At 45.4% G+C, this 72,089-nt stretch overlaps 2 protein-coding genes and 1 pseudogene across 2 annotated transcripts; 2 read left to right on the forward strand and 1 right to left on the reverse strand.

The window, feature by feature from the left end:
* Positions 1-13,848: 13,848 nt before the first annotated feature.
* LOC123153930 (probable E3 ubiquitin-protein ligase ATL45) lies at positions 13,849-14,988 on the forward strand (annotated as a pseudogene).
* A 10,742-nt stretch (positions 14,989-25,730) lies between these two features.
* LOC123147241 (probable E3 ubiquitin-protein ligase ATL44) lies at positions 25,731-27,066 on the forward strand. Its single transcript, XM_044566489.1, has one exon. The coding sequence runs from the start codon at positions 25,855-25,857 to the stop codon at positions 26,488-26,490; it is 636 nt and encodes a 211-aa protein (XP_044422424.1). The 5' UTR covers positions 25,731-25,854; the 3' UTR covers positions 26,491-27,066.
* Positions 27,067-40,510: 13,444 nt separating this feature from the next.
* On the reverse strand, positions 40,511-43,416 carry LOC123149825 (monosaccharide-sensing protein 2). Its single transcript, XM_044569565.1, has 2 exons — positions 41,577-43,416; positions 40,511-41,484 (listed from the first exon to the last, which is right to left on the reverse strand). Exons 1-2 carry the CDS (start codon positions 43,215-43,217, stop codon positions 40,855-40,857), a joined length of 2,271 nt encoding a protein of 756 aa, XP_044425500.1. The 5' UTR covers positions 43,218-43,416; the 3' UTR covers positions 40,511-40,854.
* Between the last annotated feature and the right edge of the window lie 28,673 nt (positions 43,417-72,089).

Raw genomic sequence — 72,089 nt, forward strand, 5'->3', positions numbered from 1 at the left:
GTACGGCGCCCGCCGCCCTCTTTCGCCCTAGTACGCCGCCCGCCGGCCTCCCTCGCCCACCGCGCCGCCTCGCTGCGCCCTCAACGCCAGCGGCCGGCCTCGCCGCCCTCAACGCCGGCGTTGATCGAGAGAGAGAGAGAGAGAGCAGAGAGAGAGCAGAGAGCAGAGAGAAAGAGCGATGATCGAGAGAGAGAGAGAGCAGAGAGAGAGCAGAGAGCAGAGAGAGAGAGAGAGAGAGAGAGCAGAGAGAGAGAGAGAGAATTTTTTAACTAGTTAATTAACAAAAAAACAGTAAAATTTGATAATTAACAAAAACGGTAAATAACTTAGTTTAACAAAAACGGTAAATAACTTAAAACTTGATAATTAACAAAAAAACCCGTAAAATTTGATAATTAACAAAAAAACGTATATACGGAGAGGGGCGGCGAGGGGGGCGGCGATGCGCGCGGTGTTTTTTTAGGGATCGAGAGGGGACGGCGAGGGTTATAAATGTGTTGTCCTCGCCTCCCCTCTCCGTGACGCCGTCGTCTGCCGCCCCGTCTCGCGCTCTACCGCGACACCCTCTCCCACCCCTTCCTCGCCCCCTCCTTTTGCCACCGCCCTTTCGCCACCGCCACCGCCACCGCCCCCCTTCTTCACTTAATTAATTTGTTTTTACTACATGTTTTCAGGACTGACATAATGGCGGACGATAGAGCTGACCCGATTATGGACAACTATGATCCGGACGGTGAAGCACATATGTTCGGCATCATAAACGGCGATATTCTATATGTGCCGACCGGAGAAGAAGAAGATGATATCTCTTCTTATCTGAACCTTGACGGTGAAGATGAAGGGCGCCGTCAGCAAGATGATGCCGAACAAACGTCGATAAACGACGATCTTCAAATGGAAGTAGCAACCACCTCCGGCGCCGAGGTATATATATACATTGAGCCTCTGGTGATACAAACTAACTGATTTGAATAAATATGTGTGTACTAACGCGCGCGACTCTTTCTTATTTTAGCCCTCGGCCGGATCGTCGAAACAATCGAGTACGTCGTCAAAGCGTGGCGCAACCAAGACGATGAAACAAGGAGAAACATGCACCATCGAGGTTGTCGACAGTGCAACCGGCAGGCCGCTGGAGCCCCGCAAGAACGCCATCAAGTTTGTCAGCCAATGCGGAGCCATTGTTAGAGACAACGTCTCGATCACCGTCCAGGAGTGGAATGAGCCAAAGAAGGCACGAATTGATGGTTTCACTTTTGTCGATAAGAGAACAAAAAAAGATTGCTTCAAGAAGCTTATGGAACATTTCGTTCTACCTCCGGAATACAACAAATTCGATGAGGAGGGTAACAAGATTGAGGAAAACAAGGAGAGGAGGAGGCTAGTCAAACAGTTCGCTCTTCATAAGATGGCCGACGCATTCCGGAAATTCAAGCAAAATCTAGCCCATGACTTTGTCAAGCAGAACAAGACTCCGGATTTCAAAGGACAATATGAGAAACTGAAACATGATTGGCCATAATTTGTGAAGCAAAAGAAATCGGAGCAGTTCATTCAAATATCGAAAAAAAATAAGGAAAATGCGGCTAAGAAGGAGTACAATCATGTTATGGGGCCAGGAGGGTATCGCATTTGGGTGCCTAGGTTGGAGAAGATGGAGAACGAGCTGAGGGCGCGAGGAATCCGTCCAGGTACGGAGGGATGGGACCCAAGGGCCAAAAGCTGGTGGTACGGGCATGGGGGAACGCTGAACCCGGAGACAGGGGAGTGTGTTTACCGGGGCAAATTAATTAAACCCACCCAAGCCCTTATTAACGCAATGAGGGATGCTCAACAGGGGAAGATCAAGTTCAACAGAGAGAACGACGCGCTGACAAAAGCCCTCGGGAATCCTGAACACGGAGGACGTGTACGAGGCATGGGGCACATTCCGTGGAAAATAGGGTTCCCCCAGAACGATGACCCGTACGGTTACAGAAGCCGTAAGAGAAAGATGGATCGGGAAGCAGATGTTGTGGCGCGGTTGGCATCGGAAATGGATGTGATGAAGAAAACCATGAGTGTACTAGTAGCCGAAAGAGATGCAGCTCGGGTGCAGCATGAAGATCATCCAGCGGATCTCGGAAGCCAGCAGCGGAGAAGCAGCGTGGCTTCCACGGAGGCCCCACCGGCTGGTGCAGATGCACCGACGATCGAAATTACTGCACCGGAGCCTCTGGTGGTCGAAATTACTGCACCGGAGCCTCTGGTGGTCGAAATTACTTCACCGGAGCCTCCTCGCTACCCCGTGGACGATATAAAGGAGATGAAAGAATGTCATCTGTATTATCCTATCGGGAACATGTCCATGAAGGTAGCCATCGGCAGTGCTTTACCATGTTTACCTGGAGCACTCCACCACAACAACCCCATTCAAGATGGCTATGCTCGTGTCACGGTGGAGGACATAGTCCAAGGGTTTGAGGACCTGGAGATTGACATTGCTACACCTGAAGGGGAGAAAAGACTTGGAGATGTCAAGCGCCATTTCATTCTATGGCAAAAGAAGTTTATCAAGTTTCCAGGCGAGGCGCCAAGGACAACAAGTCCACCCCCCTACGGTGGTGGTGGTGGCGGTGGCGGTGGTGGTGGTGGTGGTGGTGGTGGCGGTTCACCTACACCTCCGTCACGTCAGCCGACGCCGCCCCCCAGTCCACAACGTCCGGCGGGTGATCAGCCGCCGCCCCCCAGTCCTCGTCCGGCGGGTGATCAGACGCCGCCCCCCAATCCACCTCCGGCAAAGAAGCAGAAGCAGTCCTGGATTATTAACCCGGACCCTTATGTACCTAAGACCACAAAGGTACCGGAGCCATCACTGAAGCCTCTCCCCACAAGGCCTTGGGAACGTAGTGCCGAGGAAGTCGACGCGGCCGCGGCTGCTGATTTGGAGAAATGGAAGGCGGACTGCAAGAAGAAAAGAGAGCCCGAGCCCAAGCCAGTATTTTCTGATGAGCAAAAGAAGTGGGCTAAGTCATTTTTGAGCACACCGTCCCAAGCCGCGAAGAATCTGCCTAACGACTATGCACGTGAACTTCGCAGGCAGGCACTCATGTTCAAGGAGAACAAAGAGCGGGAGAAGGCCGAAAGTAAAAAAAGCGGGAAACAAGTTGCCCAGCTCGGGGAACAAAGTAAACAATCGATTGCCCCGCTTATAGTGGAAGCCTTCTGTCCGGATGCCCCCGAGATCATACAAGCTGCGGCAGCACAGGGATTGACTGTAACGAGTGCCAGAGAACAAGCGGCCAACTTAGGTATTACTCTTCGTGAACTGTTAGGCCTTGATGAGGCGCCAGTGAAGGAGGTAGTAATTACATATGTCAAGAATGGGCCTCTCGTCGAGCCTGCGCAGGAAAAGGATCTACCTCCACAAATGAAAGGTCTGCTGAAATGGTACAAGGGTTACATAAAAAATAAAAACGCCAAAGAATATATTTATGCGGAAGTTAGACATGAGCATCACTTCAAACATTACTATGTACAAATTGAACTGAGTGAATTGTTCCAGCTTTTCAATCTGCGCGAGCTCGATAAATCTATCATCAGTTGCTACGTTCTGTAAGTGATTTATTAATTTCTACCCCATCTCGTTCATATTGCCTGCACTATATATATGTCCTAACTATATTGTTGTGTCCGCTATTATACATGCAGAATGAAGATTAAGGAATGCAGAGTAAGGAACATCCATGATGTTGGGTTCATTGACCCACACATCGTTAATGGACATGTGTTGGAGCGTCACCCCGCCGACGTGGAGACCTGTGGCACTTTCTTACAAAGCAGGAACTCAAAAGTGATATTCTATTTCCTTACCATTTTGAGTGAGTGTTTCTGTCTTGAGCACATTCTCTTTTGTTTACTCCATGCATGGTATGTGGCCGGCTAATCGATGAGTTATGCATGACGTACTGTGCATGTATCGTGTCCGCAGGTTCCACTGGATTCTGCTAGTAATTAAAGTTAACACCTCAGAATGTCTCGTCCACGACTCTGTGAATATGGATCCAAAGCTTTGGGGCGGCATGAGAAGAATGCTGCAGAAGTAATTATTTTCATTCATTTGCGCTCTATATCGATCGGCCTATTTCGTTCATTTCCTAATATCAAGTAACTAATTAATAACTCTCTTGTTCATTTAATTTTCTTTGCCTCGTAGGGTTTGGAGACGGTTCGTAGATACAAAGGTCGGTGAATTCAAAAAAGAGCTAGAATTCAAAATGTTAAAGGCTAAGAATGCTGGGGATATTCAGCCACCGGAGACCAATCTATGTGGATACTATGTCTGTGAGATGATCCGGAGATACACCTTTGAGCGGGTTCCGAGTGATACCAATGCTCAGAGGAATAACCTCCGGTGGATGCTTAGTCCAGAAGCTCGCTTCCGACCACTTCAAGAGGAACTAGCTGGATGGTTCAGCAGGGAAGTCCTCCATCCTAAAGGAGAACACTATTACGAGGACGTAGAACTTTATATGCATTAAATCATGTATGGAAACTTGTTCAAAATTGTATATGGTCATCCGATGATATTGAATATATATTGTATATTCCTCTTGAATTCTTTTTGGTTCTAATTTCAAATTTATTTGAAATTGTACATTCATATGCATGTATGTAGTACCGTAGAATATATGAAACTCCTTCAAAATTAAAATAAAGCACAAAAGAAATAAAACAATACAAATTAAACAGAAAACAGGTTTAGGGGGGGCTAAAACCCTAAACCTGTGGCGGCCTTTAGTCGCGGTTGGCCAGAAGAACCGCGACTAAAGGTCCTCCGCCCCGACGGCCGCCTGGCGCCCACGTGGACGGGCCGTTAGTCGCGGTTCTTAAGCAGCCGCGACTAAAGGTGGGGGGCTTTAGTCGCGCTTATTTGGTCGCGGTTGCGCAACCGCGACTAATGGCAGTTGCGAACCGCGACCAAAGGCCTTTTTTCCACCAGTGGGAGCGGTCGACGTGACCTTATGTCTGTTTTAAATAGTAGAGAGATTCCAACTCCTTTTCTACTATCCCTATGTATGACCTCTTTGATTCACATGATTTTCAAAGCATTTTCTTAGAGATTTTGGAGGAGGCTACCTTGGTCCCTGCTGGCATTAGCCACTGCAGGAAGGGTCATAAGCAGTACATTATGGACCATATGTAGGACCTGCAACATCATATGACAGAAAACCCCTGGGTCATCAATCCATTCAAGCGCCAACCAAGATTCTCTCCACTTGGACGCACCTAGTCCACTCGAACGCTTAGCAATGACTCGGACAAAGGAAGACGGGTGGCCAACGCGGACTCTGAAGCGTTAAGAGGCGCATATCTTCATGTGTTACTAGTATTCAATGCTATAGTTACCATGTGTAACGCTTGTAATGATCTCCTCAATCAAACCTCCTTGTAACGTAGCTAACCCAAGGGGCGGCACACTCTATATAAGCTGCCCCGTAGCACAGGAGCAGGGGTTCGCATCCATTGTAATCCTTGGATACCAGAGAAGAACATAGCATCCGGGCTTAAGACGTAGGGTTCTTACCTCCTCCGTGACGGGCCCGAACTCATAAAATCCGTGTGTCAAGCTTGCACCGTAGCTGAGCCTTTGTTCGTACCCCTAGTACTCACTGTCAGAGTAATACCCACGACAGTCCGCATGTCTGCCTCCACCTATGACCTTGCGGTCGAGGAAATCTAAAAAGACACGGGGACACACTAGTAGAAAAAGGGTCAAATGTTCACCCCTTTAGCCCCGGTTTGTATTTGAGTCGGCACTAATGTGACCATTAGTGCCGGTTCGAATGGCTATGCATTAGTGTCGGCTCGTAATGAACCTTTAGTACCGGTTCGTGCCACGAACCGGTACTAAAGGGGTGGTGGCACGCTGGCGTCAGGCCAGGGCCCCACGAGCCCCTTTAGTGACGGTTTGTGACACAAACCGGTACTAAAGGTCTAACCTATAGTACCGGTTTGTGTCACCAACCGGCACTAAAGAGTCTTAACCTATAGTCCCGGTTGAAGACACAAACCGGCACTATAAGGCAATTTTCAAACTCTACCACCCCACCCCACCCCCCACCCCCCCCCCGTATCGCCATTTCAGTTTTGAAAAAACCAAAAGAAAATGATAAAAACTTCAAAAAATAAAATCCTTCAAGAGGTTGTTATATTACTACATCTACTAGTTAGGATAATTTGAAAACTTAAATTTAGACATGTTTTGCAAAAAGTGTAGGGAAAATATAAAACGGCTATAACTTTTGCATACGATGTCGAAAAAAAACGTATAATATATCAAAAAATTCAGCACGAAAATCCGCATCCGATGGAGACTGCCTACGGCCTGTTTGCAATTTTTTAGAATCCTCAAATTCCAAAAGGAAAAAAAGATATGGTCAAATTTTAGTTTTTTTAAAAAAAAATTGGTTAAATCTGGTTAAACTACTTATTCAAGAAGTATTAATGTTACTACATAATTATTCAAGAATATTAATGTTACTAAATAATTATTTCAATTTTTTGAATTTGGGTCAAATCTGGTCAAACTGTGGTCAAACTATGGTCAAACTGTGGTCAAACTATGGTCAAACTTATTCAAGAAATATTAGTGTTACTAAATAATTACTGTTTTTTAGAATAATAGTTTCAAACTCAAACAGTGAAATGTGTGACTTCATGCTCAAGCTAAACTCCTGAGGGTTAATAGGATTGACATCTTACTATTGTCAGGAAAACAACAAGTGCAGACTTGGAAACGAAGGAGAATAGAACCCGAAAGTTAAACTTGCTCGGGTTGGAGTAGTGAGAGGGATGGGTGACCGGTCGGGAAGTTAGATGATTTGGAATGAGTGATCCACACTTGAGCAGTTAAGAGAGGTGATTAGAGACTAAATCATCAAATAATTCAGAAAAATCAAAAATCAAAAAAAATTACAAAATTTACAAAAAAAATCAAAAGAAAAAACCTTTAGTACCGGTTGGTAACACCAATCGGTACTAAAGGTCCCCCATACCAGGGCGCGAGCTCACGCCACGTGGTGGCACTTTAGCGCCGGTTCGTGCCGAACCGGTACTAAAGGGAAGGGGGCCTTTAGTGCCCACTCTTTAGTGCCGGTTATGGAACCGGCACTAAAGGCCCTTACGAACCGGTTTTAAATCTCCGTTTTCTACTAGTGACATCCAGGCTTAAACCATTAAAACCCAACTTGTGTGTGTGTTTTTAAGTGTCTTCCGCTCGCTTCAGTTTTTGTTGTCATTTTTTTTGCGGGTAGTGTTTGTAGTTGTTGCTAGGTGGTCTAGAGACAATGGTATAATTTATGTCACATTTGATGAATTGATGTTCTTTGTAATGCCAATGTTTTTCCTGCTAAAAATGACAATTTAATCAAGATATAATAGCAAAGCTCAAAAGTTTTTCTATGGGAGTATAGCAAATCTCATCTTAACTAGTTATGATTGGTCCATAGGTACACGTTTGTTACTGGTTCAGCCACTCACTAGCTACAGTGTCGCTGGATTCTGGTGCTGGCTTTCCACGTACACTATTGATCCAAAAGGCGCCAAACGAACTTACCACGCGTGCAGGAAGAGACATCAAAAAGGCTGAGGAATCGACTGTACCGGCGCCCGCCACTACCACGTGGCCCGGCATTACCTGTCTGCGGGCCCGTTGCTCCTTCCTTCCACTACCGTGACAACATCCTCTATCTATTCACAAGCGGCCCTGCAGTTTGGAGCAAAAATCTACGACGCCTGGAGCAAAAATCATCATCGCCGCCATGAATTATCACAGCTCCGCCGTGAATGGACGTAGCAAAATAATTCGTCGGACGTAGCAAAAATCTATGACGGTTGCAACAAAAAATTATCGCCGTTGTCGTTGGGTCGCAACTCAGCCATGGATGAATGTAGCAAAAAATCTAGCCGGTTGTAGCAAAATCCGATGACGGTGGCAGCAAAAGTCATCGTCTCCGTTTGATTCCAGCAAATATGTTTATCGGTTGTAGCTTCCCTCGTCACTGGATATAGCATCTCGCGCAGCGGTTGCAGCATTCATAAAAACGGTGAAGCTCTGTATCACTGTATGGACACATCCATAATGACTGTTGCATCGACGTCTCCAGTGCGTCGCGCACGGCCTCTTTGCAGATGTCCCCGCCGTCGTCTTCTCCACCCCCGCCGTGGCTCGCCCTATCAGCAAGGGCTCGTCATGCCTGCACGCTGCGTGTGGCGGCGGAGATGCATATAAGGAGCAGTTGCCCCGTGTTGTGGGGACGAAGAAGACGACGTGAAGAAAACGATTCGATTGAAGAGCGTTCCCACGGTGCACGATCGAGAGCGATGGTCCGGCCCAATCATGGGCCGGCACTCCGGCCACAAACGTTTACCCTAGCTATAAGAAGATGGCACGCGCTCGCACCGCATGCACGGCCACGGCCAGGTCCAGAGTCAAAGCAGAGCTGAACGCCTTGACAGAGAGAGCAGAGCGTCCACCGTAGCAGAGCAGCGGCGACGGTGCGACACCATGCGCGCTCCGGCGATCCTGCTGCACCGCAGCACGGCCGCCGCCGGCCCCAGCGAGCCTCAGTCGCTGCCTCTGCCTCGGCCCGAGCAGCAGACATCGCTGGTGGTGACGGTGCACTCGGACATAGTGGTGATCCTGGCGTCGCTGCTGTGCGTCCTCAGCTGCGGCTGTAAGATTGTTCGGGAAGCGTAGAACCCTTTGTCTCGGGCCGCATGTATATATTGAGGTAAAGCCTTGGTAAACAAGTTACAGAGAGAGAGATTACAGAGGGAGAGATCGAGAGAGGAGGAGGAGATCGACCGGAAGAGAGGTCGTTACAGGAGTCTCTCGGGATAATGAGAAGAAGAGATAGATACAAGTTTAAACACCTCCTATCCCTATACAATAATTCTAACACTCCCCCTCAATCTAAACCTCAAGCCTTGCCAAGGTTGAGATTGTACTTGAACTCATCCAATCTTCTCTCAGTCAATGGTTTAGTAAACCCATCTGCAAGTTGATCGCCTGTAGGAATGAATCGTATCTCAAGTAGCTTTCGAGCTACTCTCTCTCTGACAAAATGAAAGTCCACCCAATGTGTTTGGTTCGTGCATGGAATACAGGATTTGCTGAAAGGTAAGTTGCACCAATGTTATCACACCATAACCGTGCAGCCTTCGGAGCTTTAATACCAAGCTCATAAAGTAATGTTTGTATCCACATTACTTCAGCTGTGGCATTTGCTAATGACTTATATTCAGCCTCTATACTTGATCGTGAAACAGTAGCTTGCTTCCCATGATACAAGATTAGATCCCAGAAATACAGCAAAACCACCAGTAGATCTTCTGTCATCAGCACATCCTGCCCAGTCTGCATCAGAATATGCAGTAACAAGCAAGGAAGAGGACTTGACAATCTGAAGTCCAAGCCCTTGAGAATACTGAAGATATCTTAAGATCCTCTTAACTGCTGTCCAATGAGTAGTTCTAGGCGCATGCAAGTATTGACATACCTTATTCACCGAGTAAGAAATATCTGGTCGTGTAAGTGTTAGATATTGCAAAGCACCGACAACACTTCTATAATTTGTTGCATCTTCTGGACCAAGAATTTCTCCACTATCAATTGTAAGTTTTTCTGAGGTGGAAATTGGTGTGCTAACTGGCTTGCAATTCTCCAATCCCACTCTCTTAAGAACATCAGCTGTATATTTTTCCTGTGAGAGAAGTATGCCATCTCTGACTTGCTTCACTTCTATGCCAAGAAAATAGTGAAGGTCACCTAGATCCTTAAGAGCAAACTCAAGTTCCAAATCCTTGAGCAAACAGGTTGTGGCCGCTTGACTTGAGCTGGCAACAATTATATCGTCAACATAAACAAGCACAAACACAGTGATATTGCCTTTGCTATAAAAGAACAAAGATGTATCTGCTTTAGATGGTATGAACCCAAGATGTTGTAACTGCATGCTCAACCTAGAATACCATGCTCTTGGAGCCTGCTTCAATCCATATAATGCTTTATCCAACTTACATACATAATGTGGTGTGCTGTGATTTTCATAACCTGGTGGTTGCCGCATGAACACTTCTTCCTCAAGAACACCATGAAGAAACGCGTTCTGAACATCTAGCTGTCGTAAGCTCCAGCCTCTGGAAATAGCAATGGATAAAACAAGGCGAATGGTAGTTGCTTTAACCACAGGGCTAAAAGTGTCATCATAATCAATACCAAACCTTTGCTTAAAGCCTTTTGCAACCAACCTTGCCTTGTACCTGTCTATACTACCATCAGGTTTCCTTTTAATCTTGTATACCCACTTGCAATCAATTATGTTAGCACCCCGTTGCGGTGGTACTAGACGCCAAGTCTGATTTTTCATGAGTGCATTATACTCACTATCCATGGCTTCCTTCCAATCCTTACTAGCAAGTGCATCATGCAGGTTAACAGGTTCTCCAGTAGCAGCAAGGAAAGCACGCTTAGTAGGATTATACTTTATTGTACCATCACTGTATTTTTTTTCTTTAACAATACCTGACCTTGACCTGGTGTGTCGACGAGGAGGCGAAGGAGATCCAGCAGCCGTAATATCAGCCACAGAAGATCCAGGTTGATCCGGCACCAGATCCAAGGAAGATCCGTGCAGCTCCTCGGGTTCGCTCCCCCCCACGCCACGCTCGACAGCCGCGTCGGGGCGGTCAGAGCAGGTAGGCGAGGATTGGTGAGAGGCGCTGGAAGTCGCGTCAGGGCCCGCGCCTGCACCAGATGCGCCGGGACCCACCCTGTCGGCTTGGCATGACGCGCCCTGGTCCGCACCTGGACTCGTGCCTGGGTCCGCGTGGCCCACCTGACCGGATTGGCGGGATGCGCCCTGATCCGCGCCTGGACCCGCGTGACCCACCTGGTCGGTTTGGCGCGGCGCGCCCTGGCCCGCGTCTGGTCCCGCAGCGGGGCTGCTGTCGCTGTCGCCCGCCAGGAGAGAATCGGCACGGGATCGCGCGCTGGGCTGCGCTGCATGCTGGCGCAGATCAGTCTGGGATCGCGCGCTGTCAGCCGGATCTTCCTCAGATTCCGCGCCTGATTTGTCCTGTATACACATAAAATGACGAGCAGAATCTGTACAAGAGCCATTAGATATGCGGTGTTCGGCGGATTTTTGCACATGATCATTCTCAGTTAGTTCACCCCCGTGATGAGGATTAACAGAGTAATCTGGTAGGAGTGCAATTTCTGCACGAAGTAAAGCGCCAGCATTGGGATGAAGAAGGGAAAACGGGAATAAAGTTTCATCAAAGATTACATCACGGGAGATATATATACGTCCAGTAGACGGTTCAAGGCATTTATATCCTTTATGAAGGTTGCTGTACCCAATAAACACACATTGTGTGGAACGAAATTCTAGTTTATGACGATTGTATGGACGTAAGTTGGGGTAGCAAGCACAGCCAAAAATTTTTAGAGAGGTGTAGTCTGGCTTTTGATGATACAATCGTTCTAAAAGAGTTGAATTGCCAATGACCTTACTTGGAAGACGGTTAATAAGATATGTAGCCGTGATGAAAGCCTCATCCCAGTACTTGAGGGGCATAGATGCATGAGCTAGAAGGGATAGACCAACTTCAACGATATGACGGTGTTTGTGTTCAGCAGAACCGTTTTGCTGATGAGCATGAGGACAAGACACATAATGAGTAATCCCAATGCTTCGGAAAAAGGAGTTGAGTTTTTCATACTCCCCTCCCCAGTCACTTTGGACTGAAAGAATTTTTCGATCAAAGTGGCGCTCAACTAGCTTCTGAAACTCTTGGAAGATGGAAAAAACTTCAGATTTATACTTAAGCAAATAAATCCATGTAAACTTGCTGTAATCATCAATGAAGCTAACATAATATTTTTTTCGACCAAAAGAATCTCGAGCATGACCCCATACATCAATGAAGATCAATTGTAATGGAGCATGAGACACACTGGTAGACTTAGGATAAGGAAGCTGATGGCTCTTGGCACATTGACATGCTTCACAGACAGACGCATTATTTGAACTATGTGACAAAGGAAGTTTGTCTTTATTGACGACTTGCCTAACTATGATGGAGGAGGGATGTCCTAATCTTTGATGCCACCGCTCGAAAGAGGGCTTGATGACGGAGTAGACTCGACGATGCTTATTTGTAAAGGCTCTGGAGGAGATGGGGTAGAGGCCACCAACGCATCTACCGTGATAGAGAGCCGCCCTCGTTGCTCGGTCCTTAATGAAAAAATAGTGAGGGTGAGTTTCAAAGAAAACATCATTATCGGTGGCTAGACGAGACATAGAGGCAAGGTTTTTGTCTGCTTGAGGAACATGAAGAACATCCTTAAGAAGAAGATCACGTTGAAGAGTAGGGGAACTAAGTGAAGCTTGACCAATGTGACAAATATCCATACCTTTACCGCTGGCTGTGTGGATCTGATCGTTGCCGTGGTACGTCTCGCGAAGGGCAAGTTGCTCTAACTCATTGGTGACGTGATCAGTAGCTCCGGAATCAACGTACCAGACGCCATCCCCGCCTTGCTCGCGCATAGCAGCTGCAACCAGTTTGGGGTCAGGGACAAAGTTGTCATCGTACCTATGCCAGCAGTCGATGACCTCATGACCAGCCTTCTTGCATAGCTGGCACCGGGGTCGAGGACGAGGAGAAGAGGTGCGGCGGCCATTGTTGGAGTTGAAGCCACCACCCCTCTGGTTGTTGCCGTAGCCCCCGTCGTAGTTGTAGCCGCCACCAGAGCGTGCACTGTCGCCCGAGGGAGCGCCACGGCCGCGCCCTCCACCGCGGTGACCGCGGCCACGGCCGCGACCCCGTGAAGCAGAGTACGCAGAAGACTGCCGAAGGTCGCCGCCGTGAAGAAGTGTGAGGCGAGCGTCGAAGCTGAGAAGCTGGCTGTGTAGCTCCGGGACCGTGATCGGTTCCACACGTGCCGCCAAGGCAGAGACCACGGGATTATACTCCATGTCGAGGCCAGCCAAGATTTTGGAGACGATCTCCGGATCGGAGAGCGCCGAAGTAGTACAAGCAACCTCATCTGTGAGGGTTTTGATCTTGCCCAGGTACTCTGCCATGGACATATTACCTTTTTTAAGGTTGGTAAGTTCGATCCGGGTGTTGATCGCCTGCGCCTGACTCTGGGCAACGAACATGGTGTTGATGGCGCGCCACACCTCGGCCGGCGTCTGAAGCGTGGCCACTTGGGACAGAATCTCGCGGGAAAGAGAACCCATCAAGAAACCTTGAAGCTGTTGTTGCTGAGCATACCAGAGGGTGCAGGCGACGTTGACGACTTGCTCCTCTTTTCCCTCCTTGGTGATGGTGAGGGTGGGCGGCGGCGGCGGGCTGGTGGCGTCAAGGTGGTGCTCCATCTGGGCACCCCTGATCTGAGGAAGCACGATGGCTTTCCAGAGAAGGAAATTCCCTTTCGTTAGCTTCTCCTGTGGCGGCGATCCGAGGAAAGTGTTGGTGGTTGAGGATGAGGAGGCAAAGGTGGAGGTGGAGGAGGTGGTGGTGATCGCGCCCATGGTGCTGGGCGACATTGAGGCGGAGGTGGTGGACATGGCTCGGTCGCCGAAGGTAGCTAGATGCGATCTCTATGAGGAAGAGGCTCTGTTACCATGTAAGATTGTTTGGGAAGCGTAGAACCCTTTGTCTCGGGCCGCATGTATATATTGAGGCAAAGCCTTGGTAAACAAGTTACAGAGAGAGATTACAGAGGGAGAGATCGAGAGAGGAGGAGGAGATCGACCGGAAGAGAGGTCGTTACAGGAGTCTCTCGGGATAATGAGAAGAAGAGATAGATACAAGTTTAAACACCTTCTATCCCTATACAATAATTCTAACAGCGGCCTCGGCCTCGCCCTCCTGTCCCGGCGCGCGTGCCGCCCCCGACCCTCTGACCGCTACCCTCCTCCCCCACGGGCCTCAGGAAAAAGGCAATCGAGGCGCTCCCCGCCGTCTCCTTCGTGGCGGCCTCGTCGTCGTCGGAGTGTGCTATATGCCTGGCCGAATTTGCCGACGGGGAGGCTGTGCGCGTGCTCCCAGGATGCGGCCACGGCTTCCACATCGCCTGCGTCGACGCCTGGCTCCGGACGCGCGCCTCGTGCCCGTCCTGCCGGGCCTCTCCATCGATGATTGCCACGCCCATGCAGATGCAGGTACAGCCAGCTGCGGCGGCGCCCACCGTGGTAGTCGTCGTGGCCGGCAGTAGCATGTGCGGGAGATGTGGCGAGCTGACGGCGCCGGCCGGTGCACGCGCCGCCGACGGCGCGCTCTTGGCTTAGTCAGGTTCCTGTGCTCCATTTGACTCGGCCTCTGCTTCATTTTTTTCAGCTCCTCTGCAAAGCAAAACTTGTGGTGTTTAAGATTTCAGTACGGTAGAGCAATTCAGAACTGTGTATATAAAAATAAAAGATTAATTATAGAGCATCACGAGCGAGTGCGTGGACGGGGCGGCATACATTTTCGATCTCATGGTTCAAACGAAGCCCAAGTGAAGCCAATGAAGCTTTAATCAGTCTCCGTCAGCATCAGTTTGCCGTTCATTGCAAAACAAGATGATAGCAGCTTGACGGATGGAGATCCAGAGAAAAGTAAAAAGGACAAACTCATCATTGTCTTTCTTGTTGTTTTTCCTTCTTTGAAAGAATAGTTTTTGTTGGTTGTCGATTCAACCTTTGAACGTTGACGTGGATGCCATGTATAGCTGGCAGGATTCAGACGGTCGTGAAAGAGCGAGTCTGTCTCATGGTTCTTGTTGATTTTTTTCTCTACACTAAGTAGATTAGTAGATGTTTGCAATTAATTGCAAAATTTCTCACCGATCGCTATGTAGGCTTGCGGTAGTCAATGTAGATTCAAAGGCAAAATTTGTCCTCCACAATGCATGATTCAAGTGGTTCTTCGTCCGAATGAATTCTTCTCCTCGGTGCGGTCCTAGTGGCGCCACAGCTTGACCAAGAGGAGTTGTGGTGTATAAAGGATGTGCTTGCTATGTGGATGTCTACTCTTCCTTTGTCACGTCTTCATCTTATTAAGTGAACGAAGACCCACTCTTTGTCTATTACATGGACGAAGACCCAATTTCTGTTATTTAGTTACCAGTTTAACTCATAAAACTAAAGTATGATTGTTGCTGGAGATAATGTTGTTGCTAAGAATTCGAAGGTACTGCAATTCTCTCATTTTTGTCACCTGGCAAAATATTCTCCCATTAATAGACTTGTAATTCAGTTTCTGTTGTCACTAGATTTTTGTTGTTAAAATTGTAGTTTGCAAGGAAACTGTAATGTTTGATTTTTTTTAATTTGAGGTAAAGCTAATTGTGTCTTGCATACACTCAGGTTTTTATTTGGGTCTGGTTGAATAACTCATATCAGGCGGCATGGAGCTAATTTGACTCCTAAAGCCAGTAAGATGGTTCCTTGGATGGTCAATAAGGGGATGATGTCAATTAGTCTGGATTCTGGAACAATGCTAACATTCAAATCCTTGTACTTGTTGGTCCATCCGTGCTTTGAGAAAAAAACAGTTAGGTATGCTTCTCAGTTCTCACTACCTCCGCGTGAAAACCAAAATTACAAATCCTTATTTGTTATTTCCAACTATATTTTATGGCTGATTGGACAATATTTCCGTTGCTAACTTCCTTCCTTTGAATGACTTGCCAATGATCTTTCACAATTTTATAGCGTTTTACTTTATTTCTGTAACTGATATCCTTTATATTCAGTTTGTTTTAAAGGTTCACCATGTTTCTTTAACAAAATTTATCCAGTGAATTGGTATGTCTGCTCCACTGGGCAGCAGCTGCAACCTTTCAACTTTGGCTCTTGCACGATTGTTTCATATGTGTATGCTCTATTTTTCTGTCCAGTCATTTGGTCTTTATATTCAGCTTGTGTTTGTCAAGAGCTTATTCGGTCAAAGGTTATACGAGATATGACATTGCCGCTGTTGCGCTAAGGGATACGGGGTCATGAAAAATCAAGGTTTGTTCATGCTTCACACCAATTGTTTTGTAATACACTCTGTTCTTACTACTTGCATGTGACAGCCCGAGCAGCAGGCAAAATTCTATTTCTTCTTCTAGATTACTATACCATTGTGCAAGAATCGGAATACCAATGCAAATGTGCCTTTTCAGTCCATATTTAACAATGACAAAAAATTATTTTCCTTTTGTTTCTGTTTCACTTGTGTCTGCACCGGAGAATGTTCATCCTTGCCTTCCATCACCTGAGAATATTCATCATTACCTTCCATCACTTGCTTTACTGTAACAATACTAATTTCTCTGCCATCTAATTGCTCCATACACTTAGTTTGTTTATATCTAGAGTTCACATAGGGGTTAGTAATCAGATAGTCTTTTTTAATCAAACGGCCATGCAGGTTTGAGCAAGCTCAAAGTAGGCTGGGGGATGACCAATGATTATACTGATGCTGGTCAAAGCCATATTTTTTGTGCATGTCCTAGCAAGCTCATCGCCCACATAAAATATTCCTTGATGGTGGTCCATATTTTTCATGCATATTTAGCTCAGTATTCGGCCAAACACTTTAACTTGTACTCCCTCCGTTCCAAAATAGATGACCCAATTTTGTACTGAAGTTAGTATGAAGTTGGGTCATCTATTTTAGAACGGAGGGAGTATATGATAAGAAAGAAAATGTACACTTTTTACTCGAGAAGCAGTAAATCTCTTGATTACTAAAATTGTCAGACACCTTTATGGTTCAGAAGTATACTTGTCTACGATCACGGCTGCCCACGCATTCGAGCCACCAGGACCGTTAAGGAGACCTTGCAAGGCAATACTTGGGCGCTGGACTTGGGACCAGTCATTTTTTGCCATGCCTGCAACGGTTTTGGATGCTATGGCCACGGATTGCTGATGTTCAGCTCACGGGAGGAGCAGAGGACCCCATAAGATGGGCGTGGAAGAGTAGTGGCATGTTCTCCGTTCGCCCTGCATGTGCCTTAAAATTCGGAGGAAGCGATGTGGTACCGTACGCGGACGTCACATGGAACTCGAAGGCCGCCCTTCAATGCCGGTTCTTCACTTGGTTAGCCATATGAAACCATTGTTGGACGTCCGTTCGAATCACCAAGAGAGGCTTGCCCACCACGACACATGCCTCTTCTATGAAGCCGACGAGACCATTAACTAGGGATGAAAACGGACGGAACTGAGTGCTACTATATTTATTTTCATATTTTTTTGCAGAAGCGAAAACAAATACAGAAACCTTGGAAATGGATACGGAAACAAATACTACCGAAAACGGACATGGAGCGAATACAAAGCATATATGAAAACAGAAGTGGGCGTTGATTGGAACTTAAAAACCCCTTGAATCATAGAGAAATACACACAAAAACAAACAAATTTAATGAGTTATTAACATGGCTATAAAATAATATCATTAAGTTAGCAACTTAGCGTAGCATTGTAGTAGTACTAGACAATTGCGTATAGGGTCATGCTGAGTACATGTGTGATAGTAGAAGTTGGGCCTCACATACATTTTACTAATTGTGTCATTGTGTTCTCTTTGGTGGTTGGGGTACAAAGCAGGCATAGGTCTATAGTAAAAACATAAATTCCATATTCACGGAAACGGAAAGTTTCGTTTCCATGCATATTCCACCGGAAAACACCGTTCCGTTTTTGTTTCCGTTTTCGCATAAAAAATTTCATTTCCACTTTCATTTTGCAAATTTCCATTTTTGTTTTTATATTTCCTCTCTGTTTCCATTTTTCCTCCGGAAAAACGGAAAGTTTCCACTCCATTTTCATCCCTACCATTAACCATCTCCTCATCAAATGCACCTTCACACGATGATCCATCGGTGTGGCATATGGTGTGGTCGGCTATTGGGAATCCGGACCAAGCTCCCACTGTTGACGATAACTTGGGAAATGAAACGAGGGCCATTCTTTTCTTTTTTGCGAAATGAAACGAGGACCATTCTCTCACTCATCACTTGGAAACTTTGTAAACACTGCAATCCTATTGTCTTTGGCGGAGCAACACTTTTTGTGCTTACGATCATCAAGAAAATTGTGACTGAAGGGAGGACATGGCAACAAGCTGGGCTACTCAAGGGTAGGTGGGTTAGTAGAGAGTAGTCAATCATTGTGGCCGATAGATGGTGGGCTACCATGTACTCCCTCCGTTCCAAAATAGATGACCCAACTTTGTATTAACTTTATACTAAAGTTGAGTCATTTATTCTAGAACGGAGTGAGTAATATATGATAAGCACACTCTCCGTGAAAAAGATGTATATGTATAAACTTCTCTTTTTTCTATTTGTGATTTTCCGCACTAAATTTTTTGTGGACCTTGGATCGTGCCGAGTCAGCTAGAAATGCTATATCATCAGTACCTTAGCTATTATTTTCATTTATTACCAATACATTAAAGACCCAGTTGGTGATGCTATATGTCATTTCTGACCATATGAGCGAATGCACATGAGGTAAATTGCATGAGCGAGTAGTTCATATTTTTTTTACATAAAGTCGTAAATTTTTTTGGTTAGTATACAAGGGTAAATGCGTTGGTTGATTGTGTCAAGAGTTAATAACGAGCATGGTGGTGTATCAGTCACATGCCCAACAATGGATATGATATTTTTGTTTCCTGGTAATGCTCGACATTAAACTGTATGTTACAACATGACAATGGCTCATGAGACGTCGGATCTGCCTTCTTGGCTCGGGGGCGTCAGGGACAGTGCACACCTCATCGCCCTTAATGGCGGCGACGGATCGAAATGAATACGGGGGAGGGGATCAGTGCGGAGAGCAGGGTAGTTGGCGGGGGATTCCTCTTTAGCGATCCGTCAGGAAGTATGGTGTGAAGGAGAGGGGGCGCCATGGCAAATGTGAGGTCGGCGTCATCCGATTTTTAAGAAGTGGACTCCAGCGAGAAGTGTCTAGCTACGGTGGGAAACCTAGTGGGAAATGGAGGGTCTGGCAGGAAGAGAGAAGGGTGCATCGTTGGGAGGTTTTTTTTATGAAACCGTTTGTTGGAGATAACATGACGGATAGTTCGAACAATCACATTTCTCTCCCAAATATAGGCCGGCTTTCTAGGAGCCGGACTGTCCATATAGTTCCATTTTGTGGAGCCCGCTAGGCGTCATTTGATGTCTGAACTTGTTTGAATGTACGAGGGAGAAATGAGATTTGACCTTGAAGATGATCCTAATTATTTAGTTGATTCATTTATATGCATTATAGCCCGTAGCAACGCACGGACGTTTTACTAGTATTAATAGTGTTTTGCCCTGCATGACAAGAACTGTAACAAATGATTATACATATATGTGTTAATTAATTAATATGCGGGTGGGGCTTAAAAATGGTTATCATGGATTAGGAGCCTGGCAGTCCCCTTCCAACTAAAAACAATCCCAAGTGTGGTACACGTGCGGCATGCATGCATACGTGTCTAGCTATCACATGCAGCCGCACTAGCTAGTGAATTAAAGTTGATGCACGAGTGACACAATGATAGTGGCTGACGACTAAGTTGGTTGAGCGATTATTAGTCTGGTCGTAATGGGAGTATCATAACTACTATCATGCATGTCAACTAGACAATTTTGATGAGGTGTCATAGCATTAAATGAAGAAAGAGATGGTGGAGTATCATATTATGATACCGTATCATAATAAATGCTATGCTACTTTGTGTCATGCATGGCAATAAATATAGTACTACATGATACTAATATATGATACTTCCTCTGTTTTTATTTAGTTCGCATATTAGTTTTGGTCAAAGTCAAGCTTTACAAACTTTGACCAAGTTTATATACAAAAATATTAAGATATACAATAACAAATCAACAACATTAGATTTATTATTAAATATACTTTCACATCGTATAGATTTATTATGATAAATGTCTATATTATTTTCTATAAACTTGGTCAAACTTTACGAAGTTTGACTTTAGTCAACTCTAATATGCAGAGTAAATAAAACGGAGGGAGTACTATGCATTAGGGAGGTAGTATTATACACTAATATTATATGCATGATACTATTATATGATACTCTCTATTACAAGCGATTTTATGCATGTCAACTAGACTTTTTGGATGATGTGGCAAACAATTAAATGAGAAAAAAAAGAGTGTGGTATCATATCATGATACCGTATTATATTAAATGTTATACTACTTTGTATCATGCATGTCAATTAATAAGCCAACCTAGATACTAACTTATGAAACTATGCATTAAGGATGTAGTACATATACCAATATCATATGCATGATGCTAGTATATAATACTCCCCATTACAACTAGTCTTAAGCACGTGTTTATGAACACAGAATCTCACAAATAACCCGGGATTGATCATACGTATATTGTTCGATCGATCACTCACAATAGATACTTGCTACTTTCCATGAGATCATGTCTAGAACAAATGGAGTAGCGTTTTGCAGCACAGATTAAATTATAGAAGATGACCACTTGAGCTCAAATGTTCATATCTTGCCCCTCACGATCCTCTCAGCTCTTGTCGGCTTCTGCCGGAAATGGTGCCTATTTCATAGGAACTCGATGGTCCATTCAGATAGCATCACAAAGCGAAGGAAAATTTAAAGTGTGTTTTCCCTGTGGAGGAAATCAACTAATCGTGGGATAAGCCAAAGTGTTTTGATTCATTAAGGCACTATGTCGATATCTTTAAATAGGGAATAAGATAGGATAGAGATATTCCTAATGAGAAAAGATAGGATAGAGATGGTTAAATATGCATCCATACTTTTAAACACAATACAAACGCATATGCTTATACATACACCCATACACTCATTCTAACTAGAAGAACGCCCGTGCGTTGCAACGGGACCACATTAATTTTAAAAAATATTACATTTAATATTCTCATACATATTAAGTGACATTGATGACCTTTTTTACCATCAAATTCTCACACACACACCCTCTCCCTCCCTCTTCCTCACTCTCTCTCCCCCTCTCCCTCACTCGGCAGGTGGGACGAAAATAAACCCGGAACGGAGACTACCAACTGAGACATTAGAAGTAGAGATCATTTAGTTGATAAAAATAAATAGAAAACGGTGTTAAAAAGGAGAAACATATTAGAATACATTGAAAACCCAAAAGGACGATGTAAAAGGGGATTCGCCCTGCCCCCTGGGCCTTGCCACCGAACCGCTCAGCGGTCCAGTCCCCGCACGGTCGTCTTCTCCTGTTTCCTGAGCCGCGTCGCTACAGAGCCGGGCTCCCGCCTGACCACCTCACTGGCATCGAAGGGGAATGGATAAGGGTGACGCCCTTCCTTCCCAGCCCCCATGGCCTCACTCCTCCCAAATCCACTTCTCCTCCTCACTCACTCGATCCCGTCAATCTGGACGAAGTCAGACGCCACGGCCACCATGACCGACCCCGTCCACATGGCCACTGCCCTCCCTGCGGGCTAGGAGCTTGTCGAGGAGCTCCGAACGCCTTCGCTAGATTGTCTGCGCCAACGAGATCAAGTCCAGCACCCCCGCATCGACGTCGCTGCCGTCTTCCTCAACCTTGGGCCACCGCGACATTGCCGTTCGATCCGCGCTGCCCCGATCTCCCATGTCTTCCCCTAGGGCGCCATTGACACCGCCATGATCTCCTCTTGCCTTTCCCCTGTTTCCCCTCTCGTTTGCTCTCGTTAGGTATTTCGCCGTGGCCGAGAACCGCCGTCCGCCATGGCCATTGCAGGGCTAGCCACCGAGCTCCTCGGATTGACCCCGTGGCACATGCCCGCTCCTATGCACGCCCATGCCCGAGCCTGCCGCTCTTCTTCCGCGCCCGCGGGGCCACTCCCTCTTCATGCCCACGCCCGTGCTACACCGCGTCGGTCATGCCCGCCGCTGCCTTCGCGCTCGCCGCGGCCACCGCACCACTGTGTCCCGCGCGACACACACCCTGGCTGCGCGCCACACTCTCGCTGGCTGCGCTCGCCCCGTGAGCTGCCGCCTATCCCTTCGGTCGCCCCGCTGTCGCGCCCCTGCCTCGCGCCGCCTCCAGTCATTCCCATCTTCTGCCGGTCGCCCCCTCAGCCACGCCGACCGCATCTCTGCCCTCCACCGCCGGCCGCTCGCCTCGCCTGCTGCGTGTTGCTTCCTACTGCTATGCGCTGCTCTACCGCTGGTACGCTGTTGCGCCATGCCCTCGACACCGCCGTGGACAAATGTGGCGGAGGGATTGTTAATGGAGTACGAGAAGGAGGTGGCGGAGAAGGTGTGCAGAGGCAGGAGGTCTGGGGCGGTGTCACCTGGCTGTGGTGGAGGTGTTTATGCGAGAAGGAGCCGGAGTGGAAGGAGAGGTCACAATTGGAAAGAATCGCAAAAAAAATCATAACCCGGAGATCTCAGTTCAAAAAAATGCTAATATCGATGGAGGGGTGATTTCCTTCAATAGGTAGAAAACATAGGAAATATTGGTTGTTATCAAGGAAAGGTAAAAAATTAGGAAAGTTAGGATTTTTGAACTGATTTCTATGCAAATGGCGTTTTATTTTTTGGCAACGTGATATCAGCACCTGCCCGTTTGTGACGTGTGTGATTAGGAAGTTTGCAAATGTTAAGAAACTATTTATTGGGAGGAAAGTTGTGACGTGTCTGTTATTTGTTTCCTAAAAAGATTTTCACTAATAAGAGAAATCAATTGATTTAGATAAGTTAGGAAAGTTAGATTAAAATGTATTATTTGTTTTTTGAAAATCTGTTATTTCTTTCCTAAGACAAATTGAACTAATAAAAGGAATCGATTGATTTGCATAATTTAAGGAAGTTAGATTAAAATGTATTATTTGTTTTCTAAAAATTTGTTATTTATTTCCTAAGACAAATTGAACCAATAAAAGGAATCGATTGATTTGCATAATTTAAGGAAGTTAGATTAAAATGTATTATTTGTTTCCTAAAAATCTGTTATTTGTTTCCTAAGACAAATTGAACCAATAAAAGAAATCGATTGATTTGCATAATTTAAGGAAGTTAGATCCGTGATTTGTTATACGTTAGGAAAGTTCTGGTTGTAATAAAGACTGGAGAGAAAAATAAACCGATGAACCAGGGTAGGAGGGGGTGGTGGAAGGAGAGACAAAAAAAACCAGCGAAAATAAACTGCGGACCAGGGTGGAAAGGGGTGATGGGAGGAGAGACGAAAAAAACCAGCGAAAATAAACCACGAAGATGATTCACCAACTCGTCCATTAGGAGTAGAGATGAGCGCACACATGCACAACCTACCCCTATTAGCATCTCCGAGAGTCTGTTTCGACACGTCATCTTGAGATTAACAAAGTCGACATTGACGCCTTCGTAGTCGAAGGGAACATCTCCTATTGAACACACATCGCCGGAAGGCTTGGAATAGGGATGAAAATGGAGTGGAAAGTTTCCGCTTTCCGGAGGAAAAATGGAAACAGAGAGGAAATATGAAAACGGAAACGGAAATTTGCAAAACGAAAATGGAAATGGAATTATTTATGCTGAAATGGAAACAAAAACGGAATGGTGTTTTCCGGTGGAACACACGTGGAAATGGGACTTTCCATTTCCATCAATATGGAGTTTTCGTATTTACTATAGGCCCATGGCTGCTTTGTAGCCCAACTACCAAACAACACACAATAACACAATAAGTAAAATGAGCAGAATATATCATTTGAGTAAAACTGTTTACTATCACAAACATACTCAACTAGACCATATACGTAATTGTCATGTACTACTATGATACTATCCTATGTTACCAACACAACCATATTATTTTGTAGCCATGTTAACAATTTCATCAATTTGTTTTTTTGTTTGTACTTCTCTATGGTTCAAGGGGTCTTAAGTTACAATCAACACATAATTTTGTTTCTGTATCCGCTCTGTATTCACTCCGTGTTTGTTTTCGATAGTATTCGTTTCCGGGGTTTCTGTATTCATTTTCGTTTCTGCAAAAAAAAAGAAAACAAATATGGTAGCACCTAGTTCCGTCCGTTTCCGCGCTGTTTTCACCAGGAAAACGCGAGCACCAATGTAAGACGGGGATTTAATTTGATGTTCGATGGGCAGGGGATAGCACTGTCCTCCTAGCCATCCAACCACAGTTTGGTTCGCATTTGCATTCCATTAGACAATTGCTCATGCGTTACAACAAAGGTATAAATATTTAGTATGTCAGCACATTTACCTGCTGATATTAACATGATTGTCGAAAATAATATGACTTTATTTGTAAGTTCTTATTAGCTTACAATAACTGGTGAGACACTTGAGGCAGTTTTCAAGAAAACTCGTGAAAAAAGCAGGAGATGAAAAAAAATCCAAATAGGAGGAGGAAAGGAGGAACATACGTAAAATTGACGAATGAGGAGCGGTCAACATAACGTTATGTAAGTTTCAAATAGTAGAGAGATTCCAACTCCTTTTCTACTATCCCTATGTAGGACCTATTTGATTCAAATGATTTTGAAAGCATTTTCTTAGGGATTTTGGAGGAGGCTCGCCATGGGCCCTGTTAGGATTACCCACTACTGGAAGGGTCATAAGAGGTACATTCAGGACCATATGTAGGCCCCAAAACATCATACGACAAGACCCCTGGGTTATCAATCCACTCAAGCGCCAACCAAGCTTCTCTCCACTCAAACACACCTAGTCCACTCGAGCGCTTAGCAATGACTCGGAGAAAGGAAGATGGGCGGCCAACGCGGACTCTGAAGCGTCCAGAGGCGCATATCTTCATGTGTTACTAGTATTCAATGCTTTGGTTACCACGTGTAACGCCTGTAATGCTCTCAATCAATCAAACCCCCTTGTAACGTAGCTGACCCAAGGAGCGGCACAATTTATATAAGCTGCCCCGTAGCACAGGAGCAGGGGTTTGCGTCCATTGAAATCCCTTAGATACAAGAGAAGAACATAGCATCCGGGCTCGAGACGTAGAGTTATTACCTTCTTCGCGAAGGGTCTGAACTCGTAAAATCCGTGTGTCACGCTTGCGTCGTAGGTAGATCCACCCTTTGTTCGTACCCCTAGTGCTCATTGTCAGAGTAATTCCGACGACAATCCCCTGGTGTACCTCCACCTATGATCGTTCGGAGGAGGTAAACCATGCATCCAAACCCAACTTGTGTGTGCTTTTTAAGAGTGTCTTTCGCTCGCTTCGGTTTTGTTGTCATTTTATTTTTTTGCGGGTAGTGTTTGTAGTGGTTGCTTGGTGGTCTAAAGACAATTGCATAACTTTTGTCACATTTGATGAATTGATGTTCTTTGCAATGCCAAATCAAAAAAAAAAAACTGACAATTTAATCAAGATATAATAGCAAAGCTCACAAGTTTTTCTATTGGAGTATAGCAAAGCACAAGCTAAAAGAAGAAACTAACTTAAGCAAATCTCATCTTAACCAGTTATGGTTGGTCCCTAGTTACACGTTTGTTACTAGTTCAGCCACTCACTAGCTACAGTGTCGCTGGATTCTACTGTAGTGTTTGTTTTCCATGTATGTAGTACTACTAGTAAACTTACCACGCGTGCAGGAAGAAACATCCAAAAGTAGAATCGACCGTACCGGCGCCCGCCACTACCACTTGGGCCCGGCGTTACCTGTCAGCGGGCCCGTTGCTCCTTCCACTATCGTGACAACATCCTCTATCTATCCACAAGTGGCTAGCTATAAAATGGCACGCGCTCGCACCGCACGCACGGCCAGGTCCACAGTCAAAGCAGAGCTGAGCGCCTCGACAGAGAATGCAGAGCCACACCACACGCGCTCCGGCGAGCCTGCTGCACCGCAGCACGGCTGCCGCAGGCAGCTCTGGCAGGCCTTCTCCGTCGCCTTCGTGGCTGCCGCCGCCTCGGCCCGAGCAGCAGACGGCACTGGTGGTGACCGTGGACTCGGACATGGTGGTGATCCTGGCGTCGCTGCTGTGCGTCCTCCTCTGCGTCCTCGGCCTGGCCCTCCTCTCCCGGCGCGCTTGCCGCCGCCGACCCTCCGACCACTATCCTCCTCCCCCCAAGGGCCTCAAGAGGAAGGCCATCGACGCGCTCCCCACCGTCTCCTTCTTCGCCGCGGCCGCTTTGTCGTCGTCGCTGGAGTGCGCGATATGCCTGGCGGAGTTCGCCGACGGGGAGGCCGTGCGCGTGCTCCCGGGATGCGGCCACGGCTTCCACGCCGCCTGCGTCGACGCCTGGCTCCGGACACGCGCCACATGCCCATCCTGCCGGGCCGCCATCGTTGCCACACCCATGCAGATGCAGGTACAGCCAGCTGCGGCGGCGCCCACCGTGGTAGTCGTTGTGGCAGGGAGTAGCAGGTGCGGGAGATGTGGCGAGGTGACGGCGCCGGCCGGTGCACGCGCTACCGATGCCGCGTTCTTGGCTTAGTCAGGTTTGTAGGTACTGTTCTTGTGCTTCATTTTACCCCGACTCTGCTTTTTATGAGGTAGCTGTTGTTTGCAGCTCCTCTGTAAAGCAAAACTTGTGGTGTCTAAGATTTCAGTTTGACTCTAATGCTAGCTACCGTGGCATTTGCTCCTAATAAAATGACTAGTCCAAGTCTCCTTTGAATGATCGATCGATCACTTCACAAGTTTCGTATGCACCAATACGTAAAAAAAATGATTAATTATTGAGCATCACCATCGAGTGAGAGGGCAGGGCGGAATAGTCTATTGTCGATTTCAGTTCGTTTTTGGTGCTCTGTTCTCTGGCCAAATGGAGCCAATCAAGCTTTAATTAGTCTCCATCAGCATCGATTTGCCGTTCATTGCAAAACAGGATGATAGCTGCTTCACGGATGGAGATCCAAAGACAAAAGTAAAAGGACAAACTCATCATTGTCCTTGTGTTGTTTTTCCTTCTTCGAAAGGGTAGTTTTTGTTGCTTGTTGTTCAAGCTTTAAATGTTGACATGGGTGCCATGTATAGCTGGCAGGATTCAGACGATTGTGACGGAGCGAGTCAGCCTCATGGTTATTGAAAATTTTCTTACTGAGAGCTACATAGGCTTGCGCTAGTGGATGTAGATTGAAAGACGAAATTCGTCCTTCACAACACGATTCACACGTCGCCTCCGCTTGGGCGACTCGGGAGGCGACCCAGCCCTAGCCGTCGTCGAGGCCATCAACCTCTTCCTCCCCTCTCTCCATCGCCCCGGGGGTACGCCGCTGGGCTAAGCCCGGAGGGCAACGACGGTGGTGGGGCTATCCCTCCCTCTCGCGGCATGGGGTAGTGCAAGGCCCCTTGGCGTGGAGGAGCGGTCGGCTAGGTCATGGCAGCACGACGGACGGCAATGGTTGCAGTCGGCTTTGTGCGGCAGCATACTCTGCTCGGACGGCGGCCCTACGATCGACGGCGGCGGCTAGCCGGGTGACTTCATATGGGTGGCGTTGGCGTGGAGGCCTGGTGGTGGGGCCGGGTACATGCGGGGTATGGTCTTAGGTCAAATCTAATCTAGCCGGTGCGGCTTGCTCGCTGCACGGTGGTGGAGATTGATGGTTGCAATTGATGAGAGGTGTCAACTATTCTTGGTATGTATCATCCGAGCAAAAATTGACCATTGTTCGACAACAACAGTTTTGCACTATCTGTAATGAACTTTGCTAACACTTCCGAGTGAGCTATTTTTCTTTGGTAACCTGCAATCTCAGATGTTCTCAGTTTTTTGGCTTCATAAATCTAGCTTGAACTAAAAAATAAACTAGTTCTATTAATTTTCTTGCTAAAAATAAACTACTTTTATAGTAAAAAAAAGTAGTTTTATTAAATCAAATAGTTCAACTACTAATTAAGCACTTACTATAAAAAAAGTAGTACTTACTAAAAATAAACTACTTCTATATATAGTAAAATAAAGTAGTTTTATTAAATCAACTAGTTCAACTACTAAGCACTTACTATAAATAAAATAAAGTAGTACTTACTAAAAATAAACTACTTCTATATATAGTAAAATAAAGTAGTTTTATTAATTAATCAACTAGTTCAACTAAAAATAAACTAACCTTAAATGCACTAATAGTAGAATTAATAACCTAAAATGCACTAAATCAACTAACCTTAAATGTAACTTTTGCAACACAATTTTTTCCTCTCCTCTTTCTAACCATAAAATTTGAACAAAAATAAAACTATACAGCCTAAAAATGCTATGAACAAAAAAAACTATGAACACATATACATACATCCATCCATATACATGCATATCCATTCATCCATCCATACATACAAAAAACAGGGGCGGCGGCGGCAGCCGCGGCAGTGCACGGATCGGGATGGGAAGGGGCTCACTGGGGCTCGAGGCACATACTGAACAAAGACAACTAATAACTTGAACATCACATTATTTAGGACAATTCAACATTACTACTAGTTCGCAAACACAAATACCACACTAGTAATAGTTCACCAACATATAACATAACATCACAAGTTCATCAACCTAATGAAACGGCTACAAGAGCACTAACAAACACAAGCACTAATGCCTTCCGCGCGTGTTCCTGGTGCCACGCCTGCAGGCAATCTTCTTCTTCCTGGGTGGACGAGCCTCCTCTTCCTGCACTTCCTCCTCCGCCTCCGCCTCCGCCTCCGCCTCATGATCCAAGCTAGCCATCCGCGAGGTCCCTACGACCACCCGGCGTCTGGACTGCCTAGGCTTGAACACATATGGGGACCGAAGCTGAGCGTCCGCCAAAGTCATGTCATCATCAAGCTCATCGCCCTATCACACAATCAAACAATATGGTGAAGACCGGCGTCGTAATCAAGTGAGAATCACATCTAAAGGATTAGTCATACCTCTTGGGTGACCGCACCCTCATCATCCTGATAAGCATATGAGGAACTCACATCGTCCCTCTGATGGTGAGATGAGGGGTCTGATGGTGTACCAGTCGTAGAGGCAGATGGTTCATCAAATTCGGGATCGCGGCAACCGAGAAGATTCGATAACCGCCTTAACTTCTTGGCCTGACGCTGTAACATGAACAAGTGTATACGATATCAGACTCCACAACATAGACTGGCTCTCATAGTGAATGCGATATGTACCTTGAGAAATGCTCGTAGTGAACCATCATCATTGCCTTTTCCAACCGGTGTTTCCTCCAAAATAGACTGGCTCTCATCAGCTGCTTTTTTGATCTCGGTGCGCTGCGGGTGATCGGATTGTCTTGGGAGAAGGAATATCCTTCGTTGACCGTGAGACCTTGTGATGGGCTAAGTTGGGACACCCCTGCAGGGTTATGAACTTTTGAAAGTCGTGCCCGCGCATGGGCAGATGGGAATTTGCTAATGTTAGGTTGTAGAAAACCTGAAACTTGATGGAGTCCGGGAAGTGAACACGGTGTTGGAGTAATGCTTGACGTAGGTTGTTCTAGGATCACTTCTTGATCATAGTTTCTCGTACGTGCTTTGCCTTCTCTTCTCTCTCTCATTTGCATATGTTAGCCACCAAATATGCTAGTCGCTTGCTGCAGCTCCACCTCATACGTTTTACCCTACCTATAAGTTTAAATAGTCTTGATCGCGAGGGTGTGAGTTTGCTGAGTCCCCGTGACTCACAGATTCTTCAAAAACCATCTTGCAGGTGCCGTTGAACCGTGCAGGTGACGCAACCCAGCTCAAGGAGGAGCTCGATGAAGATCTCGTTCATTATGTTGTTCCGTTTCCAGTTGATCAGTAGTGGAGCCCAGTTGGGGTCGATCGGGGATCTGTGTAGCATTTGGGGTAGTCTTCTTTTATTTTGGTTCCGTAGTCGGACCCTGATTGTATCTAGATGATGTAATGCTTTATTCATGTATTGTGTGAAGTGGCGATTGTAAGCCAACTATGTATCTCTTTCCCTTATGTATTACATGGGTTGTGTGAAGATTACCTCATATTATTATCCAATGATGTGTTGCCATCCTATGATGTCTGGGTAGATTTTCGTTGTCCTATCAGTGGTTGATGAATTGCTATGATTGATTTAATTTGCTTGTGGTTATGTTGCTGTCCTTTGGTGCCCATCATATGATTGCGCGCGTGGATCACACCCTAGGGTTAGTTGTATGTTGATAGGACTATGTATTGGAGGGCAAGAGTGACAGAAGCTTCAACCTAGCACAGAAATTGATGCATACGGGATTGAAGGGGGACCAATTTATCTTAATGCTATGATTGGGTTTTACCTTAATGAACATTAGTAGTTGTGGATGCTTGCTAATAGTTCAATTCCATCCGCGATCAAGTCCAGGTGGGAGACATAGAGATATGCAACTAATATATCCATCTGTCATGTTTGAATAATAATTATCATGTTGTAAATATTTGTAGAAACTATGGACACCCCCCGAGACGAAGCACAAGAAGTGTTGTTGGGGGACATAATCGCACAAGGAAGTGATGTCGTCTGCTCGTTGTTTCTCAACGACACCGATGGTCTGGAAGGACAGGGTGAAGAAGCAACTGGCTATGATTATGATGGCTCCGGTGACCCAATGCTGGTGCAAGAAGGAGGCCGTGAGGACGGCTCCGGTGACCCAATGACGGTGCAAGAAGGAGACCGTGATGACGGCTCCAGTGACCGAACCGAGTCCGGCCAGGTATATATATTAGTTAAGCCTGTGCTGACTAGCTAATTGATGCATTCATTGTTTTGGTATGTACACATATTAATTAACTCTCGTCTTTCTTCTTTTTTCTAGCCCTCCGGGTCGAGCACAACTTCGGTAAAGAGACGAGGCCCGAAGAAAAAGTTGCGCTCGGATGAAAGGTTTGAGATCATAGCAATCGCGCGCGACGGCCAACCGATTGAACCCATCCGGACAAAGGACGCATTTGTTGCTCAGTGCGGGGTTCTGGTTAGGGACAAGATCCCGATCAGCATCTAGCAATGGTTAAAGCCGACTAAAGAACCCTAAGGTGTCTTACGTCAATGATATGCAGAAAAATGATCTATTTAGAGGGGGGAGCTACTGTGCTATTTGCTCAAACATACCTAGGTTGCTCACACGAAGATTTCCTAGTTCTCCTCGTCCCACGCTCCACCGCTGCCGCCGGGGGCGCCGGATGCGGCGCCGCCAGGCCTCTCAACGCTGAGCATGCTCCCGAGGTTGGGGAACAGTGTGCTCCCCCTCATGCTCCCGGCGCCGCCGTCTTCGGGGAGGCGCTCGTGCACACTCCCGAGGAGCGCCACCACGGGGTCCCTCATGGAGTCGAACATGCTCCCCTGCCTCCCCGTGCCACCGAGCCCCAGCGCGCTCCCCAGCATGCTGCCCCTCCCGCCGGCGACGGGCTGCACCACCCACGACAGCCCCTGCTCGGGCCCGTACAACGTCACCGTGTCCCTCTGCTCCTGGTCACCGTCGGCCGGGCGGACGACGTACTCCTCGATCTCCGTCTCGCCGGTGCTCCCCAGCCCCTCCACCAGCAGTGCCATCTCGCCGGACACGTCCTCCCTGCCCCTTAGCTTCTCCAACACCACCCTCGCCTTCTTCATCCTCCCCTTGCTCACCAGCCAGCGCGGCGACTCCGGCAGGTAGAACACCGTCAGCGCGAGGTAGATCAGAGAGGGCCCGGCTAGCACGCCCAGCATGGTTCGCCAGCTCGGGCCCGGATGGAGCGTCATGGTGAAGATCATGCAGTAGGCCATGAACATGCCGGCAGAACAACCGAGAGAGTGCTACTACCCTACATGAGAGCATGTTAAATGGAAAAAACTCAAATCCCTAACAAGAACTTTTTTTGAAAGATCCATAAAATCCAGATCGGGATAGGGGACTAACACGAACACATCCTTCACGCGAGCACCGCCACTCGATGGAGATGGTTGGTACCCCATGCCACTCCACGCATCATCATATTCCTCCTTCACGCGAGCACCGCCGCTCGGCAGCCTCCACATCTACCGGCTCGGCTCCCTCGGCGGCCGCTGTGCCCCACGCCGACATGAGCGCCCATCCAAAGGGAAATAAAGAAGTAGACAACAAAACAAAGAGCGATGTTAATATAACCACATCATTCAATTCACATGTCAAGATACAATAGGAAGTCTTTCCACCAAGGGGCTTGATACATACAATTAAACTCAGGAAAATAATTTTCACCACTTATAGATAATAAGTAGCTGTAAGGGGGCACGTAGACAACCGCATACCAGTATACATGCAAATAACTTCCAAAATAAACGTATGCCACAGGAAAAGTAAACTCCAACATATTACCAAAGAGACAATAGAAGTTCTGAACCAAAAAATCTAAGAAATGCTCAATTCAGTTTACTTAATAGTTACAAAATTAATTATTCTCGGTCAGGTGGTTCTGGTATACTTAAGAAAACACTTGTAGACTTCAAGTACAGATAAATACTCAAGCTACATGGAACTATAGTCAACAACATAGTTCTATAATAACAAGTGATTCCAATTAAACACAAGTGCTCAGAACCACGGAACTGGAGCTTTATAAAATCATCATGCTACTAATTATCTTAGACACCAATTAAACTCATATGCGGACCATGGTCAACTATGGGTTTATACACTCGTCAGAAATATTGGCCAAAACATAACAGCATTAATACAGTCAACACATACCTCAAGTACTGAAGGACTGAGGCACTGATCATCTGTTTGACTAGTTTTCACTTCTGCATACGCTATTTTTTTAAAGTGATCGAGCAGGAGTGCAGCATCGTCGAGCAGCGGCGGCGGCGATAGCCAGACCACCTTGAGCACCACGGTCCGGAAGCCAAGAGCATGAGCAGACCAAAATCAGAATGGATTAACCAGGAAACCCTAGACAAATCCCTAAAAAACAACAAAGCCCTTGATGAGCACAAACACATCACAAAGGGAAAGACAAACAAGGGAGCAAATAATCACCTCAGCCATCTTAGAAGCCCACTCGGTGTGCTCCCTCTCCGGCCGACCCGCAAGACAGCCCCAACGCCACGCCACCGTCCCAACCGTGAAACAGCCAGAGAAGCAAGGAAGATGGTAAGAAACAAGCGAAATAAAAGGTAGTGGGCTCCAATATAAACATTAACCAGCCTAAAGACGCTGTTATTAGAAACATGACACCGTGGTTTCTGCTGGTTTATCAAGAAATTAAAACAAGCCATTGAACCGACAACTTGCTTACTCTTAACCAGATGAAATCAAGGACCAACAACAAACAATAGAAGTCAAGAACAACTTATATGCAATAAAGGTATGAGAGAGAAGAAATATTCACATAAGACGGCTATAAACACTGGAGCATAAATAAGCAACACCTTTAAATACAAATAAAAAGGGTTCAGGATTCAATGCATAGTGGGCTCAGATTTGCCTTTCCTCGATCATATAATCTACCCCCGCCATCTCTTGTCACCAGATTAATCTGTTTATACAGTGGAGCTGCCCTGGTTATCACTCAACAAGAATGACCATCCAAGGACAGAACAATAATTATCACATGATCAAAAAGGATTCTAGAGACAAGAGGGAGGACCCAACTTGATACCCACAGGTGCCTTGATTTCTCAAAGGCACACTTATTTCAGCCACAACGAATCATCATCGCCCTAGCAAGGATGGCTTCCGACCGGTGGGGCACGTGCGAATAAAAAGGGTTCAGGGTTCAATGCATATGGGCTCAGATTTGCCTTTCCTCGATCATATAATCTACCCCCATCATTTCTTATCACCATATCAATCTGTTTATACAGTGGAGCATATGATTTTTTCTTTCGGAGTATATAGGAACTATCAAACATATCATATAAGTGCAATCATCTTTGATAATATAAGAGAGCATACAAATCACAGAGCTTGTTTAAGATATTTTGTCACATCAAGTAGTTTAGATAAGAAAAGCCTAACCCAGAATTACAAATAATTGGAGCGAGTGATAGATTTATTATTCTTATAATTTGGTAGTAACTATACATAAATAATTCATTTTCCAACAGTAAAAAATATGCGATGCATTATTTACACATGTGATTAGCATGAAACTGAGCAATTGTATCAAAAAAGGCACCAGCCTATGCAACCTGCAGAAACCAATACAATGGAGGAAAGGCTACAAGTATAGAAATCCTTTTTGAAATCTCACAGTTACATAACCTAACCATAATATACTTAACATATATGTATTAGCAATGCACAGATACATCGAGTGGGGTACCATCGCCAGAAACTACACGTGTTAACTCCTTACTTCAGCAGTCATTTTTGTTCCAGCATAATTGACAGGAAATACAGAAGCGCTGGCATACTTCCCTTAGAAGGAGAGATCAAAGACTCTCAAGCAAATGTGGGGGTTGGCATGCTAATCGAAACGCAGGTGCTTTGTGATCAACAGTTCTTTCACATTGTACAGAGATTGGGACTCGAAAATACCTGTGGCCGGGCATAATGCAAGCATGAATTTTGTACCTGAGGGTCCATTGATGCAATCACTCTCTTCTTCTCCTTGGATACCCATTCCTTGATGTCTGGCCGCTGCTTCCACGACACAGGCTCCCTTCAGGATTAAAAAATGACATCATATGAACCCACTGTCTCCCCAATACTATAGCCACTACTATTTAATGGGGAAATTAAAAGGCAGGGATGTGGATCTGCTATACCTGGGGGCGTGCAGAGGCAGCAGAGGCTGAGCTCCTCCTTGCGCATGTGCCGGATCTCCTCATCCAAGGCAGACGACAGTGAGCTCACCAATCAAACCCTAGGTCAGGGCCAGGGGAGGTGGAGGCGAGGCGTGCCAGCCGGGATCTCGATCCAACTCCGGCTGGCCAGCCCTGTCGTCGCCGGCAAGACCATCCCACCCCAGCGCGCCTACCTCCTCCTATCCTCCCTCCACATCTTCTCTTCTGCAGGAATGCACTTCCTGACCTTGGGCTCCAGGCTCTCGAGCACGTTGATGTGCCGGACCGCCAATCCTTGCAGCGTATTCTGCATAACCACGACACTGAATTAGCACAACCCCGCCATGAAAACAACCCAAGGCATCCCAAATGAACGAGCATCATCTGCGCAGAACACCAGATCTCAAATAAGATGCACCAACATGTTCAGTTCTTGCTGCCCACTACTTCTGGTGACTAAATCAGAATAATGCCTAAACAACATATCACATTTTTTCCGTGTAAATATACAGATGTATGCTAACTTCTGACAAAGCTCAGAGCTTTCTACTCGTCATCACTTGCAGACAAACTATAATGAATACAAAGGAACAATTTAACAACTGACGTATTGAGCCAACCAAATAGATTCAAGAATATGTGCCCAGGTACTTAGTCCAAGCCTGATTTTGTTTCCAAAACCTCCTTTAGTATACGTATAGAATCCACAGGAAACCTCACCTTAATCGACTGCATGAGGTTGTCCTTGTCCTCGAACCTGAGATCTGCATCAAAGCCACCAGAGAAACCAATGAGACAAAAAACACCCTGAGTTCTTTCCCATCAGAAGAGTCTAGTATTTATTACAATAGATTGATCAACAAATCATTATAGGCACCAATTAACAACCATTGCCTTCAGAGGAAGAGGTATAGGAATATAATTTTGTGAGATATCAGACTTGAATTATAAACTAAAGTACTGCGATGAGGGCTTTTGTGCATATAAAAAAACAAGATATCTCTATATTTTCTAGACGCTCCAAATGTCCCAATCATACTTGTATATATATGTACCACACTCAGTAGTAACATGTAAGTTACGCAGTCAATTCGATCACAAGTTTAGAACTACTTGGCAGAGTAAATAAATATGGGAAGGGCACCAATGTGACACACAAGCATGTTTAGTAAACGGAGCCATATCACACCCTTCCGAACAACCATTAACGGTTAATTACAATTGAGAACTAAATCAACGAATGATTAGCTCTGTTCAATACAACAAGGCTAGGCTACCAGCATGAGCAAATCATAGTTATAGTACCAAGCCGGCGCCAGATCTATAAATTACCTTAACTAATACAACAACCAGGCAAACTATGAGATTGTATGAGACACCACACATTTTGCAATTTCCTAAATCAAATCAAAGAAAAGCAACTTATTCAGCAAGTACCAAACAGACCTCCACAACTACCATCTACCTCCGGATCAATATTTTCATAGATTGCCTCGTAGTACTTTGGCGCCTCCTAAAGAAAAGTATCATATTTAGCAATTAGCATGAAGACAAAGTTATCAAGCTGGAACTCACCATGTATATAATTTGACTGTCATGCACAGACTATTTTCAAACTCAGCCAGCAAAAACAACTTGAACCCCTGTTTTATTATACACAAGAGTAATCAGACATCTAGTCATGTCAAACTTGGCACGGAAATAACAAATATATGCCGAGAAAATAGATGTGGTTATATATTGTACTTAATTAAATCTATCACTTGCTAGTCACAAACAGTGAAAGTCATATGAATATCTTCACATGGTATATTTTTGCTGAGCTTCTCAGGGATGAGCATGCATCTTAGAATTAATTAATGTGTAGTGTTAAGTTCCATTGTCTGCCAGGACCATCACCGTAATATTCCCAAACCAATACAAATTTCATTTAGTAGGAGAGGGGCAATAACAGAACTTTATATGATGATGTAGCAAGTCTGTAGCAAAATGATGACCATCTATAATGCAATAACAGAAGCAAAACTATAAAGTATCAAAAATGCAATATAGTACCTATGCAATTACCAAACACATGGCATTTGGCGGTCATAACCTCTAAGATCTGCTCTGCAATAGTTACAATGCCTCACCCTTGAGAATAATGGATACTTCTACACCAGAACTGCAAAAGATGTCAGCATGTTAATGCACGACCTCCGCATTTCAGGTAAGGAACTTAACACTACAACAACTTCATTGAAAGCTTTACTTTCTCTATACCTCACTCGAGAATATAGCATCCACGAAATCCTTGCAGCCAGCTGCTTCCAAAAATGAAGATTCATATGCAACAATGCCAGGATCACCAGAAAGAATCCTACAATAAAAAAACCAAATTAATACATCTCGCTGAAATAAAATAAGTTAATAATCTGCCACCATCCAGCCTTTCATGCACAACGGAACAAAACTTCCAGCATTCCATGCACAAAGAAACGACAATTGCAGGTCCTACCAGGATCTAGGCAAGGAACAAAAAGCATAGAGGCACATTCCACTAAAACAAGCAAAGAGAATAATACTCTTGTCTTTACCAGAAAAAGGACAAAAAACAAAAGGTCCTCATTGGCCAAACTGCGTACCAATCATATCACCACTCAATAGTGGACCTAGCCCTGGAATAGAAGAGGAGTGGAAAGGAGGAGAAAAGGGGTTGACCTGCAGAACCAAATCCCCCCTGTCGCTACCGTCACTGGTGATGGCCGCTGCTGCCGTCTGAGGCTAGGGTTCGCTGCTGGACGCGTGCGTGCACCTGTGTACCAAAAGAAGCAGCAACATGAGGGGAGGGGAAGGGCCAAAAACAGCAGCAGCATGAGGGGAGGGGAGGGGCCAAGAGCACCTTGACCAGCAGCAGCAATGCTAGGGTTAGGGTTGGAGCAGGGGGAAGGGCGGCGTCTCGAGCAGGCCATGGCATGAGCACACTCAGAGGCCGAGGTCAGACGACAGCGTCGGCGGATCTACGAGCCCTTGGCCGCCGACGAACCTGCTCGCTCTCCCTCTTCTCTTCCCTTCCTTTCTGATGACGGGAAGGGGGGAAGTTGCAGGCGACGTGGCGCGAGGGAGATGAGGAGAGAGGTCCACCGCGGCGTGGTCTGAGGGGCGTCGGCGATGTGGGCGGGGTGGCGAGGTCCGAGGGAGGGAGAGGGAGAGGAGAGGGCGGGGCGAGCGGGGGCATCCAAACGGGGCGGCACGGCGCGGGGCGGGGCGGCGAGGACTGAGGGAGGGAGAGGGAGAGGAGGCGATGCGGGCGGGGCGGCGGCGATGCGGGCGGGGCAGCGAGGACTGAGGGAGGGAGAGGAGGAAGGAGAGGAGAGGGCGGGGCGATGCGGGCGGGGCGGCGAGGACGAGGGAGGGGGCGCGAGTGCGGGCTGGGGAGCAGCTAGGTCATCTCCACGCGGGCCGTCGCCTTTTATACACCCCTAGGCGAAATTATGAAAATGCTCTCGGCGACCACCCAATTTTACATGCGGTGGCACGAAACGGGGGTAACTATTCATTCCAGCAAGTAACTTATTTTGATCCGACGGCCCAGCTTCCTCCAGATGTCAATCCAACGGACGAAAACGCATCAAGGGAACCGATCCAACGGCCCAGAATCGCTGATCTCTGAGGAGGCTTGTAGAGACCTTCTTCTCTTAATTCTGGATGCGCGCGAGTCGAGCAATCCGACTGGCGAACGACTACAGGCGGCTTCGATCCAGGCGCGTACTCCATCGACTCTAACACTCACGTCGGCCGATTTTTTATCTTGCAGAAAATATCGACATTAAAAGGTAGGGTTACATGAACCACATTTCTAGGGGATTATGTCAAAAATCATTAATTTTGAAGCTTTTTTTTTACAAAAAACACTAGTTAGCGGCTCTGGTTGTTTTGATTACGATTATAACATGTGGGTTAGGTCTTACTTTTGCCGACGTGGCGTAGCGGTTCGTGGGCGACGCAGTTAGATAGAGGAGTTTACACAGTCACCCTTCTTCAAAAGTTTAAAAAGCAATCAAGTCCCTCTCCTCCTCGTCTCTCTTCTCCGGAGACCGACGTGCCATGGGCACCTGAAGGACTGGCTTCCCCACCGGAGCAGCAGCTGTCGCGGGCGCCGGAGTAGTAGCTGCAACAGGACCTGCCGTGGGTACCGGAGGGCCAAGCCGACCCGTGAGCTGGACACGGGAGCTCCGACGTGAGCAGCGGCCGTGCCGGCCGCGCACGGCCAGAGCAGCGGCGGCGGCCAGGCGGCCATGCTGCAGTGAGCACTCGAAGCGGGGGCATTCCTGCCGGATCCGGTGCCGGGCGGGGCGATGGATGGTGGAGGCACGGCTCCGACGTGGTGCACGGTGGAGGCGGCCCGGGGAGGCAGGGCGGCGCCAGGTGGGCATGGGGCACTGGCAGAGGAGGGGAAGGGCCGTCCTTGCAACAAAAAAATCTTTTAAATTTTTTGACAACGGGCGTTTTTCTTTTCCGAAGAAGGGAGGTAGTCTTTGGTAAAAATATATGTGTTAACAAAGTCTAGCGTGAACAGTTCATTGGAATTCATGATTTTTGGCACAATTTTGTAGAAGTGTGGTTCCTACAACCCTTAGCCTTTAATGTCGTTGTTTTCTGCAATTCACTGCCATCAGCAACATATCCGTGTTTCTCCACATCAGCGACCTTCGGCGCACCGACTAGGGACACACATCCGACCAAGCCTGCTCCACCGACCCCACGCCGTGACACAAAGCTGTAAGACTACATGATGCCCAAGAAAAAAAATCTTGGTCGAGCACATCTATGATAAGTGACCATGACATGCACCATCCACACGTAAGAGCGGTGCGGGAAGAGATGCAATTCTTCATGGACTTCTTCGGCACGACACGACAACGACACTTTGTCGTCGCAAGGGATGCATCAAAGCGACGCATCATCGTTGACACACCACTGCAATGCCATTGCCGATACTTCATTGTCAAGGTCTTCATCAACATCTTCATTAACACGCCGCGGCCGCCCCGGCCATAAGATGGACATCCTCCAACGTCCTCTGACAGTATAACTGCAAGACACAACCTTGACGACAACAAGGACTGCATCACAACGATGGCATTGACCATGTAATCTACGACGGTACGACTGCATGACACAACGCCAATTTAGTGACGGCCCCTTTCACGGATACACGGTCCTGGCAAGACCAATGTGTGCTCGATGGGCTTCCTCCCATCCTTACATAGCCGATGGACTCATCGTCGAAGGCACCCCCCGACATCCGCAATGTGCATCGTCCACGACTGCAACTCCGTGATATACAACATAGTGCATTTTTTTGTGCCCCCGACTTTGTGCAACTTCATTATCCATGACGACAACATCATCGACCACGGCTACATCATGATCGTCTACCTTGACATCGACATACGGGGCAACGTCTATAACTACTCATCGGCAACAACTCCAGTCGACAACGTATGTGTCGTCACTAGTGTCCACGCCACTTCCGCTGTGACTGCGGGAGGGAACTGGTGATGATCCAATTTATTTCTTCTTGTCATATACAACATACTATATTTTGACCGAAGCAATAGTGTAGTGCATACGTTGTGACATGTGAGTGAATACTCCCTCCGTATGAAAATAATTGCCATCAAAATGGATAAACGGGGGGAGTATATAGAGTTCCTCGCTCAGAATGAAAGGATATACAACACTTAATACATGCATGCATCACTGGTATAATAAACCAAAATTCAACTCAATTGGCAAAAAGGAATAAAATTCAACTAAAAATATGCATATAAGATAAGGGGAATATTCTCATGTTTTTGTGTACATAAGAAAATACACTCATACATTGAAAATTTAGACAATGTATCGAACAAAAAGGTTTCAAACCGAATGAAGGAAGTAAAACTGACATACTAACCGACCATCATTGGTCTGGTTTAGCCTAATATAACATGGCCGCATGAATAGCAAAGCATGGAGCAAGAGACCCAGTAACAATCAGGACGCCGTACTAACCAACGTTATTATCTTTCTTCTCACCTACTATATATTACCTCCTCATGGTTGGATCATCGACCATTTGGTATGTTTAATGAATTAATAAATTAATTAATCCATCTGCTCTGGGATTCCCTTGGCGCCGACGTTGAAGAACTCGATGATGACCTCGAGCGGCAGGCCCTTGGTCTCGGGCACCTTGAGGGCGACGAAGACAAGCGCGAGGCAGCAGACGCAGGCGTAGATGCCGAAGACCCCCGCGAGGCCGATGGAGTTGAGCATGACGGGGAGGCTGTAGGTGACGATGATGTCGCCGATCCAGAAGGTGAGGGAGCAGAGCGCGATGCAGAGGCCGCGGACACGGGTGGGGAAGATCTCGGCGCAGAGGATGTTGGGGATGGGGCCAAAGCCCATGACGAAGCAGCAGAAGTAGATGATGACGGAGCCGGTGGAGAGCGCGGCGTGCACGGTGGTGGCCATGGGCACGACGTTGGCGACGATGAGGATGACGAGGGAGAAGATGAGCACGGGGATGGTGGTGAGCAGCAGGGTGCGCCGGCCAGACAAGTCCATGAGCCACATGGCGAGCCCGATACTCGGCATCATGAGCAGCGTGGTGAGGCCCGAGATGAGGATGGAGGTGGAGTCGGCGCTCAGGCCGAGGCCGGCGAGGAGCACGCTGACGCCGGCCTGGTCCAGGATCTGTGGCGTGTAGTAGAGCACGCCGTTGATGCCGGAGAACTGCATGCGTACGTGTTGGCAGCGTGGGATCCATGTCAGCATGTATGGCACGTCCACGTCAGGCACAAGGTGATGATATATTGAACACGTACCTGCTGGAGGATTTGAATCATCATCCCACAGAACAGGGCGTGGCGGACGCCGGGCTCGAGGAGCTCGCGCCAGCGGGGGCCGCTGGCGGCGGCCTTGGTGGCGACGGCCTCCGGTGGGTTGGCGAAGGCGGGCTCGGTGGGGCTCTGTCCGATGAGGACGTCCTTGGTGTAGAGCATGGACTGGCTGACCAGCGCCGCTGCGTGGACGTACTCGCCAGGTCCGGCGGCGCCCGCGGCCGCGCCGTCGGCGCCGCCGGGTATGCCTTCCTCGTGCAGGTACATCCTCTTGACGCCGCCGCGCTTCACGCCATCGGGGCCCACCTTCTCGGTCCACTTCCACGCCAGCTGCCAGCCGCCGCCGATGCCCATGGTGCTTGCCGCGTCCACGCCGCCGCCCATGCTGCTGAACCTCTGCATAGACTGGCTCCGTGGATCGTTGGCGTTCGTCTTACCTTCCACCTCCGTGCTCTGCCTCGACAGCAGGGGCGCCTCGAGACCGCCACCGCCGCCAGGCGCTGCTGCCGGCTCGTCGTCGTCCGACAGGTACTCGTCGTCCTCGTCATCCGCGCGCGCCGCGTTCTCCTCGTCCCACGCTCCACCGCTGCCGCCGGGGGCGCCGGGGGCGGCGCCGCCAGGCCTCTCAACGCTGAGCATGCTCCCGAGGTTGGGGAACAGCGTGCTCCCCCTCATGCTCCCGGCGCCGCCGTCTCCGGGGAGGCGCTCGTGCACGCTCCCGAGGAGCGCCACCACGGGGTCCCTCATGGAGTCGAACATGCTCCCCTGCCTCCCCGTGCCACCGAGCCCCAGTGCGCTCCCCAGCATGCTGCCCCTCCCGCCGGCGACGGGCTGCGCCACCCACGACAGCCCCTGCTCGGGCCCGTACAGCGTCACCGTGTCCCTCTGTTCCTGGTCGCCGTCCGCCGGGCCGACGACGTACTCCTCGATCTCCGTCTCGCCGGCGCTCCCCAGCCCCTCCACCAGCAGCGCCATCTCGCCGGACACGTCCTCCCTGCCCCTAAGCTTCTCCAGCACCACCCTCGCCTCCTTCATCCTCCCCTTGCTCACCAGCCAGCGCGGGGACTCCGGCAGGTAGAACACCGTCAGCGCGAGGTAGATCAGAGAGGGCCCGGCTAGCACGCCCAGCATGGTTCGCCAGCTCGGGCCCGGATGGAGCGTCATGGTGAAGATCATGCAGTAGGCCATGAACATGCCGGCAGAACCCGTGAACTGCGGAAAGGTGTTGAGCAAGCCCCGGATCTCCGGCGGCGCCGTCTCGGAGATGTAGACGGGGACGAGCGTGACGGCGAGGCCCACGCCGAAGCCGTCGATGAGACGGGCGATGAGGAGCACGTACACGTTGGGAGACCAGAGCATGACGAGCCCGCCCAGGAAGTAGAGGAGCGAGGAGGCGATGAGCATCGGGCGGCGGCCAACAATGTCGGCGACGGGGCCGGAGAAAGTGGTGATGATGGTGGCGCCGATGAGGGAGGTGGCCACCACGAGGCCCTCAACGGCCGGCTGCGTCTCCAGGTGGAACTCCCTCTTGATGTACATCACGGCACCGGCGATCGTGGCGTTGTCCACGCCCTGGAGCATGTTGCCTATGGCGGCCGTGATGGCCACCAACACCGCGCCCCTCATTGATCACCACGTAAAGGTGCGCACTAGCCGGAGCAGAGGAGGGAGAAGAGAGAAGAAAGAGAGAGAGGAGGGCCTCTTCCGTGGGTTGGATGGGAAAATGGATCATATGGTGTGGAAGGAGCAGCGAGGAGGAAGACGACCACGGTTGGCAATGGATCCACAAAAGAAGGAGCTAAACTTGGGCCGAAAAAAAGTCTTCCTCCTCCTCCTTCGGCCTGCATGCATGCTATTCTATTCTGCCGCGAGACCAGCGGAGATCCATCCAGCCTCGGTCGGTCCTCCTCGCCTCTTTTCTGCTACATACACCATCACATGGAGTCCCACCGCGCCACCGTGCCACATACACGGTCACATGCACTCCCACCGTGCCTCACTTATCCTCATCTCTTTTTCCGCAACTGCGTGTGTTTGCTCTGTTTTGCTACGACACCCCGTCGTGCACACATATTTAGATAGGAGAGCATGCATAGTACTCCCTCCGTTCCTAAATATAAGTCTTTGGAGGAATTTCACTATGAACCACATACGGATGTATGTAGATGCATTTTAGAGTGTAGATTCACTCATTTTGCTCCGTATGTAGTTCATAGTGAAATCTCTATAAAGACTTATATTTAGGAACGGAGGGAGTATACATTACACACATCTTTCTTTCTTTTTTGCCGGGATGCACGCATCTTCTTGCTGTGATCTTATTATCTTTTTTCTTTGGCATTGAGATCTTATTGTCCCCAGTTTTGGCTGGCCAGCCACCTTACCAAAAAGTTTTCATCTCCATGTTTTTAGACCAATATATATGCAAAAAAAGAGAGATGTTTTTAGACCAATATATGCCTTTCATTCCGTAGTTCATCTCATGTACCCATGCATTTGTTGCATGCACCTTTTTTTTGTTATGCCGGTCACGTTGTTTGGACGTGCAAATTCCAAATTGAATACAAACCCTAGCCGTTGGGAGAGGTTTTCATGGATGTTTCGTAGGCTCGCCTATCGTCTCTGGCTGCCGGCTTTTCTGCTCATGGCTATGGTTTTTTTAACGCTGGGGGTTGCCCCCGCCCAACTTTTATTAAAGGAGATGCAAACTACCATCAAACATCGTTACACGACGCTCGATCACAACATGAGAGTAGCTGCGACAGAATTTTATTACAGCCAAGTTCACAGTCCCCAGATAAGTAGAGGAAACTACACAACAACAAAACACCATCCAAACTTATTTCGCATGAAACCAATTGAAGTCCCGCAGCCAAATTGTCGCCTCCGGTTGCTGGTTACCACTCCATAAGTGAACAGTTCCAGGCTGTCCTCAGCGGTTCCCCATGATGATGATCAAGGAGCAGCAGACAACAAAGTAGAAGGTCACCCTAAGCATCGACACCGATCACCTTCCGTTGGTGCAGAAGCGAGTTCACTCGATCCAGGATACACTTTAGACTTCGCCGCACCCTCCCCTGGAATATAATTTCATTACAATCAATCCATAAGCCCCACATGGTAGCAGTCAAAAGCACATTCATCACATCATCATTCTTTTTATCTTCTATTGTTTTGATACGTCATCCAAAGAACATGAATGGAAATGTCCAATAATCAGCTATAATTTTCCAAATATTAGAAATAACAATGCAATCAAAGAGGAGGTGTTAGCACACATTCTCTCTCGTTACAAAAGTCACGAGTAGTGTCAGCCACTAGGTGATGCTTGGCCAAGTTATCTCGGGTTAAGACCTTAATGTTAGAGACTATCAGAAACCCATGCGTTCACAAATCGAGGAGGCCATCCCTTATCACTTTCTAGGAGGTTTGGCAAAATTCCATTGAGAACCCATTTGGACCAGGTGCTTTCAAGTTTTCCATCCAGAAAACTACCTCCCAGATATCTTTCTCAGAGAAGAGATTTGCCCGAGACTCATTCTCGGCTTTTGAAATGAAATGACTATTGTTTGGGCCTATGGGCCATGCTATCCGCGAGCAGTGAAGCCGATGAAAACGCAACCTACTCACTTCGGAGTAAAACGAGGAAATAACTCAGTGCAGTCATCCACTTCATGTCTCGCGGGTCTGTACGAGCGATCTATGTCTCGCCGCTCGGGCTATGGCAACGAAGCATCTCACCTCCCATCTGAGCAAAGCCTGATAAAAGGTTGCCTCACTAGGCAATGCCATCAGGCGATGGCCGAAGCGTCTTTCATGACTAGAGTGCACTCACTGTGATCAAGGTCGTAAATCGCAATTGTTGTGTGTCAGTCGCCAGTGATCGATCATTGCAGATCAGTCACGATTCTGATTCATCTTCGTTTATTCGATTCATCTTCTTTTTTAATGGACGCGCGTGTATATGGTCTTCACCATGTTGCTGCTGCTACTCCCCCATCCTTACTCTGTGATACCTGCTCTGCTAGCCATGCTTCTCACTAGGTGTCCGTTCTAGGTTTATCGTCCCTCCTTCCTCACATCTTCCATCCAGTAACTACAGGTCATACTCCCTCCGTCCGGTGAAAAGTGTACATCTAGAAATTTTAAGACCAATTATCACTACAAGAAATATGTCAACTAGTGACCTTCTATCAGTGACCCTGGAATAATTGGTCATAGATCTATGACCATTTGAGGCCAATTGGTCAAAAGCTGTTCGGGGGGCTCCAAACCCTATACTATAACGACCACTTTTGTCAGAAAGGTCATAATTTCCTTACACGAAAAGGTCATAAAGCAGACAACGATGATCCGCTGCCTTATTTCTAGCTGGTCATGACCAATATAGATAGTCATAACCTTGTAAGTTGTGGTGGATTGCTATGACTAGGCGCCACCTCATCAGTTTTGCCTATGTGTCATGTTCATGTGTCAATTTTTGCCCTAGGTTGTGAAGCAACCTATATTTCTGTTAGTCCCAAAATTCCAAGAAAATTCTCATAAATTCTTTGGATCATATCTTCGTCAAATATGTCAAAAACCTTCCTCGCCTAGTTAAAATATAGTTCAACAATATTCATTTTCCTATTCTGTTCATAACAGCACTTTGTGAAGGAAGTGCTATTTTTATATTCTTGATTGCCCTCGAAAAATTTGGGCACTCTTTCCTATCCAAACCATTGCCTCATGACAAAATTCAGCTCCATTTGCCTAGTAAATCTTCCTCGGCAAATTTCCAAAGTTTTTGTTCACCTAGAAGCATTGTGAAGGAAGTACTAGCTATGCACATCCAAATGGCATGAAATTTATACAGTGCCTTCATATGCCCAAATTATCACCCTCCTCCAAATTGCAGGTCAATCAAATCATCTATGTGAGCCCAACTTCAATTTTTATTTTCTGTCCAGATTGGCACATTGTAAAGCAAGTGCCATCTAAACTCCTCCATTTGATCTGAAAATTTGCCAAGACAGTCTCCCGAGTATATGATCATCCTCGGCCAAAATGCAGGCCCATTGGCCTTGTGAATTTCCTGTACCGCAAATCAAAAACTTGGCTGCTAATTCATGTTTGAGCATAGTTCGGTCTCCTCATGAGATTCTTCTGTTGTTATTTTCTTCCAAGCATCTACCTGGGGAGTACCAAACCTACTAGACTTACCTAGGCTTCCCAGAACGCATGGCAACGCCACGGTCACACGGTGACCACGCGGCGGCCATGCGAGTCTACGCGCTTTGGAGTTGGGGCCCTAGGCCACCGTCCAAACCTCAACGTATCACCACCAAACCATGTATTTATGCTTAGATAGATAGTTATGTACCTAGAAATGATTTTTGGAAAAAATAAAGAGCAAACTATAAGGCAGCTGCAGTTCAAATTTGACCCGCTTCCTACTGAATTGGCAGAAATTTTTCTTTTTCACCAGAGGTGGATACAAACTTTTTACACCCAACCATTTTGTCACTTGTGCATTAAACATTACCTAGTATTTTATAAAATTGATTTGGTCCATTTATTCAACAATTATTTGGTAGTTCCTTCAAAAACAAACCTCATTTCGGGCACTCGAAAAATGGAAAATGATATTTCCGTGCAAAGAAAATGAAAACTCCCTTAGGCAACATTATTTGCAATTCCAAGATGCACCCTTGTGCACAATCTAAGATGATTTGAACAAACTATGCCATGAATGTGGCCATAAGATTGTGCATTTGGGTTGAAAGCCATGAATCTTCACACATGATAGCTCATTTCTGAGAACACTTTCTAAAATAATTGCCGTATTACAAGTTTATTATTTTTCCTAGTAACTTAGTCACATATAATGACACAATGCGAAGGTTTTCCAAAAAAAATTGAATTTTTTATGCCCGTTACAAAATGCGGTCAAAACAGCGGGAATGACCGTTCATAGCTAGGGGTTGAATCTTGGAATTTTTTGTGTTTCTCTGATTAAATAGATACTTAAGTACCTAGAAATGATTTTTTTTAAAGAAATAAAAAGGAAACTACGAGGTAGCTGCAGTTCAAATTTGACCCGCTTCCTCCTGAATCGGCGGAAATTTGTCTTTTTCACGAGAGGTGGATAAAAGCTTTTGACACCCAACCATTTGGTCAATTATGCATTAAATATGACCTAATATTTTATAAAAATATTTTTGGTCCAATTTTGCAACAATTATTTGGTAGTTCCTTCACCAAAAAACCATTTTGAGCACTCGAAAAATGGAAAATGAATTTTTCGTCCAAAGAAAATGAAAACTTCCTTAGGCAACATTGTTTGTCATTCCAATATGCACCCTTGTGCACAATATTACATTATTTGAACAAACTATGCCATGAATGTGGCCATAAGATTGAGCATTTGGGTTGAAAGCCATGAATCTTCACACATGATAGCTCATTTCTGCGAACACTTTTTAAAAATAATTGCCGTATTACAAGTTTATTATTTTCCCTGGTAACTTAGTCACATATAATGACACAATGCGAAGGTTTTCTAATTTTTTGATTTTTATTTTATTTTATATACCCATTACAAATTGCGGTCAAATCGGCGGGAATGACCGTTCATAGCTAGTGGTTGAATCTTGGAATTTTTTTGTGTTTCTCTGATTAATTAGATACTTAAGTACCTAGAAACGATTTTAAAAATAAATAAAGAGGAAACTACGAGATAGCCGCAGTTCAAATTTGACCCGCTTCCTCCTCAATCGGCGGAAATTTATCTTTTTCACGAGAGGTGGATAAAAGCTTTTGACACCTAACCATTTGGTCAATTGTGCATTAAATATGGCCTCATATTTTAGAAAAATGATCTGGTCCAATTTTGCAACAATTATTTCGTAGTTCCTTCACAAAAAAAACATTTTGAGCACTCAAAAAATGGAAACTGAATTTTTCGTCCAAATAAAATGAAAACTTCCTTAGGCAACATTGTTTGTCATTCCAATATGCACCCTTGTGCACAATATTAGATCATTTGAACAAACTATGCTATGAATGTGGCCATTAGATTGAGCATTTGGGTTGAAAGCCATGAATCTTCACGCATGATAGCTCATTTCTGAGAACACTTTTTAAAAATAATTGTCGTATTACAAGTTTATTATTTTTCCTGGAAACTTGGTCACATACTATGACACAATGAGAAGGTTTTCCAATTTTTTTGATTCTTTTTGAATTTTTTATGCCCGTTTCAAAATGCGGTCAAAACGGCGGGCTTGACCGTTCCTAGCTAGTGGTTGAATCTTGGATTTTTTTGGTGTTTCTTTGACTAAATAGATACTTATGTACGTAGAAATGATTTTTGGGAAAATAAAGAGCAAACTATGAGGCAGCTGTAGTTCAAATTTGACCCGCTTCCTACTGAATCGACAGAAGTTTGTCTTTTTCACCAGAGGTTGATCAAATCTTTTTACACCCAACCATTTGGTCATTTGTGCATTAAATATGGCCTATTATTTTAGAAAATTGATTTGGTCCAATTTTGCAACAAATATATGGTAGGTCCTCCACAAAAAAAACCTCATTTTGGGCTCTCGAAAAATGGAAAATGATTTTTCTGTTTAAAAAAATGAAAACTTCCTTAGGCAACATTGTTTGCCATTCCAATATGCACTTGTGCACTATATGAGATCATTTTAACAAACTATGCCATGAATGTGGGCATAAGATTGATCATTTGGCTTGAATGCCATTGATCTCCACACATGATAGCTCGTTTATGAGACCACTTTTTTAAAAAAATTATCGTATTACAAGTTTATTATTTTTCCTGGTAACTTGGCCACATATAATGACACAACACGAAGGTTTTCCTTTTTTTGTTTTTTTTGAATTTTTCATGCCCGTTTCAAAATGCAGTCAAAATGCGGGCATGACCGTTCCTAGCTAGTGGTTGACTCTTGGAAAACTTTTGGTGTTTCTCTGATTAAATAGATACTTTTGTACCTAGAAATGATTTGTGGGAAAAATAAATAGCAAACTATGAGGCAGCCGCAGCTCAAATTTGATCCGCTTCCTGCTGAATCGGCAGAAATTTGTCTTTTTTATGAGAGATGGATAAAAGTTTTTGACACCCAACCATGTGGTCTATTATGCATTAAATATGGCCTAGTATTTTCGAAAATTGATTTGGACCAATTTTACAACAAATATATGGTAGATCCTTCACAAAAAAAACTCATTTTGGACACTCAAAAATTATTTTTAGTCAACTACGACCAATTTAGATGGTCATAACGTCGTATTGCATTCTGATTGGTCCGTGGACGTATCACGCGAATCATGCATCAAACACCGTCGGATGCTCGCGGATCCAACGGCTGTCCTCAACCCTTCCACAACAACCCCGAAAACCTAGATGGCCATTTTGCATCCACCCTGCCTCCTTTCTTCCCAGTTTCCACATCCATCCATCGATCCCATTCGAGATCCCCCGTCTCCTCGCTGCCTCGTGGAGAGAGCTCGCCTCCTCCCTTCCAGATCCATCGCCACTGCCGCCACCTCCCTCCGGCGGAGCTCGCCGTCGTTCATGGCCTCACCACCCAACAAAACCAACCAGCCCAACACACACCCTCACCTCGTTACCGACGCGCCGCCGCCGTCCCCCACGAATGGTGCCGTCCCCATGATCTGGATCCCCACAACCAGCCGCTGGCGACTGCATCCACTCTGCCGCCGGCGCCACCGCCACTCCTCTCCCCTCCCCTCCCCTTCCTGGCTGGAGATCCCCTCCTCTCCAATCCCACCCGCGCTCCACAGACGAACCCTACACGCGCGCGCGCCAGGGGCCGCCCCGATCTGTGAGATGTGGCGCAGTCGCGTGTCGTGGGGCCTTCGGGAGGCAAAGGCCGCCGCCGCCGCATCCAGGTGCTTCTCCACCACCTCACTATCCCCTCTTCCTCCGCCTGTGCCCCCAAATCCAGCTCCGCCGCCGAGCACATCTGCCTCGCCACCGGCGACTCCGCCCTCTACCCCACTGCCAGCTCCCCCCACCATCTGCTCCTCCCCTCCCCTCCCCTTCCCACCCCTCCAGACCGACTCGACCTAGGCTGGAGGAGGAGGCGCCTCCTCCCACCGCCACAGCGCCCTCCAACCTTCTCTCCTTCCTCGCGCGCGCCCGTGACCCTAGCCACGACACTCGAGGAGTGCTGGTGGTGCACGGAGTGCTGCCTCGACTGGGGTGTCGGCGACGGCCCCGACCTCATCATCAACGACGCCACGCTGCTCATCCACCATGGCGTCAAGGCCGACGAGGAGTCCGGCAAGTTCGCCGACCCGGAGTCCACCGACAACCCCGTCATGCTCGCCATCATCCGCAAAAGTACCGCAAGATGGAGGAGAGGCTCGCCAGCGTCTCCGAGGAGACCACCACTGGCGTCAAGCAGATGCAGGAGTTCGGCACTCTCCTGTTCCACGCCATCAACGTCACCAAGAGCAAGGTATACTTCCGTTCTTCCCATTTTACAGAGTTTCAGATCTGATGCTCTGTTTCAGCATAGCATAGCAGTATTGATTCACATGGTTCAAATTACGTTAAAAGCACTGCAACTGTGGTTCAGATTTTGAATAACTTTTTTGTTTATCAGGTTGCCTGCTTAGCTTCCATGGAGCTTCAGTTAGATTTGCTGAAGCTGCCACGAGATTTATTTATGCGAATAAATTTGCAAAACAGAAAATAGCAATTGCGTGCTGTGCATGGTCTTATTGCTCGGTCACTTTGGGGGTATAAGTTACTGTATTTTGAGTGAATGTTATGGTGCTGTACATATGATGCACTTTAAGGGTACACTCAATGTTTATTACCAATTGAGTTAGATGTTACACATGACAGGACAAATAAATCCAGAGGAGCATCTATCTTTCCTTTGTGGGGCTTTTATTTTGCCGCAAAGGTCATTTTACTTCCAAGACCAGCACATGGGTCAATTGTGATGGATGATGAAGTATCCATTGGCCCACTAGAAGTTATATTCGTACTATGAAATACTGTGCATTGCACAGATTTGTAGGTGGTGTAGCTGTAGCAGCATGCTTAGAAGAAAAGTTAGCTCGACCTTGAACTATAAGTTGCGTCAGTCTATATGCTACTTGCATGGAGGCATCAGCTTTTACATTTAGAATTTCTCACACAAGCAAGTGTGTTACGGAATTGGAATCAATTGGAAACAACACTTGCATGCCTAGTAGTTAAACCTCGATATGATCATTTGACACAACTTTGATCAATTAAAATCTAAATTTGGTTTAAGACTTGAAATTTTCACAATTATATTTGTACCACTTTGAGGTTGTTATTCTCTGTTTTGGAAATATATTCATTCTGGGGATGCCATGTTTTTTTCTTGCTGATGTTATTCTCTGTTTTGGAAATATATTCAGTTTGGGAATGCCATGTTACACTGACACAACTTATTAGTTTGGTCCTTGTCTGATTTAGTTGTTGCATCTTGTCTTCATCTCCCCTACCTCCCTCTGATTCCTCGTGTGTTTGCTTTGGGTGCAGGTTGCTTTGATCTGTACAAGCTGCTGCTGCTGCTGCAGGTGGACAAGGAAGCCCTAATGGCTGCTGCTGCACTACAGTCTGCTTTTCATTTTTTGAACAAGATGTATTAATGTTAAGTTGACATTACTGTTGCCTTGAGCTACATACACTTACTAACATAGATCCTGGTATCCTGTTGTTTACTGTAAGACTTGCTGTTTAGCAAGGCTTGAGTAATTTAGTGTACTGCATCTTTAGTTTCAACTGAAATTTTTATCATGCTACTGTGACATCTACTGAAAATTTCGAACAAATGAATGGAGTACTATAGTTACAAATGGAGCCTACAAATTCTGTACATCTACTGTACTCATTTTTAGTTATCTGTAGTTACAAAGCATCAATTGTAAGACTGTAACTAAACATATCTTCTTATCCTCTTTGATTTTACTCATACACATGCTTATGATCCTGTTAACAACATAGCGTTTGTAAAATGATCCTGTTTGTAATATGATTACAATAGCAGAGTTGACAACCGAGGGTTTGTAATGCGGCCTCGTTGCTGTTCTCTTTTTCATATGCAGTGCTACTGTTATGTGTGTGATGCTCCAGCTCCATGCAAGCACTGGGGCAAAGGGCTCTGTCAAGCAGGTCTCCTGGTAAGTGTCTCGTTTCCGCTCCGTCCCCCATCTGCCTCTGTCTGTTCGTTCAAACTGGTGGTGCTGCGAGATGGGTTTGCTTGTGGATTCTTGTTTTGGTAGTAGTTTGCTTTGCTATTAGTAAAATGTTCGTACTTTGCTTGCCATGTCTGGTTCTTGTCTTGGTAGTAGTTTGCTTTGCTTATCCAGTAGTATCAGTCAACTGGCCAGCCTGGAGCAGCTTGTTGTTGTACATGATGGTGTTAACTGTGAAAATGCCAAGTGTGAGAAAATTAGACCAGCTGTCCATTTATTGCTTGAATGCATTCTTTAAATGAGATGATGTGCTAGAGACATGCTACTTAGTATAAACAAGATGGTGTTTACTGTATTGTCTTTCATGCACATTTGGTGTATTATCTTCTGACCTGCTGGGTGTCATATGTACTGTACACATAGAAGGTGAACTATCTTCTGAATCAGAACTATGTTCACTGTTTCTCCCTGCTGCATTGCCTCACCCGTTCTCCTTCTATCTTAGTCTTGATATAACTCTGCAGTTTACTTGAATCTGCAGTTACTTTCAAAAGTATATGCAAAGTTTGTGTGTATGTGTATCCAGTGAGCAAATCTGTAGTAATTACTGAGTATACTATCTGCTTTCTTTTAGTGGATATTTTCTCCTCAGTTCTCTTTTGACATATAGTTTGTTCTCTTTGAATGTGCAGGTAGTATATTGTGCTGGTGATGTTTTTTCGTTGCTGGGATCATTTGAACCTGGATGTCATGTGTTATGTGATCTGAGCCATATGGCATATTGTAAAAAATGTATGTATGTTGTTTTTTCGTTGCTGGGATAATGTGAAGATGTACTTTTGAAATGTTGCTTTGACAACAAAGTTGTATTCTTGTGTACATCCTGCTTTGACAGCAAAATTATGAAAATTTCTCAACAATATATATTGGTTAAATATCTGTTTTCCAATTTTCTATGCTTAAAGTTGTACTGCACCTAAAAAGGCTACAACCTAACTGATGATGTTGTTGTGGAATTGTTTATTTTATTTAAAATAGCGAAAATAATAATAGTTCTGCCAAAAGTTATAAAAACAAAATGAAAAGGCCAGCAAAAACAAAATGGAAAGGCGAACAAAAAAAGAAATTTACTAGAAAAAGGAAAGGTCCCAGAAAAGAAAAAGGCCGTAAAATTTGGCTTGGCCCATTTAGTTGACCATGAAAAAAAACACAAATAGGCTGAATTGTTGGGCTCGGATCCGACCGGGCTGAATCTTATCAGTGACCTTTTCAATTGGTCGCAATTTTGCCACGTCGGATCCGACGTGGCCTGGGCAGACAGCGAGTGACCAAAACAAAAGGTCACGGGTTCAATGACCTTCTGTTTTGGTCGTAAACGTCTACGACCTTCTCACAGAGAAGGTCGTTAATTTCAGTTTACGACCGCCAGCTTTTGACCTTCTATTTTTGGTCACAAAAAGGTCGCAAATGAAAAACAATGACCTTTAAGTGACCAATAGTCAAGGTCACAAGTTGACATATTTCTTGTAGTGTATGGAGTGGAGTAAATAATGCATTGGGAAGATGCAAGCCACCATCTCTCTCCTCTTTAATTACCCAAACCCCCAATGAGCTAAGTGCATGTAGAAATTAAGAAGACTATGTATAGAATGCTATTCGACTTGATTACCGTGTGATGGGAGAAAATACTTTAAAGTGCATTGGGAAGATAGAAGTACACTCTTTTGTGGACAAATTTTAAACCCAAACATACACTCTTCACCGGACGGAGGGAGTATCCCTTATGATTGGTACTGTATTTTATTTTGCTTCCAATTCTCCACAGGACACTGATTCTAGTATGTTAGTTCAGGGAATGCTAAAGTCGATTTTCACACCTTTCCCATTGTTTCCCACTACCACTGGGTATGGGCTCCTTTAGTTTGCTGTAGGTGCTCTCATATCTGGATTGAGGTTTGGTACTTATTCTGATGGGTTGCTTCAGGCAATTCTAAAGCTCGCGGTTTTGCAACGGCTCATGCCTAGGTTAGTATATATGTACTCACATATCTCACTATGTGTGCCCATGATTTTATAAATTTGATGCTAGTTGTTATGGGTACACTTCAGAGTCTCAGACAATGATAGTACAGTACTATTGACATTTTTTTCCAGAGTCTTAGAAAATGCTACTACGCTACTATTAATTACTACTCTGTCCCATAATATAAAATGTTTTTTAAGCTATGTTGGCTTACAAAAACGTCTTATATTATGGGACGGAGGGAGTATTTTTGTTGAGGATGAATTCAAATAAAACATATAATTTATTGATTCACACACTGATTACATGTGTTGTATGACTTACAGTACATGATCTTCCTTGCAACACGACAAGTTCTTTCCTGGATGATGCCATTAGGAACACCTTAGAGCTGTAATTGCAGGACACTCTTAAAAAATGAACATATATGTTTTACTGAAACAAAGTTGTACAAGTTGAATTTGGTCCATCGAATGCCCCCTTACTATGTGCTACTTGTTTTGCGTACACTTCAGAGTCTCAAACAATGATAGTACAGTACTATTGACATTTTTTTCAAGAGTCTTAGAAAATGATACTACACTACTATTAATTACTACTCTGTCCTATAATATAATTTTTTAAGCGACGTTGGTTTACAAAAACATCTTATATTATGGGACGGAGGGAGTTTTTTTGTTGATGATGAATTCAAAATAACACATATGATTTACTGATTCACACACTGATTACATGTGTTGTATGACTTACAGTACGTGATCTTCCTTGCAACACGACAAGTTCTTTCCTGGATGAAGCCATTAGGAACGCCTTAGAGATCTAATTGCAGGCCACTCTTAAATAATGAACATATATGTTTTACTGAAACAAAGTAGTATAAGTTGAATTTGGTCCATCGAATGCTCCCTTACTAGGTTTGGTTCTGAAAAACAGTTTATCTCTAGCAGTTGGTTCATGTAAATTCTGAGAGGACGCTGCATGCGATGTTGTTGTGGATATGGGGTGTCGGGTTATGGTTTCTTGGTTTCGATTTGAGCTAGGATTTTGTTCTAATATTACTACCCAATATGGCATAATTTCTATTTGGTGTACTTTCTGTAAATTATTTCTTTATCGGAAAAGATGGCATGATTTCTATAGATTATTATGATTTGTTTGGTGTTAGTGTGTAGAACATTATGTTTGGGTATCCCTATGGTCGAAACAAGTTACCGATATACAATTTTAGCATACATGTTGCCCTAAAAGTAAACCCCTCTTTTCTACGTCCAAAGTCAAGAAACTGATTAAACCAATGAACCATCAGAATTTGCTATAATATGAGATCTTTCCAAAAATACAAGGTTGATTTACATTCGTGTGGAATGATTGTTCAATTTTTTTGCAGAATGAATGATTGTTTATGTTGCATATTAATTCACCTTTTTATAAGAGTTTGCTAAGACCTATTTTTTAGTTTATTAATTTAATATATCACATGTTTATATATATTAAGAGGCATATTCCTTATATTATTCATTGATGTCATTTTGCATAGTTCTAGATTATATCTTGATTTATACACAAGTATATTATTACAATAGAATGTTATTTTGCATCTGGCTAAATTATTAAGAGGTCATATTCATTTAACTTGTTTAAAAAAATACTACCATTTATTGTAAAAATAGATGGGTGTTGAAATGCATGCCAATGTACTACACCGTACCTGTACTCCCTAAACCTCCATTACATTTTTAATTAGACTCGATGCACCAATCCTATTTGAATGAAGGTACTAAATAGAAAAACACATGTAAGCACATTATGGGACATATAAGCGGCTCAATTTTTTATGTAAATGAATGTGAATTCGTCATGTTTTATGCTATGCCCACATTTAAATAGAATGTAGTATTACTTGATAAATGTTGTATGACATAAAATATATTTAGAGCATAGCGCTATGATCGGTTGTAAATAAGTAAGAATATTTCTGCACCACTATATACTGTGTGAATAAGTTTGAAATGGATCATTGGATAACTCAATTCGACGGTCAAGAGGTGGCAAATCCTAGCGTTGCTGACCATTTGATTATCTACCCATTACATGAGATTCTGCATTGTGTATTATTTAGTAGTTTCTAATAATTTAAAACTTGGTAAATATTTGTAATTGTCACATATACTATCTTTTACACACTTCTCAATTCTTCTAGAATATTCGATGCATGCTCTCTTGTTCCATTAGAGTTTCTCGCTTGAATGAAAGTGTATCCATTTATGAGATTACTTGTGAAATTTTTACTTAAGGTAAAGACTTCTGATCAACCATTTCTTAAAGTCCATATATATTTTCAAAGAATTCAACCAAATGCCTCAACATTATCTTTGCATATGTATGAAATTTAATCCTTAGGGTACATACATATTTGTTACATAGATATCTTGGACCACTATACAGTTAAACTTTTCCTTTTCCCATGTGTTTAGCTGTCATTAGTAACAAACTAGTATAATAGCATTGCACACGAAAGCCTAGTTGAATGAATAACTGTAGCACCGAGCCACTAATAGTATAATATGCACGAGAACATAATATTGACCCAGAATTGTCATAATCAATTATCAAATTTTAATTAATACCACACAAATACAAGTTCAAATAAGTGCAGAGGCCCAACCAATTGACCATCCAAGTTGCTTCAATACTGGGATTATCATTTTACACCTCGTAAATCACAAGACTGAAATTCAAAGGATCGTCCCAGTATCAAAAGACCCTCCACATCTCCGAGTCCCTTTGTTTGCTATACTGAAATTTCTATACGACGACCTAGAATGTCATCGTCCACATCAAAACCCTGATAGTTGACAGACTCGACAGTGAGCCATCCGCTGTACTCAATCAGTCTCTTCTTTCTAGGGGGCCTCGCCTCCTCCCCCTTCCTCTATAAAAAACACCCCGAAGACCTTCTTGGCGATACTGTTGTCACTCCTCTTCATAGGTGAGCCACATATTTCCACGTGAACCCATGTCGTGGGTGACTGTGTCGTGCTTGACTGATCATGGCATAATCTACTCCATGGGCCTTATCATTGGTGGAAGAAACTATTGTCGTTGCTGGTGAAGGAGCTACTGCTGGTGCTAGGCAAAGACATTGTCACCAAATCCTACAAGTCAACTAGTGTTCCATCTAGGTGTCTCCCCAGTCGATTCTTATATGCTCTGCTAATTCCGTATAGGTCCTCTCCCCTGTTACACTGAATAAATTTATACCAAAATTTTGTACTTATTTTTTAGTCATGAGGTTGGGTTATCATAACTAATTAGATCATTAAGAATGTTTTTTATGCTCGAGCTGGAAAGTCTATCATTGTATTTTTTTATAAGTGAACTATATTTGTAATGAAATTTAGATTTGTATAATTTATATTTCAGTACATTGCATTATAAAGTGATATGTCAATTCAATTGTCATAAATATAAGAAAATAAGAAATACAAAATTGCACATCTTTTGTGCTTTTACCTAAAACATAGTCTCTATGTCTGTGTGTGTATTCTTAGATATACCTTGGTCGAGATCTCTAAAGCATATGGTCTCATGAATATCTTGGTAGAAGTTTTTAGTTTATAATTATTAGCTATACATAATAAACAAATCTATAATATTTTTGAAGGAGCTTGTCACAAAATACTACAAGTCAGCGAGCGCCTCCTCTGTTAATTCTTATCTACCCTGCTAATTTCTCTATAGACCACTCTCCCCCATTAAAGTGAAGGAATTTATACCAAAATTTTGTACTTATTTTTGAGTCGTGAGATTGGGTTATAATAACTATTGAGATCATTAAGAGTGTTTTTATACTTGAGCTGGAACGTTTATTTTTGTATTTTTGCATGTGAAATATATCTGTAATGAAATTTATATTTATATACTGTTTATTTTAGTACATTGCGTTATAAATTGATATGTAATTTAATTGTCATAACTGTAAGAAATTAGAAACATCAAATTGCATATTTTTTCATGGTTTTGTGTGAACACAGGCTTTATGTCTCTGTGTGTATTCTTAGATATACAATATACCTTGGTTGAGATCTTAAAGTATATGTTCTCATAAATATCTTGGTAGAAATTTCTAGTTTATAATTAGATATACATAATAAATAAATCTAGAATAGCTATGAGGAGCTTGTCACCAAATCCTAAACGTGCTGCTTTATCATGTTTTCTACGTCACGTGTGTTTCACATGTTACACTAGGTTGATAATTCATTTATACATGTATCAATCTATATTTGGCACTGAAATATAATCACTCGTACCTTGTGGAATCTACACTTGTATGTAATCTATATGTTAGCCAGTGTGTGACCTGATAATCTATACACATACCTCAGAGGGAAACCTTATGAGGACAAGTTTTTAGCTATAGTAAACATCTCCGTGTGTTGCAACCGGAGAGAAAAAAATATGCAGGCTCCTAATACAAAACATGACTCAAGACCCTTCCACTGGTCCATGTTATTTATTTGAACACAGTGCATCAACCATGTTGTCGCTTTCATCGCCATGGTCGCCGTGTCCACGTGACCGCATGCATCCAAACGTGTTTAATCCCAAAGGTGATGTTCTCAGCCAAAGCTCGCACAACTGCCATTGAACCATGCCATTGCAAGCCAATGTCCTTTGTTTTAAAACTAATCTTGTGGAGCACAACTGCCATTGAACCATGCCATTGCAAGCCAATGTCTTTTGTTTTAAAACTAATCTTGTGGAGCAGGACGTGACAGGCTGCCCTTCCCTAGCTATGGTCTACACCTTGCAAACGTGCATGTGCATTGCACGAGGTGAAAAAAAAAATCCTCACACGGCCGGAGCGATCCATCCACGATGAAAAGTGCGACTTCTATACTACAGTACCATCTCTGATGGTTGTTATCTTGTGCATCTATTCACGACAAATATGATCAATTCCAAGAAGACGAGCTTGGTCATCACATAATGGCACATTGCCTCTTTTTTTTTTCTTCAAAAAGGAGGATTACCCCCAGCCTCTGCATCAGCATGATGCATCCATCCATCTTTATTATTTATTTACCAGAGTCTGACAAAATTAATACAAGGTTCAACCTGAAGCTCCCTTCTAACCGAACAAAGTCGCTACACCTACACCATTACATATGTGCCTTGTCCTCATAACAGACTCAATCTAATCCAGAGGTCTTAATACCATCCGGTCTAGGCGTCCTATAACATGCACCGACTGCGCACGCTGAAGGATCCATCACCACCATCCCGTCTTCAGGAGAAATCACTACATAGATCTTGTGAGCCCCATCTGCTGTCGATGTAACCACGACACCAGACAACTCCACCAGCCTGCACACGTCGATCAAAACTGTGTCCAACTCTGAGACTCCACTGCTCCACGCAACCGAGACCCACCGTATTCAATGCGGCCGATGTAACACCACTCCACCCGTTGGCCTCTCCAGTGAATCACTGCTCCAAGACGATGCCCCAGGAGGGAGAACATAAATTCTCCATCATCATCTGATCCGGGAGACCAAGACCTAGGATTTCCTCGTAACAGCTACCACCTGGAGGAAGAGGGCATGACATCTGCAACTGCCGACACACCCTAAGCGGTGCCCACCGCGACATAGCTCTCATGACGATGCCTTCAAGAAGTTCACGATGCCAAGAGCGCCTTCACTGCTTTAGGGTTTTCACACGAGAGACTGTGAGGTGGGAAAACATAGGGCCAATCTGACGACGTCTCCAGGAAGAAAAACGGCACCCTCGGGTGTCGCCGCCTCGTGGCCAGCATGAGCTGACCTGGGAATTTTACGGATCCCCACCTCCCGCTCCATGCCAACCCGGTAACCAACTAGCAGTGCGGCCATGTCCGATAAGATGGAGTGCACGCAACATGGGTTGGAGGAAGAAGTAGCTCTGTGAGATTGGCCACCGGGGCAGCAAGCCGTGGCCCCAACCCGCCGGTGAATCACCGGCCATCCAGTCTGATCCGTGACAGCCCTCCCTCCCGGCTGCGCCGCCGGACAGGGAGGCCATCCTAGGGGCCGCCTGAAGGAAATATGCCATAGAAGAAATAATAAAGTTATTATTTTATATTTCCTTATTCATGATATAGGTTTATTATTCATCCTAGAATTGTATTGATCGGAAACTTAAATACATATGTGAATACATAAACAAATACCATGTCCCTAGAAACCCTTTACTAGACTAGCTCGTTGATCAAACATGGTTATGGTTTCCTACCCATAGACATGTGTTGTCATTTTATAACAGGATCACATCATTAGGAGAATGATGTGATGGACTAGACCCACCCGTTAGCTTCGCATATTGATCATTCAGTTTTATTGCTATAGCTTTCTTCATGTCAAATACATATTCCTTCGACTATGAGATTATGCAACTCCCGAATACCGGAGGAATACCTTGTGTGCTATCAAACGTCACAACGTAACCGGGTGATCATAAAGATGCTCTACAAAGGTATCTCCGAAGGTGTTTGTTGAATTGGCATAGATCGAGATTAGGATTTGTCACTCTGAGTATCGGAGAGGTATCTCTGGGCCCTCTCCGTAAAACACATCATAAGCTTGCAAGAAAATGACTAAGGAGTTAGTCACGAGGTGATGTATTACGGAATGAGTAAAGAGACTTTCCGGTAATGAGATTGAACTAGGTATGAAGATACCGACGATCGAATCTCAGGAAAGTAACATACGGATGGACAAAGGGAATTACGTATGTTGTCATAACGGTTCGATCGATAAAGATCTTCGTAGAATATGTAGGAATCAATATGGGCATCCAGGTTCCGCTATTGGTTATTGACCGGAGAGGTGTCTCAGTCATGTCTACAAAGTTCTCGAATCCGTAGGGTCCGCACGCTTAACGTTCGTTGACGATATAGTATTATATGAGTTATGTGATTTGATGACCGAATGTTGTTCGGAGTCCCGGATGAGTTCACGTATATGAAGAGGAGTCTCGAAATGGTCGAGAGGTAAATATTGATATATAGGATGATGGTATTCGGACACCGAAGTGTTTCAGGGGTACCGGGTACTTATCGGGTCACCGAAAAGGAGTTTCATGCACCCCCAGCAAAGATATGGGCCTTATGGGCCAAGAGAGGAAACCCAACAGCCACAAGGGGTTGGTGCGCCCTCCATAGCAGGATGGCCTAAGGAGGAGAAGGAAAGGGGGAGGGAAAGGAAAGTGTGGATTAGGATTCCCACTTCCTTCCCTCTCCCCCCACCCCCTCTTTCCTTCCCCCATGGGAATACATGGCAGGGGGGCGGCGGCCAGGGCAGTAGCCCTAGGGCCAGCCGGCCACCTATGTGGTGCGCCAGGCGGCCTCCCCTCCCCCTCCCACCTATATATATGTGGGAAGGGGGCGTCTTGCACACCCCAGACAATTGCCTAGCCGTGTGCGGCGCTCCACCTAAACCGTTTACACCCCCGGTCATATTTTCGTAGTGCTTAGGCGAAGCCCTGTGGAGATCACTTCACCATCACCGTCACCACACTGTCGTGCTGACGGAACTCATCTACTACCTCGACGTCTTGCTGGATCAAGAAGGCGAGGGACGACACCGAGCTGAATGTCTGCTAAACGCGGAGGTGCCGTACGTGCGGTACTAGATCGGTTGGATTGCGAAGAAAGTTCGACTACATCAACCGCGTTGTGAAACGCTTCCTCTTACGGTCTATGAGGGTAAGTAGACACACTCTCCCCCTCATTGCTATGCATCTCCTTGATAGATCTTGCGTGTGCGTAGAAATGTTTTTGTTTTAAATGCAACGTTTCCCAACACTGCCGCCCCTAATCCAGGGTCATCCGCCCGCTAATCCACGGTCATCTGCCCCTGACCAGGAAGGGATGCGCCAGCCCTGCTGCCAAGGCCACCGTTGGTACGCCGGGCGGCCGCCGCGGCGTCATTGTCCATCCGGGCGCCATGGTCCAGATCGGCGCCGCCACGATTCAGATCGGAATCACACCCTTGAGATGAGGCGTCCCACGCCACCCATAGACCCGAGAGGGGAGGCAGTACCTCCGCCGCCGCCGCCGGACGCACGGGCTTTGCTCGGCGTCGACCACCGGTGGCGGTGGAGGGGGGATGTGGAAGGCAGGGAGGACCGGTGGCAAGGGCTAGGGCCCCTCGGTCGCCCGCACGGGAGGCGTTGGAGAGGGAGTATGGTAGGGCAGGGGCGGCCACGATCTGTTGGCGGCGGCAGCCCGCGAGGGGAGGAGGAGGTCGCGTGAGGAGCACACCGCCTCTGTGAGCCGCTTTCTGTACTGAGTTGTAATTCTATGAACAAAGCTCGTGTTTTGCAATGGAATAAATGTGAGCCCAACTCATCATGCATAGGGCATTAGCGGGTCAAGCAAGGTGGCCCTCCATCCTCTGGCCCTCAGGAGATGGGTACGCCAGTGATGGACATGCGAATGTCGACATGATCATCATCGATGAAGAGATGATGACAACAGAAAACATACTCTCCTATTCCTAAACATAAGTCTTTTTCAGAGATTTCAATTAAAAAAGTTATATATAGATGTATATAGACATATTTTACAGTGTAAATTCATTCATTTTACTTGTCTCTTATTAGAATCTCTAAAAACACTTAAACGGAGGGAGCATAATATGAGGATGAAGAGGTGGTGTTTCTTAACAAATGAGATCAGGAGGAGCGCTCAAAGGAAAACCCAGAGGAGGGCCGACCCGATCCAACCAATTGAGTCTTTTCATCGGGAACACGTAAGCTGGCTTGGCTTCTACTAATCTAACATTCTTAAGAAGTTGATCCCCACTACAACCTATTATCTCAACATACACACTGTCCACATCAGCTATTTGCCACGTCATCGTTCTGTTTGCAAAACCGGACAATCAGTCGGATTCCCACTACGCTGACTGCGGTGGAAAAAAACCGCCCAGCAGCCCCAACCGAAACCCAATCTCTCCGCCCATCCCGCCGGACTACCCTACTCCATCCGGTCTCCTCGCTGCGCGTTGCGCCCGCCACCACCGGAGCGCCTCTGCACTTCCCCCTCTCCTCCTTCTCCTGGTGCGCGCTGCGCGGGTGCACCACCGGCCAACCAACTTTTCCTGCTCGCGGCGGCTGGAGGGGCCGACTGGAGGTGATGGGCGAGGAAGGCGCCGGCTCCGTGCGAGGCCATATTGACCACCGCCATCACCACCCCACTGCCTTCCCACACCTCGCCGTTGGCCGCGCCGAACGATGCAAGCCGCCGTTGCCAGCCCCGCATCTCGCGCCGTCTCCCCCGGCCACCGACCACGGAGCCGCCTGTCGGAGCCCACCATGCGCTCTGCCACCCCTGTACGCCTCCTCCACCACCAGGCTGACTCCCGGCGCCACCTCCAAGCCACCACCGCTGCTCACAGCACCATTAGCCGTCCCTCTCTCGCGTATCGCCCCACCTCACAGCACACTTTCCTCTGCTCCGACCGGCCACCTAGAATGGACCCTCTGTGCGCCGTTGCTCTGCTCCGTCGCGTCGATGGCGAGGAGCCCAATTCCATGGCGAGGTGAGCACCGTCGCATTAACTTCACTGCTCGCTAGGCTTCTGGACCCGGAGGTCCTCAATTTTTCCGTTTGCTGACACCAAACCGCACAGCCCACTTCGCTGACGCCTCTGCAGCCCAATGCTCCAAATGGCCCACGCTGTTTATCTTCTCCGTTGCCATCACTTAAACCCTTCCACTACAGGTCTTTAATGATCGACGCTTCACTTCCTCTCCCCACAATCTCTGCACAAGAAACAGACGGATTCCTCTTTAAATTCGGTGCTCCACCTGAACTCACGTTGTACCAATCGTCCTCCACACGGGTGTGCGTCTGCCATACCGCTCATACCGGTACCACTGGGTGAGCAACTCCCTTCCCTGTCCTGCTGTCCTTCACATTCCCGATCACATACTGCAAGTTTAATCGCAATGTTGGACTTCCGCAGGTACTGGATGAATTGAACGCGAGGGCCCCCAACTTGGTTCTTCTTCCCCTGCTGCATACCCAAGAGCCTCTAATTTACAACACCTATAGGTAGATTATGTTTCCATCTATTGCTAATTCTGAATTTTTATGTGCTAGATTACTATCTAAAATTAACTACTATTTTTTCTGAATTTTGGTATGCTTGATTAATTTGCCTCATGACATATATTGATTGAATAAAAATCTAGGATTCCTCAGGTGTTGGACGATTTGGAGACCCGGGTAGTGCTCTTGGTTGTTCTACGCTTGCTGCACACCCACAAATCCCATCCTATAGGTACATACTATTCCACCCATCACTAATTCTGAATATTTGTTTGCTCCATTTATATACTTCAATTTAGTTTGGCTAGATTGAATACTTAGCTCTGCATTTTATTGATTTCCTCTGTTTCGAATTTTTGTTTATTTATAGCTGTGCATTCTATTTATTTATCCTGTTCTGAATTTTTGTTTGTTTATCCAAATTTCAATTTAATATGGTACGAGAATCCATATGTCTTCCATTGATCCCCTGCATTTTACAATTGTTTTATGAGAGTATTCTTTAGTCTCGTCACGCCATCCCCTTGCAGTTGTCCAAATCTGAATTTACTTTTGCCAATTGAACATGTATGACATACACCTTGCATTTCACCCGCTTACATAGGTTTCATGACAGTTTGCTTTGGTATCTTCGCACCGTTCATCTGTTTGTATCACCTTGCGTTTGGTAGAGTTCCGAGATGCATAGTGCAGAAAGTTCTTCGCATAATCCAGTTGGACGAAAACGTCATCCATCGTTACCTAATCCTCCTCCTCCAACAAACCCATATGTTGCTGCCCAGAACCGTCGTATGCGTTTGGAACTCATGACTAAAAAAGGAAAAAGAGGTTTGTTAGGCACATTATATTCCTCCAAATATATTATCTTTTGTACGATATGTTTTGCGATTTATTTCACCATCTATTCTTCATATTATGAAGCAACAGCCTCTAGAGGTAAACAAACATCACACCAACTTGCAAACGAAGAATCATCGACATCGACATCAGACACACAAAATCTGATCTTTTCCCATAACCGTAAATAACCGAGAATGTTCAACTTCCACAATGCTTTCACACTGCCAGCAGACCAACAATAATTTTTTATGCTGATCAACTACTATTGTAACCAAGAATGTTCTCATACCCAGTACTTTTATATTGTAACCGAGATGTGTTCTCATAGGTACTTTTGGTTTCATGCAAGCGACTTCGGATTTTCTTGCAACAGTTGCAAATTTGTACTGATCAAAAATGGATACGGTGCTATAAATGTGCCATGGTATTTTTTTTTCAAACTGTAGAATCGTGCATGCATGTCAAATATTGATTCCTACATTAAGACCTTAAATGGCTGTTATTAGAATCCCAATGTAAGTAACACTTGCCAGTTTCTGAGAATTCATTGCCGAGTTAATTGTGTATTAAAGATTTCTAAAACAACATCTTTTAGTTAGACATTCTTACAATTGCAGGCCACCTATATAATACCCTTCATACAACCTACAGCTACAAGCAAATGTTTCCTACCCCTAAAAATTCGCCACTGTCAAATACATGGACAAGCAGCAAGAAGGCAAAAGGTATGTCTATTACATGCAAAGTTCTTTCACCAGTTTAATGTCTATGATATTTCACAACATCCATGCCTACTTTTCTACAGGATGCAACCTTATGCAATAAAGAATGTTCTACCCTCTTCATCAGCTCATGCATCAAGAAAAACTCATAAGAAGTACAAGGAGGCTATTGCAGACATGAAAAATTCAACTAAATCACCAACATGGATCACTTTGAAAGACTACACATGTGAAGACAACACTAGAAAGCTACTCCAGGAACGTCCATTAAGGTCCACCAAATACATATTTGAGTACATGACGAAAGGGTTTAAACATGTCCAAATTGTCCTCGATGAAGAAGACAAGAGCGTGGACTACTCCAAGGAATTATAAACCCACATTATGCTACTTATGTTCCTAAACTAATCAAGTACAATAAATCTCTTATATTTGTATTTTCATGCTCATATTGTTAATTGGAATGTTCACGTTCCATGCAACCAAGTATCATCTTAATATATTGCTAGCAATTCCCGCAGCAACGCGCAGGGAATTGTCTAGTTACTTTACGGCACAACCCGGTGGATCGATTCTGCTGATGCTAGCTCATGCACTCACAATGAAAGATCGATTGGCGGAAAGCACGAAAACACATGCACAAAGCACGTGAGACACTATAATAGCAACACAATTCTGGTTGTTTATTTCTTCTGATTTTGTTGACAAGCATAGTCACGTATAGGTATATATAACACCTAATCTTTTTTTGCGGGCATACAACACCTAATCTATCTGTACATAGCCAACCCGGTCTTGGCTACACCGAACAAGCTAACCTAAAACCGAAAGTGCCTTTCTGCTCCCGGTGAACAGTAAAATCGAAAAAAATTCAAAAAAGTTCAAAAAAAATCAATTTTTGGGGGGAGAAACACTGACAATAGTTATAAGTGCTTGCAAAAATTGTTCATGAAATCACATTTCTGTAAAGCGTGGAAAAAAAACAAATTCAGTGCTCCAAAATGCTTTTGAATGTAGCATTTCCAGAGTATCGATTTTTTTTTTGCCACATCTTATAGGAATGTGATTTCATGATGAATTTTTGCAAGCACTTGAACGTTTGTCAATGTTTCTCCCAAAACAATTTGGATTTTTTTTCAATTTTACAGTTCATCAAGCTAATTTGAGCTCGAGAGCAGAAACTCTGCGTCCACCTAAAACTGTCTACTGCATATCCATGCGAATCAGGTTTGAATCAGCGGTCTACTGCTATTTCAATTTTTATAAAGGCTTGGTGCCAATAGTTTCAAACCCAGATTAAAGCCAACCCTAACCATACAGCTTTACGTCTTTCATGCAGACCAATCCAATCCAAAAATAAAAAGCTATAATCGAGACCAACTGAGACTATTTGCGTTTTCTGCCCAATCCCATCGGAAATATTAATTGTTTTTGGTTTGAATCCACAGTTTGAATACGTGAACACAAGAAGCCAGGCACCGACTGTAAGCCGAGGATGAAGGAGATGGCGCCATCTTCAGCTTCAATCAGCAGATATAGTCACCTTCTGATGCGCCTCCACGCCCCTTTTCGTTGTAATTCGCCGTTTTATTTTTATTTTGTGTAAGAGGATCTTATTTGGCTGTGTGCATCTTAGTTATGCAGAGGCCGGGTGTAATGCTTAAAATCTTTTAAGTAATAAAGCGTACCTTTTCGAAAAAGATAGTCACCTTCTGATGCGCCTCCACGCCCGCCGCTAGCTTCTGATGTGGACAATGCGGGTGGTAGTTGATCTTCAGCTTCAATCAGCAGATGGCGCCATCTTCGTCGATGAGGCGAAGGCGGCGCTCAAGCATGGGTAACGGGACACCGAGTCCGAGGGAGAGGATGGTGTGGACTTGCGGAGGCAGGACACGAGAGCGCTGGCGTGCACCCCAAAGCTATTGGGCAGTGGTCACGGGGACGTATAAAGGAAGGTGCACTGACCAACGGGCGTTGTCCGCAGCCGGATCTGTCGACGAGGTTCCCCTCGATGCCATGGGCCAAGGCCGGCATCGTGCAGCATGTCGATGAGGTCCCCTGGGATGGGACGGCCGTCCAAGTGCATGACGCTCCAGTCAGCCGTGGCCGACGGGGACGACGACCATAGGCGGCGCTGGCGGGGGAGTTTGGATCGGACATTGGAGGTGTCGAAACCGACCATGTTGACACCAGGAATCTTGCAGCCACCTGGTCCTAGGCGTCGCCCAGGCCTTGGCGCTGTTAAATTGTGAGCTAAATTCTAGTACTGTATTAAACTAGACGTAGTACATACGGTGTGGGCCTTTTGCGTTGGTACCGACGCGTACGAGTACAACTCATTTACTTGTCCTACAAGGACTCCTATGTGTTGCCCCTCATATATACCCCATGTAGTCGCACCTCAGACGGCCTGTCGTCTTGTGCTTGTAATACTCCTCCATCATAGTGATTGCGCCTTCGTGCGTCCGTGGTTTTCTCCCACAAGGGTTTTCATGTAAAAATCCGTGTCTTTTTGTCTCGTTTATTTCTCGTTATTATCTAACAAGTGGTATACAGAGCCAAGTTTCATATACGAGATTTGAGACGAGAGAATTAGGGTTACGGCGTCCTGTGCGCCGCTGCCGACGCGACCTGGCGAACCGAAGCCAGATCGATAAAGGAAGCTGAGTTTGACTGGATTTCCACAAGTTGCCGCTGCTGCGTCGCAGCGTCGCCGAGTAGCTGCTGCTGTTTCGTTCAAGTCCCGAGGCTGCTGCTGTTGCTTCGCATCACGTCAAGCATTGATCTGCTGGTACTACTTCAACTAGTACTAGTAATTGATTCGCACGGTGATCGAGAAAGCTACATCTCACGTGAAGCTTACCCAGTCGGCTAGTACTAGTTTGTACTAGTTTGGTTTATTGCTCTGTCATCGCTAATCGCTACATCTATTTCGAAGCTACCAGATTTATCTACTCATGGCATCCATGAAATACGATCTTCCGCTGCTGGACCGTGACACAAGGTTTACCCTATGGCAAGTCAAGATGCGGGCGTTGTTGGCACAGTCCGATTATGATGAATCACTGGATAGTTTTGGGAAGCAAAGGATTCAGGACTGGACTGATGAGGAAAAAAGAATTGATTGTAAGGCTTTGTCACAAATTCAACTCCATTTGCATAATAATATTTTGCAGGAAGTTTTGAGCGAGAAAACTGCCGCCGCTCTATGGTTAAAGCTGGAAGGGATTTGCATGACTAAAGATCTCACCAGCAAGATGCATCTGAAGCAAAAATTATTCCTGCACAGGTTACCCGAGGGAGGTAATGTTTTGAATCATATTTCAGAATTTAAAGAGATCATATCTGATCTAGCTGCAATGGAGGTTAAGTATGAAGAGGAAGATACTGCTTTAATGTTACTTTGTTCACTGCCAAGTTCTTATACCAATTTTAGAGACACCATATTATACAGTCGTGATACTCTCACGCTTAATGAAGTTTATGAAGCTTTGAACTCTAAGGAGAAGATGAAATTAATGGTGCCTCATGATGGTTCGAGTTCATCCCAAGCCGAGGGATTATCTGTCCGTGGCAGGACAAAGGAGAAGAACTCCAATAATGAAAACAGAGGCAAAAGTAAGAACGGCCATAGGGGCCGGTCGCAATCCAGAGACAAGAAGTATTGCAGGTATTGCAAGAGAGGCGGGCATGACATCGCAGAGTATTTCAAGTTGCAGAACAAGGAAAAGAGGAAAGGTGACAAACAAGGTGAAAATTCTGCTAACGTTGTTCGTGATGATAGTTCCGATGATGCTCTTGTCGTTATTGCTGGATGTGCCGAGACCAATGATGAGTGGGTACTTGATACTGCATGTACTTTTCATATGTGTCCACATAGAGATTGGTTTAATACTTTTGATTCCACTACTTTTGCTGGTTCCGTTTTGGGTTTTGATAATTCACCATGCAAGATTGAAGTCATAGGTTCTATTCGAATCAAGATGTTTGATGGCATAATCAGAAGTTTGACAGATGTTCGGTATATTCCGAAGATGAAGAGAAATCTTATTTCTATGAGTGCCCTTGATGCAAAGGGATACAAGTATTCAGGTGGAGATAGTGTTTTGAAAGTCACCAAAGGTTCCCTTGTTGTGATGAAAGGTGACTTAAGTTCGACCAATGGTCTTTATTACCTTCGAGGTTCTACAGTTTTAGGTAACGCTACTCCAGTTGTTTCAAAGAATTCTGATTGTGATGCTGCTAACCTTTGGCATATGCGTCTTTGACATATGAGTGAACTTGGTTTGGCAGAGTTAAATAAGAGAGGTCTTCTTGATGGGTATGAACCTGGTAAATTGAAATTTTGTGAGCATTGTATCTTCGGCAAGCACAAGAGGGTGAAGTTCAACACTTCAACTCTTACAACCGAAGGTATTCTTGATTATGTGCATTCTGATCTATGGGGACCATCTCGCAGAAAGTCACTAGGTGGTGCTAGTTATTGCTGACTATTATTGATGATTATTCGAGAAAAGTTTGGCCTTATTTCTTGAAGCATAAATATGAAGCATTCTCAGCATTCAAGGAGTGGAAGATTATGATTGAAAGACAAACTGAAAAGAAGGTAAAAATACTTCGCACTGATAATGGTATGAAATTCTGTTCTAAGCAATTTAAGAATTATTGCAAGTCTGAAGGCATTGTCAGACATTACACCGTTCCTTATACTCCTCAACAAAACGGTGTTGCTGAGCGTATGAATAGGACCATTATTTCCAAAGCCCGTTGCATGTTGTCCAATGCAGGTTTGCATAGGCGTTTTTGGGCTGAGGCCGCTTCCACTTCTTGTTATCTCATTAATCGTTCATCATCTATTGCTCTTAATAAGAAAACTCCAATTGAGGTATGGTCTGGTTCACCTGCTGATTATTCACAGTTGAGATTTTTGGTTGCACTACTTATGCTCATGTTGATAACGGAAAGTTGGAGCCTAGGGGTGTTAAGTGCATCTTTCTTGGTTATAAGTCTGGTGTTAAAGGTCTTAAATTATGGAATTCTGAAACCCAGAAGGTTGTTATTAGCAGAAATGTTATCTTTAATGAATCTACTATGTTACATGATGTTTCATCTACTAATGTTCCTGTTGAGAGTGAACAGCAGCCTCCTATTCAGCAGCCTACTGTTCAGGTGGAGCATGTTATTGACTCAGGTGATACATCTAGTAATGAAATTGTTGATGCACATGATGAACCCGTCGTTAATGATGATCATGTCACTCCCACTCCAAATCAGCCTATTGTTCCACCCAGTTGGAATCTTGCACGTGACAGAGTTAGGTGGGGTACTAACAAACCTGACAGGTTAATTGAGGAGTGCAATATTGTTTCTTTTGCTTTATCTGTTGCAGAAGAAATTGAAGGTAATGCTGAACCTTCTTCATATTCTGAGGCTATTATTTCTGGTGATAGTAATAAGTGGATGACCACTATGCATGATGAGATGGAATCACTTGAAAAGAATGGCACTTGGGATTTAGTAAGATTACCTAGAGAGAAAAAACCTATTCGTTGCAAGTGGGCTTTCAAGAGGAAAGAAGGTGTTTCTCCTAATGATGAGACAAGATA

Source organism: Triticum aestivum, chromosome 7A, assembly GCF_018294505.1.
Source record: "Triticum aestivum cultivar Chinese Spring chromosome 7A, IWGSC CS RefSeq v2.1, whole genome shotgun sequence".
Taxonomy (NCBI): Eukaryota; Viridiplantae; Streptophyta; class Magnoliopsida; order Poales; family Poaceae; genus Triticum; species Triticum aestivum.

Bases quoted from the DNA above. Each gene is read 5' to 3' on its own strand.
- LOC123147241 (XM_044566489.1), top strand. From the start codon at position 25,855: ATGCAGAGCCACACCACACGCGCTCCGGCGAGCCTGCTGCACCGCAGC.
- LOC123149825 (XM_044569565.1), bottom strand. From the start codon at position 43,217: ATGAGGGGCGCGGTGTTGGTGGCCATCACGGCCGCCATAGGCAACATG. The intron at 41,485-41,576 runs GTACGTGTTCAA...GTACGCATGCAG, and splicing joins TGATTCAAATCCTCCAGCAG to TTCTCCGGCATCAACGGCGT.